Source organism: Rhopalosiphum padi, chromosome 1 (genome assembly GCF_020882245.1).
Source record: "Rhopalosiphum padi isolate XX-2018 chromosome 1, ASM2088224v1, whole genome shotgun sequence".
Taxonomy (NCBI): domain Eukaryota; kingdom Metazoa; phylum Arthropoda; class Insecta; order Hemiptera; family Aphididae; genus Rhopalosiphum; species Rhopalosiphum padi.
Genome location: NC_083597.1, coordinates 89,655,785 through 89,723,354, shown reverse-complemented (window position 1 = coordinate 89,723,354; position 67,570 = coordinate 89,655,785). Strand labels below are relative to the sequence as shown.

Sequence of the window (67,570 nt, the reverse complement as noted above, 5' to 3'; positions counted from 1 at the left end):
ACGGCCACCATTTAACTCATTGTTGTTTGTACGATGTGAATTTCGGCTCGTCGATTTCAATTTTCATTTTTCATCGCGATGTACCGTATCTATCTGCGACTACTGTCTACTGTGACTAATTTATATTTTTTTTTTGTAATAAAATATTCTTGAGCGGTTGAGTTGCTAACACGTAGATAATTGTCACCGGCTTCAGGTTTGTAATAATATAGTTCTTAGTTCCGTTTCACGGCCTTTTGTTTTTCGATTTAAATCTAAGTTCGTGAGCATACAAATTGTGCAACTGTGGTCGTTGTCCATCGGCGCATACGAACTTATACAATATGATTCGAAAAACTCATCACTTATGAGATATGAATATGATACGTATAGCTGTAAAACGTTCGTACATATTATATTATTTATATTAATAAGAATATAATACTTTTTATTTTAATTTTACAATATTTCTATTGTTATTTCAGTTTCAAAACTTGCCTATAAGGTTTTGGTTGACGTCTGATCTTTTTTTAACAATTTTAATTACCCTTTGCATATTATAATGTTTTCTCATTTGGTTTTGTATAGGTATGAAAATGTAAGAGTGTTTTTACTTTTATACATTAGTATTTATACTTATTAAAAAAGTAACTATTTTTTTTATTTATACTACCTATAGGAGAATTTTGCTAAAGACAATTAAACTGAACAATTGATCACTGACCTGTAATAATTTTAAAATTAAAATGATTGAGTAATATTAATAAATAAAAATATAATATATACCAGAAGTATATTAAAACAGTGTTAGATCAATAAAAGTCAATATTTACAAAATATTTGTTAAATACATAAACTAAATATTGGTAAATGAATATTAACTAAATGTTAATTTACAATATTAAGTAAATAAATAATTTTGGTTCATTTAATATTTACTTAATATTGATAAACAGGGCTCGGATTTTATAGCACTAAAAATAAATGAAATATGCGCTATAATATGCCCTAAAAACATGAAAAATAGGAAAAATAAAAATGTATTCTGTTCATAATTAAAAAAAACTTATATTTATTAACTAAAAATTATTTATAAATTAATAAGTGCATTTATAATTAATTAAAAACTATAATATTTGTTTACATTTTTAATTACTGTTCGATAGGCCAATACGCCGGACTATTTAAAAATAGACTTCAATATGAACGAAAATGCGGGTATTTTTCAAATGTATTAAAAAAAAAAATAATTAAAATAAATGACAACATTTTTATAATTTTCATACCACAAAATATACTTTAGATTTATGAAAATACAAAATAAAACGTTATATTATGCAAATTAGCAAAAAATATCACTAAAACTTAAAATATTCAAATATGCAAAAAAAAGCATTATAAAATTTCATATTTGAAGTCCCTGGTACATAAGACAAATGTATAGCTCACTCTGCTATTTTCATCTGTACCCTATAATAATTAGCAAATGTTATAAAATCCGAGCCCGGCGAGCCCTGACGATAAATATTAAAAAAATTATCTTTAATCAATACATAAGGTTTAATTGACATTTTATATTTTTGAATGTTTAAAAATTAATAAGTAAAAAATAATAAATATATACCTATTTAAAAATCTAAAAGAATACTTTTCTGTTATCCCGACTACCGCTGGTCTAGTTCCATTATCTAGATCAGCGATTCTCAACCTTTTTAGTCACGCGACCCCCAAAAAAGATCGCATAAAAAATTGTAATATTTCAAATGTGGTGGGACAGGGAAATGTATACGTCCTTTTCAAAGCAAGCGTTAAGACTAAGACTAAAAATATAAAAACAGTACCTTTTTATTATATTATGTAAATTATTTTTATTGAAGTATAATATTTGTATTATATGTATATAGCTACAATGAACATTTGTATTTACATTACAAATTACAATAAACTTTCTATCAAATTAAAATGATAGCAGTCATGGAAGCAAGGGTGTAGCACGATTGTGCCTACCCGCCTTGACGTGGGTGGTATAATTGCGATTATTAATACACACTTTCAAAACATATTCACCAATACTGCTACCTATAAATGTTTGACAAACACCTGTAACGTCGAAACTATATAGGTTGCTGTGATGAGAAGTTTAATACTTCGTTTAACGTTTTCGATTTCTGTTGTGTTTAGTTTAAGTTCCGGTACATATTGAACATCTGAGCTTGGTAACGAAATATTTTTATTCTCTTCGAGAGCGAAATTTTCTGGGCTTAAGACTTCTCAGTTCTCCGTTACATTCTATAGTTTGCTTAACGTTTTCAATATCTGTTGTGTTTAGTTCCAGCTCCAGTACATAATGAACATCTGCGCTTGGTAACGAAATATTGTTATTCTCTTCCAGGGTGACTACACTATCCTCGTCTATAACTTTAACGTCCTGCTCCACGCCGTGTATATCCTTTAAACAATATAATGATTGAATTATTTTCAGGTATTGTATATTTACTATTTTACTAGAAGCGCGCGATCTGCAGGGTTACCTAAGAATATGAATTCGGCATGAAGTCTATTTGAAATCGATCGGACTACTTTTTCTAATTTTGACCTTAAAATTCCACAAATTTGATTTAAATTGTTTGAAAAATATTAAATGTTGTAGCATTGCTTAACAAATTTAATATTATTAAATAAAACTGAAAAAGTGGCCCGATTGATCTCAAGTATACTTAACGCTGAACTCAAATTAATTTTCAGAAGTGTTATCGCACCAATACAACGATCAGACAGATCGAAAAGTAGTTTTTGACGGAAAAAATTGTATGAATCCCCTGATTCCTGAATAGTAGTTGTTTTAAACTTTTAACCGATTTGCGCGTGTACGTATGAGAGTCACCCTCGCTGTCTTTTCTAAGAATAAGTTACACGCTGTCCGATAATGCGATATCCGGTTTTATTCACAAATAGTGTACATCATTATTATATAACCAATTGCTCTGTTATAATCAATATAAACAATAATATTATTGTGTATGAATTGAAGTATTGCAAGACATTATAAAATATGATTCTGTCGTCAACGGTAGTCGACGTTATTCACCAAATAAACAGCAACAACAATCAAAAAATAAAAAGTTATATCATAATAAATATAATTTTACGAAAAAAATTTAAAAAAATATAGTACTTATAGATAATGTTTAGTAATTGTATCTAAATTGTTATTAAAAACGTGGAATAATGCATTATTTATGTTGATTTTTATAGCAATCACTCAAACTTCAAAGTATACATTATTTCATAAAAACTTTTTCCATATCTTTTAAAAGACAAAAATGCATACGTAAAACTCTCCTTTCTTTACCCTTCTCCTTACGTACGTACAAATTCATATCACTTCCATAAGTTCCATATCACTTATAAAGTTATAAATATAAACTGTAGTGTCGCACAATAAATGACGTACTGAGTAAACGCGAGTTCATATACTTTAACGAAATGTCGAAGAATTTTTATTAAAAGTCAGAAAGGATAAGACTATAAAGAATAAAGATAAGGTGTTGAATAGAAAAATTAAATTTTTTTTATACCGTAGTTGTCTCCGTTAGCTCTAATACTTCTGATTTATTCGTTTTTTCTGTTTGTAAGAAATCCTTCAGGCACTTGCGATGACAAATCTTATGGAAATCAGTGCATTTGTAAATTTTTTTAAATATTTTTGTCTTCTTGCAAAACCAACATTTTCTCAAACAAAAAAAATTAATTTTCTTCGCAAAATTATGATTAATATCCATTTATTAAAGACTGCGTACAAGAATTCCATTTGAGTTAAATCAATGAATGATATATTATAAGACTTTTTATTAAAAGTCACAAAGTATAAGACCATCAAGAATAAAAATAAGATGTTAAATTAAAAAATTTAATTTTTTTATACCGTAGTAAAGTTGTCTCCGTTAGCTATAATTTATTATACTTCTGATTCTGTTCTGTTTGTGTGAAGTTCTTTAGGCACTCACGGTGACATATTGTTGACGCCGATACCGATCCTACAATTGTTGGCGGTTATCGGCAACGACCTGCGTATGCGTTACGACAGGAGCGGATGGGTTAACCAAATATATATATATCATATATGAATAATATAATAGCACGTCTAAATCATGTATACGGGTGCATATCACACCACAAACAAGTATATTAAACAATAGAAAATATAAACAATTCAAATACACCTAGTATAGGGCGCCCCGGGAATAATTAATAATATATAATAATAATCCCAACACCTTCACATAGGTGTCCGGTTACAAAACCTTTGATATAACAATATAAATATATAATTAACAAAATGACAAAAAAATGACGACCTGGTTTGCGGCAGCTTCCTGATCCACGGCGGCACGCAGATGACAGGTCCTCCGCAATTGGGGATCGCACACGAGGCACAGCACAAATAGATAAATTAATGGACCACGACTATTATTGTAGTCCGCTTGCGGTACTATAATTGCACCGCGGTGGTAACGTCTACCCGTGAAAACCGTGGGGTAGTATTAATATATTGACCAAAAGGTGTTAAACGACGGCACAACAACGACGCACAATAACGATGGGCGGACAGATACATTCGTCAGGGCCAATCATTGGTAAAAAACAAAAAGCCCAAAAGCTAATATACACCGCCGGGCTGGCAGACGGTACGGTCGCCGGCAGACGAGCTGTCGCCGGACAATGGAGGGAGAGCCCGCTGGACACTCAGTGCATTTATAAATTGTTTTGAATAATTTTGTTTTCTTATAATACAAAAAATTTTTTAAACAAAAAAAGTTCATTTTCTTCAAAAAATTATGGTTTAAATCCATTTTTTAAAGACTATGCGCAGAAATTCTATAGAAGCTAAATCAATGAATAATATTATAAAGCGTAACAAACAGAGCACTAACACCCTCTTAACAATTTATTTGATACTAACAAACTAAAACAATAAAATAAAAATTATAATATTAGGTCTATTCTAGAAATTTAATTCTATATATGCCTATTCAATAAATCAAATTTGAATTTGATTTTCCTTTAAGAGGACGTTATACCCGCATGTGTTGTCTCACAAAGTAGGTAGATCATAGCAAATTTGCGTTCAGCAGAACACATTTTGTGATGTCAGCTTTAGGTAATATTAGAGTACATTTGCCTATTATCAAATTTAAAGGTAAGAATTTATTCTGTGGTAAGAATATTATCTAGAAAATGTCTTATGCTTTTATTGATATTATCATTTTAAAGTGAGATGAATATTTTAAAGTTGTAATAGGTACTTTAGTATTTTACATAATAGCTATAACTCACTTTAAAATGATAATATCAATAAAAGCATAAGACATTTTCTAGATAATATTCTTACTTTTAAATTTGCTTTAATATTAAAGTTAACATCACACAATGTGTTCTGCTGAACGCAATTTGCTATGATCTACATTTGTAAGACAGACAACGCATATTATGCGGTTATAACGTTCTCTTAATAGGTTTCGATGAATTGAAACTTTCTGTAGTTAGCGGTTGTAGTGTTGTACCTACGTATATATAGTTCACCAGCAGGCAGCAGCATAGAAAAAATATTATTTAATATACCTGGTATACACAAAATGAGTTGATGATGGTGTATCAATGTATCATGAAGTGTCGAATATTTACATGTTTAATTAGGTATGTTGCTTGCTAACCAGCAGCAGGCAGATAGTAATCTATAAATACAAGGATGAAGAAATAACTATCAATAATCAAATATTTATTATATTCTATATAAATATTTTTGATTACCTATTTTGTTATATTTTAAGTTATTATTATTTATTATATTAAATATTATAATAAATAATAATTAATATTTGAATATTGATATATAAAATCATAATTGCCGACTTGCCGACTATGATGTCAAAATGACAAATTCGCTGACTAAAATGAACCTGGTACATTAAGTAGTGGGAAAGGGGGTAACATCCCTCACTATAAATACGGCCCTGTGAGTATTTTAAATTTGAATATTTAATTATTTTACATAAGACTGCAGGCGAAGATAAGTGCCTCAAACTTGCGCCCGGGATGAACAAAGGTCATTTTTCACGTCTGTTTGACGATTTATTTTTTATACTTACGTGACAAAAAAGTATCCAGAACCTAATAATAATCATATAGATAAAACCAATATTACTCTATAGTAAATCACCTACAAGACATGTATAAAGATATAAGATGTCATTTTTATCTGAATACACATCAATAAACGAGCGTATGTAATTTGTGCCAAAAACAACTTAAAGACAAAAAATATATACCTATGTATGTAATTTGCAGCACCACATCTAAAAATTAATTTTGCTAATTTGCGCCACTTTTAAATAACTAAACAATTTTTTTTTATTTACAGATTAATATATGGTATTTTTAATCATTGATTAATCAAGTTCATTTTAATAGTTATACATTTCTAAAAAAGTACCTATTAAATAAAGTACAATTCCGGTTATGAAAAAATCAAAAAAACATATGAAAATCAATCGTATTAAAATTATAAATAAATGTATACAAGTACTTAGTACACTTGAATACCAACAATGTAAATTAAAAGTGAGACGTAGATAACATACATATTCCATTTTGTTTTCTGTCGTGGCGCAAAATACTTGTTCCATTTTTAAAATTTGGGCCAAAATACCATCTTCCGAAAAAAACTACCTAGACTCTAGGTACTAGACTACTAGAGCCTGGAATTTCCCAAAACAGAAAAATATAGAATTTATATATAGGTATACAATTTAATTTTTTTTTCCGAAATTTCAATGATTCCATTATTTTTTTTTATAGGAAATGCATCATCTGTAAATTTAATTCAATAGCTCCCAACAGTCCCAACCAAATCTTAACATGTCACCCGTCATCACTCATCACTTAATTATCTTTTTTTGAACCAGTGCTTTATCTTACTTAAATTATTTAGCCTAACACTTAAAAATAATGAATCTTGCATTACATTTTATCAAGCTTCTTATCAATCATACTATAACAGATCACAGTACCTACCTAACATATGTTACCTGTGTTAAAGACTAACTTTAATTTAAAGTTGTGGCAAAAGAAAATATATTTTATTTCTACTACTAGTTTCATACATAGATACCAGTTTACTTGGTCATTCCAAAGTTTAAATATTTAATTACGTTTTAAAGACAGCTAAAAAACATAGTAGGTACCTACCTACTTGGAGCTTAGACATTTATTAATTGATAGAAGAGTAGGTACTAAAGTATTAAATCATTAATTTATGTATAAACAAAATAGTCATAACTCTCATAACATTAATTTACCCTTGATATAGAAAGTTTAGCCATTTAAGAATTATTAGGTACCTATCTAAATTATTAAAAAACATATTTAAATATAATTTATAAATAAAACTATGATCTACAATATAAACAATGTGTTTGGTTACATTTAATAAAGAAAAATGTATAATTCAAGGTTTGCAGAAGCATTATGCAAATTGTCAACATACAACACCGCAAGGCAATGATAAAATATCAAGGGAAGAGTGTAGGTGTAGTCATGCGGCGATGTTTTATTAATAATAAAGAAGCTGTAATGAAAAAAAAAAAAAACGGTTTCTTAATCGCTCGTTTTGTAGTTTATCACAAGAAATATATGGTTGCCAAACCACAACTCCATACTCAAGAATCAAAAGAACTAAGCTGAAAAGTGAAGATAGGACACGGAGATGAAGAAAACTGAATTACAATTAATGACTTCAAATATCTTAAATGTATCTTATAGTGAATGCCTCTGTGATGTTTAATAGAAAGGGTGTGAAATAAAAACCAAGGTATTCAACAACCTCCATACGTTGAAGAATGGAATCAGCAAGAGAGTACTACATTATACATATTAATAAGCAATACTTAATACATAAAACAAAATTTATTAATTAAAGTTAGTTGAATAAAATAGTATAACATAAAAAAAAATTCTTAAACTTTTTTAATACACAATGCTTAGACAGAAAATAACAACAGTTAAAAAGATAAATAAATAATAAATAAATAAACAGTAAAATATTAAAATGTAATTATAGATTTATAGTTTAGTATACACATTACTCATTATGATTATAAGATGTGCTTAGAGATACATTACATTTACAACTACCAGGCTTATTCAAATTTGATTTTTTACATTTGTTACAAAATGAAAGATGTGATTTAATTTGTTGAGTGGCTTTATGCACGTTATTAATAACATTTTGTAAGTTCAATTTTACTGAAGCATTAACTTTATTAGTTTTATGATATTTTTTGGATGTATCATTTTTACTGATCAAAGAAGTTAACTGATTAATCCAAATATTTTTTGGAGATTCAGTATTAATTAATGATTTTTGACATTTATAAGGTGGTATATTTAATTTGTTCAAATAACAGTCGTTTGTAGCAGAAATAGAACCAATATCATCTGGTACATTTGAAATTTCCAAATCACAATATGAATTATTGTGATTTAAATTATCATTTAATGGAAATAAAAGATTATATGCTGCCGATTGTTTTATCGATAAGCTAGTCACAGTTGTACAATACTTACAAATACATGAAGATGGTTTAGTTAAAGGTATTTTTGAAATACCAATAATACAATTTTTATTTAAAAGCTCAAATATTTGCTTTCTAAAATTATTTTCTGTTCTAGAAATAACTTGATGAGCACTATCCTCAGGTACAATTATTGTATTGTTATTTGCAGATGAAAGCATAGCCGTACTAGAAATACTATTTGTAGAAATAAGTGTAGGGGTATTAGGAATACTAATTTTAGATGTCACAATAGGAACATTATAAACACTATTTGTAGATGTATACAATGAAGTATTAGAAATATCAGTTCCAGATGCAAGAAAGGAAGTATTATAAATACTATTGGCAGATGTAGCTGCATCAGAAACACTTTCTGTAGACATAACTGCTTTATCATTTATGGATGGCACTGTACAAGGAATATTTTTTCTATATACAGATAAATGATTAACATTGTGTGTAGGTGTAAGCTTCTTCTCGACAACACTAGTTGTTTTGATTGATTTGTCATCTATTTGTCGTTCAACCTAAAAAATAAATTAAAAAAACAATTAATATGTAGGTAGTTTAATATATATATTTTTTAATTAAGATTTCAATATCAATAATGATTATTTATTACTTACTAGCCTGTCATTTAAAATTTTACATTGGTTTATATTTTTTTAAATTATATAATTTAATATTTATACTATAAAATTGAATATTAATAGGTAAGGAATGTTATTATTAATGATTATCAAGTTAGTTAGGTAATATGACTATTAATCAGTCCCTATCACTTGGTAATTTTATTTATCTTTAAATACATAAGCCGAGCTACAGGGTGTGCCGGATATGCTTTATAACACACCCTTAAAAAACAACCGTGGGTCATCTACTCTTCTCCCTTTATTCAAATCAAAGAAAATATTTTTAATTTATTATTTGTATTTAAATCAATGACTAGCCAAATTAAAAAATAATAAATACAAATAGTCTCCAGTTATTAAGTGTATCGATGGTAATTCGTCAAAATAATAAATTGCCCAATATGATGATGCTGGTCAGTGTCAGGCGTCAGCATAGTGTGCCATGTATATCGTACAGTCATTGTTTATTGTGACAATGCGATAAGAAAATAATATAAAGTAATAAGAATTAATTAATATACACTAGTTCATAAAGTGGGTCATTGTAACAATGGTGGCCACATTAATAAGTGATAAGCGAATATTGCTGTCGATATATGATTAAAATATATTAACTCTAATATAAAATAAGTAAAAAAAACATTTATCAGTCTCTAAAGTCACTGTATTCATTTATCCTAACAAACAAAATCGATCTTCAAATCTTCTAATTACGCCTATATATAAGTATAAAATTAATGTTTAAATTATAAAATGTTATACTTTTATCAATTATTTCTACAAATAGGTAATTTTATAAGTTCTATATAATTAATAATTACTATAAACTTAAAAATAATTACCTTGTGAACATCAGTATTCTCTGCAGACAGTTGAATTGGCAAAGCTTTTGTAATTAATGGTGCTATTTTTGGAACATTTTCTGTTAAATATGTTGATTTGGATTCCAATTTATTCAGATTTTGGATGGAAACTTTTGTAGTATTTGGAACTTTAAAATTAGATTCTTTAATACTAATTTTATCATATCTATCAACCTCTTTCAATTGATCATGTTTGAAGGAATCATTTAAAAGTTTTTCTTGATAATATTGATTTGATAAAACTTTAAAACCATTATCAAGTTTATCCTGGCAAGAGAAAGAAAACAATATTAAAAAATATAAGCATTTTGATTTAAATAATGTTAAAAAAAATGGCAATTAGATAGATGTATCCATTTCAACGACCCTGTAAATATGCCACTGAATAGTAGCAAAACTAGCACTGAAATCTGGCAGGGGGCTGTCTATAGTCTATTTATCAATATTTCTAAAAAGTGAATAAATGATGAAAAACGAATAGCAATTAATTATTTGTATTCTTGTTTCATTTTTCTTTTATTGTTTAGTGTTGACATACTGTTACCATAAACTAATTAACAAGTGCATATTTACAATCCATTAGAAATTACATTTACTGTTTAGTAAGCGAAATACTAAAAACAATGCAATATGATATGATTGGTTAATAATAAAATATATGGATCAAATTATATAGTAAATCAGTAACATAAGTAGTGTGATAAAATAAATGGTTTATTGTATATGAATTAATTGAAATATTGGATATCCATTTACTATAAGTATTAAAATAGATTATGTGTCTAATCGATTTTGAGAAAAAAAAATATCAAAGTCTGAAATATTGTAATCAAAATTTAAATGAAGTATTAAATAGGTTTCTACTAAATTACCAAATTTCAATAATGATGGCATATTATATTTTGTTTTAAACAATTTATATCCAGAGTCCCAGATTACATCAAAGTGTAGATATACAAGTTTTGAAAACTTATGTACATATTAATGCAATCAATTAAAAACTCTTAACAGATTTTCAAACATTCATAACGTTACTAAGGCAGACCAAAATTGTCGTTGAGGAAAATGAACAATGAAAAGTTCATTGAAGATTAATGCTAACCGCCGCGAGCATCAATAAATTAAAAACAAACTCATATGTAGCAAATGGTGAACGGCAATAACATTGTAGGGTATAATCTCGTCGTTTTTTAAAATAAATATTAAACAACTACTGAAAACTACAGTTTTACATACTTGTTTGTGCTCGTCAGAATTCGATTTTTCCGTTTTCTTGAATAGCGTGAGCAAATTGTACACGATCGAAGGCAGCAAACTCCATTTTATCGGATCCTCCACGTTTCTTATTTTTTCCACCGTCGGCAAGAACTGATGATCTTCGGCGTCAGTTTTCAGTTTTTTCGTACCGCCACCGTCGTCGGCTTTATCCAACGCCCGTTTAGGAGCCCCTTCGCTAGCGGTTTCCATGATTGTCGACGTCGACAGCTGATGGCGAACTCGCAGCGCTTAACCTGATTTTAAAAGCGAAAAATTAAAATCTCAATTCACATCTACGAGGTAAAATCTGAAAAACATACCGTATCCTATCAATAAGTCGATCGGAAAAAATGTTTAAATAATATAAATATTATAAAACATGAAATAAGCGATGTCAAAACAGTAAAGCTTACGGCGAATCGCGTGGTAATGGAGGTCTTCGAGCAGGCTGTCGATATTATTGTTAAACGGTTTCCACTGGCACGGGAAGTGCGGGTGTCAGTACATCCGTCATCCGTGGCTGTTCGTGACAAAAATCGACGACGACGACAGTAAAGTTGTGGACCACCGACGAATCGTCGTAACTCGACGATCGAACGTCCTTATGCCATCGATGTGTAATGCGTATTGCGTTGTGTACAGACGTTCAGTACTGGCAGTGTTCGACCGATTGTTAACCATAACAAAACGTTATTTTTAGAACATTGACGATATTATAATCACCGAATTATAAAAATTAATAATTATATCGCGCATAAATCAATAACAATATTATTATTATTCGTATTTTCGTATTTTAAGAAAATATAAAATGCTATAATCAACGGCTCCGATGATATTTAAAGTTTAAACGGAATCGATAATACATTATATTGTTATTTGTTATGATTTCGGAATTCCGGATTTGCGACATTTTAACTTTGATAATCGGACACGATATGGACTGTTGTTGTTTGATTGTTTCGTTATCGTGACACTTATATAGATTTATAATAAAACCCGTAGGTAGGTACACAATAACATAAACATATACACATTACACTGTTATTACTATTTACTACACAATAATAATAATATTACGATTTGCCACCATTCAATGACGATATTATAAGAATATAGTAGATATATAATATAATATACGAATCCGATATAGAATGTGGACAATTCGTACAAATATTATTGCATTTTATTAATATATAACTATATAAGTTAAGTTGTATTATAAAATATACACCTATATGTGATAATATCACAGTGGTCACTGCAGGTCAGTGGTGAGTGGTGTTGTGCATTGGACATTGCAATGCAGTACCTACCCATATTATATTATTATAATAACTAGAGCAAGGACTTTCGTGGTTTCGTGCATTTGCATATATTTCTGGTTAACTTTGTCGTGTGTTTAGTAAGTGCACAATACATTTCACAACCTTTGTGATCAAAATACTCAAAGTTTTTAGTGCATAATTTTGCATTTTGAATAGGTACCTATTTCGAATATTTCGACATTTTTGTGTTTAAATTGTTTAAAGGGTATATTTGATGGTTTCTTATACTATATAGTTTTACTATTATATTATAGTCCATGCCTTAATGATAACTGATAAGTCAATAGAGATTATAATTTTCCTGGTTTTTTTTTGCAACATTAAAACAAAAGTATACGCCTAACGATTTATACCAAAATCGGTGAAAAATAATAAATATTATATTATTGTAATCATTGTAATTTAATGCCTGTCGTCACTCATCACAGCAGGGCAGTATTTCACAGTTCTATAGAATATAGATTACAAATAAATAATAGTAACATAACATAAAAATAAATAAAATATAATTAATAATAGCCAATAGGTATAAAGACTTAAATTCATTGTATATTATAATAGTGATGTATATTCATATTATATTGTACTAAACTCTATTTTATCTAGCTTATTAGCTTAATCAAAATATTTTCTTATTGTAATCAATCCACACAATTAAATACCAATCACTTAAGACAGGTAGGTAATTAAAAATATTTGAACGTATTATAATCACAGGGTTTAGTAGAAGATACTAAACCAAAATACAACATGTCCCATCTAGTATTCAATCGGGACCAGATGAAGACACGACACAAAAAATAAGCTATAGAATCTACATAATATTATGGAATGTAGACATATTTAATGAGGGTGGTTTTCAGTTTAGTGTAGGTACTAGGTAGTGTAGGAGAAAATTTGTTCATACAAATTTGGTACAGTAATATTGTAGTTAAAATTTTAAGTTTTATAAAAACTATTAATTAATTAATAAATAGGTAGTGCAAGTTTTAACATTTATTAAAGCATGTTGTTATAAATGTGCACAGATATTACTGGTAGGGTGTCATACATGAGTACACACTTAACACATTTAACGTTAACAACAAATTTAGGTGGGATAACCTCGTGTAATTGCATTTACCATATTAAAAAAGTATTTTATAAAATATAATGTAATATAACTTAGTTGATAAGTAAAAATTTATCAACACTATTTTGTATAATAAACATAGATTTTTGTAATAACTCCATACTCCATAGACCTATAAACTATAACTTAGTTATACACCTTTGGGCTGATGTGTTGATTTTTAAGTATTCGATTACTCGGATTACTTCATCTACATCTATGTTATATTAAGCAATATCTTGTTATATGAACATAGAAGACCATTTAACCGATCTCGTCCAATTGTGCTTTGTAATTTTGATTTCACAGAAACTTATAACTGGCATTGGTATAACTACAAATTATTTAATAGCTATGAAAAAATCATTAAATATGGTTGCTCTTCTACCAGTTTATAACTTGTCAACCTTATACATCTTATTGTTTAGAGAAGTAATTTAAATTTTGTATAGCTTGTTTTCCCCATAACTTTTATTAAACTATGCTTTAGTTTAAATGTATATTATAATACTACATAAAAAAAAAAAAAAATAAATGATAAATGATAAAAATAAATAAGATAATGTTCATTTTTTAACTATTTTTTGTATTCAATATATTATTACCGTGGTTATAAAAATATTTTTAATATTTAATATTCAAATTAGTAAAATATCTATTGATTCTAGAATTACAAATATTTTAATAAGACATGCTTGAGATAAAATTTTGAAAATCAAAACAATTAGTTTGCCCATGTGTCAGTGATATTACTGATATACTTGACATGAATACCTTATAGAATCAAGCTTTCAAATTGAAGAATTTATTTTCACACATGGTATACGACTAGAGCACTGCACTAAAATACCAAGATTCACTTAATCTACATTGATTTTAATATTATGATATTTAAATATTTTATACTACAATATATGAATCATATAATGTATTAGCTAGCATTATCAATTGTAAATCTTATATTCGCAAACAATAAATAATTTCGGTTGTCAAGGAAAATATTTTTAAAAACTCAAATAATTTAAACAGTTATTTAGTACATAATATATTTCTTTTTCTTTTTATTTCGATATAATATTCCAAGAATTGCACAATGAAGAATAATGACTAACAGCAAAATCAATATGAGAAAAAAACAACAAGTCATATTTAAAAAAATCAATACTCTTGGGAAAAGTATACTTAAGTAATATTATATATATATTATGCAACTGGTTATGGGCTGTGTGATAATACAAAGCAGACCATTATCAATATTATTTTGTTGCTTACAAAACGTTATTTTAATTTTTCACATTTTATACACAAAAATAAATTTAAAGTATAGGTTCTAAAAGGCTAAAATAGTACTATAATATTTATGGGACTTAAATGTATATACACAATACTTATTTTCTTTTTGTTTTTTTCTTTTAAAAAAAACTAAAATATAAATACAAAATAAAAAACAAAATGTACAAAATAAAAAAAAAAAACAAATTTGAGAAACACTCATTCTTGCAGCAGTCAAATTATAACTTCATTATAAATGTATTATATATTGTATCATTAAAATTACTTAACTCTTCTATTAAAATAAATATACTTAAGTAAATACAATGACAGTATGAACAAAAAAAAATATATATATATATATATTTACATGGTGTTTATAAGCACATTAATTTATAATGGCACGTACCTAATTTGTTCTGATAATAATAACATTCAACGTCTTCTTGACCTATCAATGTACACTCATGTGCCATTAAATTATCTTTCATTACTTTGAACTTTGTTGAAAATAGGAACTAGGCTCAAAACTACAAAAATACATAAACTATAGAGCATATGATCCGTGACGGGTTTATTACAACTCTTCATGAGTGTACACGAGAGGTCAAGAAATTAAGTAAAATACCGGACAGTCTTGGGTCTGTAAACAACCAAAATACAAAACATAAAAAAAAAAAATATATATATATATAGAAAATTGATCTTTTATAATGAAGAAAAAGTATGAGGAACATGTGTCTTTTTATCGATGTGCGTTGAAATTAATACTGTAGTAGGTTTAATGCCGTAATTATGTTATCACCATACAAACGTTTCAATTTTTTCAAAATTAGAGATTTAAAATAAAAATAAAATTTGAACGAGTCATAATAACGAGTCACACACATAGTTTATGTGTAATTAGAAATATTATTACAGTAAATGAGAAACTCTAACGGTTACACAAACTTATGGTGTAACAAAACATAATACAAATAATAAATATTATGTAAAAGAAATATTGTAGTAAAAATGTTTTACATTTCCAATGTTATCAAAATAACTAGCAATACAATGGTCAAAAAAAAAAACACAAACAAATGGATCACTTTACAGATGATCTTTATAATAAGTGCATTTTGTAATTAAGTTAAGCCATACGCGTTCATCAATTAAATGAAATACCTCAACGCTCGTCAAGATTGCAAAAAAAATTGTTTACATACATAGATTGCATGTTTATAGAACACAAAGGCAGTGTAATGAAAACGGAATACAACTAAAATTTAAAATATGGTCTAAAGATGGATGTTGAGCACAAACAAAATTTTGAGATCTGATGACACCTTAACAACACAATGACATTTATTTATGTACAAGAAAAATGTCAAAATTAAAACACTATACACATAGGGCAATGCAGCGCATTTAGACGATAATTTCTCTGATTATGCGTCGCGTCCGTGAATTTGGTGTAGAATACCCAGACTCGAGACTTTCATCATATGACATAGACAGATGTGGTTGAGGTTTCATGTGCTCCTCATTGTCAATAAGCTGCTCAAGGTAAGGGTCAGGCAAGCCACTCACGTCACCATATGGTGATTCTAAAACAAATAAATATTTTCAAATTAATATTGTAGGTGTTGAAACGTTAAATAGTTAATAACTTTAGAAGATTATAGTACGTACCAAGATGAGGGTCCCGTCTACGGGTCTTATCGGCTGGTTGTAAATGACCGCTATGAATATAGTCTTGTCTTGAAGGTGCATGGCTGTGAGTGCTATAATCGGGGCTGGCTGACGTGAGTTGAGGATAGTGTGCATAATCATCCATATTTCCATAGCCACCATGAGTCAATGGATCATAACCTCCTATACAATTAAAACAAATATTTAATAAAAATTGATGACAAATTATAACATAATGCTAAAAAATTTGAAAAAGCCTAGCAGATAATACAATATTTAAACTTTAAAGTGGTCTTGAATCCACGTACATTTAAAATAAACCTTTAAACATAGATAATATAATAATTATAAAGTATAATCACCATAGTGGTTCATGCGCTCAGCCATATGTAAATGATCATCGCGAGAAATGTGAGTACCACCAGTGCTGCCATTGCCACCCATTTTCAATTGCCATAGAGAATCTTGAGAGTTAACCGAACCACCATTATTTGAATTTGAATAGCTGTTTTCTACGTATCCAACATTGACCCCTAAAAAATAAATATATACATATTAGTAAACCCATGGTAACATATTCTTTGTTTGTATCAAAAATCTTTCAATTCCAAATTGTCATTCATTACTGTTTTAAAAAGTCTCACACACATCCATTTAGTCATTATTTAATAAAGCTTACATTCACCATTCGGACGCAATCCGTTGCCCGTGTGATAAGTGTTGTAGTCGTTTTGGGATCCATACACACCATTCTTAGTAACATCGTGAACTAGATCTACAGACTGCTGTAATGCTTTGTTGTCAAGGCCAGGTTCAGTGTAGGGTGGGGGTCCATGTATAATACTAGGGTGAACGCTGAAAAAAAAAATATTATATGAAAAAAAAATAACCAACAGATTTTTAATATTAACTGATATCATTCAAAAGCACCAAAAAATGTAACACTAAAATCTAAGAATAAAAAAAAAAATCTAAGAAGCATTGTCTAACCTAAATGTGAATGGCAAATGGCCAAAAATTTATTATACTCACCAATTACAAAAACGCCAAATGTAGCGTGTAATCATAGAAAGAATAATGTAAAATATGAATAATAGTGGTTTACAAAGAAGGTATAACAAATTTAATTTCAAGTTATATTATACTACTAAGATTAGTTCATTAGACATTAACATCAATATCATTTAAAACTAAGAGTTATATAATATATTATTGCAAGTACAAAAATAAATATTTTTTAAAAACTGAATCAAACTATTCTAAATATATTTGTATATTGAATTATTAAATACTAAAATAATTGTAAATACATTTATTATAATAAATTATTATGCAGTATGCACTATATTAATCTTGTAAAAACCTAATTATAAGTTCAGTAACTATATTGTAGAAATCTACTCTGAATACTCTGATACAAGATAATTTGAAAATGTTAAAATTCAATTTAAATTTAAATTTCTTTGAATTTCAAATTAAAGCATTTAATAAAAGTAAATGAGTGTTAAAATGTTAGTAACCCATTGAATATACATTGTATTAGTTAAAAACTAAAACTAGGTTTAATTACAATAGTAGGGAAAGAAATGGTTTAGAGAACTTACGTCGAAGAATCCATTTCATATTCTTTGCCTGTAGTTTTCTTGGCTGTTTTGCGCTTGCAACGACAGAAAATAAACAAAAGTGCTACAAATAGAATGAAAACAGCGCATGATATGACCAGAGCAATTAACGTGGGAGTAGCCATCGCTTGTTGTTCTTTTACAAAATTTGCACCAACTAAAAAGAAAATAATAATTAATATTTTCATTCTTAAATAACTTATTGACTAGTAGTGTTTTTTTATTAAGATTACTTACTTTCAGCTTCTGTGTAATCACCACATGTGGTCTGACTAGACCGAAGACACAGTCGGACTCTAATGCGGACATCATCTGCAGGTTTATCAATTAGATCTTCATCTTCACTACCCGAAATTAAGTTTAGATCATCTTCATCTAATGAACGAGCGCCAGTGCTTTGGCGACGTGAAACTAAAGACAGTATGGTAGCTTCACGATGTGTAGATGTGCTGCCACTAACTGCCAGTGGCAAAGTTTCAATCAAGTGCCAATCTTCACGAGCACCTCCCATAGATGCTTCAACAACACCGACCTAATAAAAAAAAAAAAAATTAACTTATTTTAAATAATAATAATTTAAATTTAAGAAGACAACAAAACAATTTATAAATAAAAGTATTTTTATAAAAATTATAGAAACATTCTAAAATAATTAAAATAATTTTTAAGATTTAAATTTTTTATTTTATTTTTAAACTATCAATTTGTTTCAATAACTGCTATCGAGTACAGAACTTGTAAAATATGATTAATGTGGCTCTTATTAATATGACATTTATGTATGTCTAAAGTACCGATTTTGTTTTGTTTATTGTAGTAAGTTATTCCATAGTACAATTTTGAAAACAGATTTGAATTTTCCAATAACTTTACTATAATACTTTATCCTTTTTTTTTTTTTTTACTTTTTCAACTTTTTTTTTGTAGTATTATTTAAAATGAAAATGCATAAATATTTCTCGGCTAAATATTGAAATTTAAGATATATTTGAAAGAGGAATAAGGAATATGTAATCTGTATAAAGTAAAGTTGTTAACAAATTTAAATCCGTTTCAGAAATCTTATTTGATAAATAGATAAGCTAGAAAACAATTATGGACAAAAAGAAAAAACTTTTAGCGAAAAAAAGCATTGTCATACTCAACGGTGTACTCGTAAGTTACACATTATATTTGGATATGTATAGTGTACAATGTACATATACATTTAATCCTCATATCTATTGCTTAAAATGAATTTCTTGAAACAAAGCGTTTGTAATCCTTTTAATGTAACTTATTTTACTTTCAAAATGAATGCGAATAAAAATTAGATAAAAATATATTGACAAAGAGTAATAAACATTTTTACGACACTTGGTTTAAACTTTTTCCAAACTATAAAATGACAAAAATTAAAATTTCAGTATACAAGTTAAATCTTACCAGTTGTAAACAAGTTGCGCCGATGTTGATAGTTAATGCATGAGATTCAGGATCAAATGTTACACGTTGAGGCGCTGGTATACGATCCACTTTAGTCATAGCTACGGTCTCTTGCGAATATTCGCTATGCCCTTTAGCATTGTAAGCTTTTACCTGGAAATAAATTAAAATTTAAATTGGGTTTCATATTCAATTCTATATATTTAATTATTATAGTCTACTATGTATATAAAACCAAAAGTAACATAATATTATTATATATTTTATTACACGATATGCAATTAAAATAATAAGCTTAAAAATTATCTCAAAAGCATAATTATTTATGACGTGAACTCGGTTTCGTTTGATTTCGCCGATAATCAGTTTCTTTCACTATACCTATCTCTTAGTTATACATTTGTTCAACCATGATGTCTTTATTTACCCAACTCATAAGTTTATTTATATGTTTATATATATATATATATATATATATATGTATTTTACGTTGTATATCTATTAAGCAATATTTACCTTGAATAAGTAACTTTGATGTTGTTCCAAGCTAGTCACGTTGCAGGGGTTTTTGGTTTGGCAATCAAACTCTTGCCATCTTTCTGGCTGATTGGATCTCTTGACTGAGTAACAATCATTGTCGAATTCGTTTTCGTCTACGGAAACCTTTTTGTAGCTTACAAAGTGTTTGGTGCTGAGAACACCGCCGTTGAATCCACTGTTCCACTGTAACACGACATTGTTGTGTCCAATATCTAAAGCTGTTACGTTTTCTGGATGGTCAGGTGGTCCTTTAGGCTGCAGCTTAATTGTGGGCTTAACGCTTCCCAAAGTGTTGGCTACACGACAACTGTAATCGCCATAATCCGTCTCTCGGAGGTTGGATACTTGCAATACGCTAGTGTAAATGTCACCACCGCTTTCGTTTATGGTCGTGTTTATTTCGTAGTGACCATCGCTGCCGGCCAACAGAGGAGCCATGTGGTTATTGTAACTCCACTGGAATTCCGGTCGAGGATACGATTGCACCCGACAAATAACTTCGGCAGTCTCGTACAAATCACTGGCTACTTTGTTGAATTGGTGGAGTACGATAGGTTCATCTGTATCGAGGGCAAAAATCAATAATTAGAATACAACAGTAAATTCCAAAGGTACACACGCCGTCCGATAAATAAAGGTACAACTTACGTTCGATCCTGAGGAGCATGCTGGACTCGACTTTCTTAACGTCGTTTTCGAACGCGCAGGAATACACCCCACGGTCCGACGGCACCAGCTGGTTGCCTCGAGGTCTCTCCTTGCCGTGGAACTTGAGCGTACTGTGCACAGTGGTCACTCCGTTGCTGCTGTCCGTTTCGTCGGTGCTCACGTCGAACCAATCGGGTAGCACTTCTTTGCCGTCCTTGTACCAAGTGACCGCGGGTTTGGGTTTTCCCTGCGCAGCGCAAATGGCCGAGAAGCCGATGTCCGACGCGCGCCTGGTGACGTGCGGCTGCAGCTTAGTGACGAACTTCGGGGCGTGGTGGACTGTGAGCAACACCGAAGACGCGTCGCCCGAGCCCATCTCGTTGATCGCCTGACACCTGTACCGGCCCTCGCTGCCCAGGTGCACTGACGGAATGGTGTATTTCGGGCCGGTGGACAGTATCGTGGCGCTGGTGGACGGGTCGGCGGAATCGAACTCGCGCCACCACTTGTACTGCGGAGTGGGCCAGCCGGGCGGGGACGCCGAACACGTGAGCGTCACGCCGGTGCCCTCGGTGGCCACGGGCCGGTCGGGGGGTGATGCGGGCCACGCCGGGACGGTGTCGGACGAGCAGCGTGAGGGACGCGTTTCCGATGCGGTTGATGCGCTGCCGGGACAACGACGACGTGTACAGTATGTTGATGGCGCGGCACGTGTACACGCCACCGGAGTCAGCCGTCACTTTGGGTATGCGGAGCACGTCACCGGATTGCCGGAAGTCGGGACGCCCGTCCCGGATCCACTCGATGGATATCGGCGCGGGGTTGGCGGAAACGTTGCACTGGATGGTGATGCCGTCGCCCTCTTCGGCCTCGCGTTGCCTGGCCGCTCCCGGGCCCACGTCCACCGTTACCATGGGCGGGTACTGTACGTCCAACACCAGCTCTGCCTCGCGAGTCTGTCCCAGCCCGTTGTCGGCCATGCACGTGTACGTGCCCGCGTCCTGGGTCGTCACTTTTTGGATGACGTGCGTGAAAGACGTGGCTATGAAACGGTCGTCGCGCATCCACCGTACGTTGTTGACGCGCGGCTTGGCGTCCACGTTACATTGCAGTGTGATGGACTCGTCGCGTTCCACTCGCAGTGGGTTCTCCGGTCCGATCTGGACGCGAGGGTAGTCTGAAACCGTAAATTCGACCGTTAAGAGGACACGTCATAGGCGAGTTTTTGGTACACGCAAACACGTTTAACACAGGCCGATTATAATTGATTTTGCGTGGAAAAGTTATAGAGATATAAAATACTTGTCACAAAAATCAAGATAACAGAAAAATATGAAACAGTATAATATAATAATAATATTGTTATTATTTCTATAATATTTTGGAAGACAAATCGTTCGAAATATTATAGGTACTAAAAACAGTGGGTCATTTAAGAAATATCGCTAGGTATTTATATAACGATACTACGCTTTGATTTATAAACACTGACAATGATTAGTCGGAGAGATTTTGTTGCTCCATCTATATTAGGAACAGTCAATAAACCAATACCAACCATCTAGCGGTATTAGTTTAATCTTTAAATAAGACGTCGAATAAATCTATCGTCACATATTTTAAAAGGGCCGGCAATGCAGTGTGGGTGTTACATTCAAACATATGTTTGTACATCGGCATGAAATCGATACATTAAACTATTTTCAGAAATTAAGAAGCCACGTGCTTTTCGTTCGTCCTGAACACCCTAGAATTTATTTTTAGATCTTAAAAACTCTATAGATAGTACAAGTACTTACAGTTTACACTCAGTGTGGTCCTAGTTTCGAACTTTGTGCCTTCGACCATAGCCCTGTTCCACACCACGCACCGATACACTGCACCATCATCTTCACGACTTGGTGTCACTTGCAATACAGCTGATGTCATGGATTCCTTGGCGCTAGTACCACTTCGTGTCACAGATTCTATGGGATCACGAACACCTTCACGATACCATCTGACAATAGGTTCAGGACTGCCACCAGAACTTGTGCAAGACAACTCTAACGCACGTCCTTCAGTAGCCACAGGATTAGTTCCGGGTGAGATACGTGGTGGACTAGGTGGTGTTAATACGGTGATTTGGAAACTCTGTGAATGGATTTCTCGGCCAGTACCAGCTTCCTTCAATCGGCATTCGAACTTTCCGTTATCCCTCTCATACGTCGAGTTGGAAATTAGCAAATCGTAAATTCCTAGTTCTGGACGGAAGTCGAGTCTAAAAAATATAAATAATTAAATATAATTTATAACGTAAAAAATTCATTAAGTATAAAGTTCAATTAATATACTAATATTTTTTTTAAAAATATAAAATTTCAATAGTTTGATATTTTTTATTAAAATAACAGTACCTATATTATTCTAGTAAGCTCTTAAGTTTGCTACTTACTTATAGTTGCCTTCCAACGGAGTCGATTTAATAGCCACATTGTCTTGGTTGTGCTTGTTAGTCCTAAGCCAATAATATTGGGTATCTGCAACGGTTGACGGCAATTGTCCGTTAAATCGACATTTTAGTGATATATCTTCGCCTTCTCTGGTGTCGGTCAGTCCTTCTTGTCCCAGGCACGACCATCCTGTAGACAAAATAATAAAGACTCCATAAGTAAAGCTGTATATATGTATCAACCATAATATTATAGTATACACTTTAAATGTGTAACCATATTAAAATAATATATATGCCGGTGTGCAAGTGTTGGTAATTTTTTGTTTAAATTATCGTGTAAAACAATTACACAAATCATTGTTAGTCTCCCACTAGGCGGGTCCCGCAAACGCAACGTGAGTCTTACGCGAGCGTTTAGTAGGAGATAAAAAATTCACCGACTATACTGTACCCGTTGAGGGGGGGGGGGGGCGCTCAAAACCCGAATGTAAGCTACAGGCATCATTCTGACAAACGGCCGGCCGGCACATTAAATGGTAATCAAGAGAAATGAGTGTCGTCGTTTTGGAATGTGGTACGTAGGTAATACGCGCATGTAATGCCCGACGAAATTGCTTGTTTAATACCAGTCAGCCAATGGTTACGATTTTATATACTTAATTTGCAACCACCGTAGAACGTTCACTAATGGAGTTTTGCGAGTATTTTACCCGAATAAATTAATTAATAATAAAACCAAACCTATTTCATTGGTACGACAAACAGTAAATAAGAGGAGTGTGGACTTCAGACAGTCGTGTATTTATCTATTATATTAATAAGCTTGATCAAAACTTATAGCGTATTAATTCAAATTATTTTAAAGACGAATGGTTTGTTCATTAAATGTGTATGTAGGTAACTATAGGCACGTATATTGCGGGCAAATACTGCAAACGAGTGATGCCCACTCGGGGATGGCCAGACGTAATTATGTACATGGAACTACGGCAAGGGGGATAAGACAGAAAATTTAGTTATCGTTGACTGGACACGGTGAGACGAAACTGTCGATGAACCGGGAAATTTATCGGTTTAATGATTATATATTATGATGAACAGACAACGATGCATTGATGGTATCGTGGTTTTTTTTTCGTTGTAGGTAATGGAATTACAGTGGGAACTGTAAATACATCATTTTCCATTACTTATAAACGATCTGTCTCGATTGAAGCATTAAACTAACATTTGTCGGAAAAAATCACAACAGTTTATTATATTCCATTTGAATATTTTAAATTATTTTTAAGAAAACTATCGTTCGTTCCAGACGAGTTCAACCATCAACCGTATAATTTAGATACAGTTTTGTTTCGCAATCGCACGCTAACAGCTCTTTGGTAGGAAAAAATACCCTTTTTGTGTTCTTATAACCCTAACATGCGTGTATACACAAGCTGTCACAGACTTTAGAAGAACCATCCATTACCAACTAAGGGAAAAGGGCACAGTTTTAATTATTTACAAACAGCCCTCTCCCCACAAAACATACAACCAATAGTGCGCTACTATACGTATTGCATGATGCCAAATAATAGTCCGAGAAAAACACATAATTCATCTAAAATAAGTACTCATTTCACTTCGTTTTTCATTTCATTGAATAGCAATATGAAAACAAAAAACGTTATTTTATTTAAATGTAAGTAGACACTAAAATATTCGTTAAGACGAAGTAAAATTATTCTAAACACGTCGTGCCTAGAAAATATTAAAAATAAAAGTAACGATTTATAAATATTATACGCTGTATAGTTGCAGGTCGAATTTTAAATAAATAATATTGTTTTATGGATTTTCTGTTAAAGAAATCTTGCCGGTATTGTTATGATGACCAACACGGCAATACGTCATTCAACGTACGTACATTATAATATATAAATAAAGAATAATATGTTATAATTATGTATGCAAAAGTAAAATGAAGAAGATAAACGACCGTGGCATGTGGGACTACACAACGACGAATTTGACTGGCAGTAAACGACAACGATCGGTTTGTAGTAAGAAAGAGTTGGGCCGAGAAGAGAAATAATAACCATAAAATATATCATTCAAATTAGAAGCGACGTAGGACGAATAGTAGACGCGGATAACAATAATGTCATCAACGCAGAGAGGATAAAACGTGGCAATTAGCGGCGATTGTGATTTAAATCCAGGAATCCCGCATAAATCGAACCCAGTAAAAAACACAAAAGATGCTCGCGACGTTGAACCTACGAACCGCAGCATACGGCGGTGATCGTTCCGTACGCGTGGGCATAATGAACGGCGGCGGCGGCGGTGTGTTCATAAGACGGTATATTGCGCGATCAATTTTTTTTCGATCAGAACCGTATTTCGGTGGACTTAACGTTTTACTCGATGTTTCGAAACGCATCGAATACGCGTTATATATTATTATCGTGTACGCGTAATTTTCGTGTGTCCGATAGTCGATTTCTTAAGCTCATTGTTATTCATAATAGACGAAGGTAACCAAATCAGCTACGGTGGCGTACACACAAACACATAGTATGCGCGTGCAGCGTACCGGTATAGCATAGGACGTGTGAACGTCTTCTTCGAACGAAACGGAATCGTCTTCACACGGCTGCCATTACGAATTCGTCATTACACGCACACACACACACACACATACACATACACTGACAAACACTGTGAATATAATACAAATTATTATTATCACAAGTCGGTAGATATATATACATATATGGTTAACGCAGTGGACGGACCGACGGGGACGACGGCGATAATGAGGCGATGACACATTCTTCGGCGGCGGAGCACATGTGAACGAGAAAAGGACAACAGGTACCCTACTACGCGTATAACGAGAGACACGCACGCACAACAACTGGAATAACGTATTATAGTGGTAGCCGTCACCGCAACAAAAAGGGTTACCGCGGTCGATGTGCGACGGACGACGGGTGGAGTGTGGTTTTGATATTATTATATTATACCTATGTGCTATAATAAATAATATAATATTATATACAGCGGTCGTTGGTGCTGTGCGCGCGTAAGCCACTACGAATTATTATTTCAATATAATGCATTATAATACGGTTTGTCTCGTGTCGGCGGACGCGCATATGAAATATTATATATTATTATACCGCATCGCGAGGGGGGAGGAACCGGCGTGCGCGGAGGCTACAAAGGCCACTTCACCCGCGCCCCATCGGCGAAAACACCCTCGTGGGGGGATGAATGTCACAAAGGTTACACGCGACTACGCGAGTGTGTTTTACGTCAATACGCGACAACATTTGTACGAGCGCAATAACAATAATAATACTTGGGTATATAACGCGCGTACGGCTGCACGCGGACGCGCACACAATAATAATATTTGTACGTTTTCCGACCCGCGACGTGCACGCATAATGTATATTAGTCGAAAGACCACCAAAAATTCGCCGTCTCAAGAGAGGAAGACCCCACGACCGAATTAAATGACCTACCACCAATCACTGCCACATCGTATACATCAAGCCAGAAAAATTCTAGTTTTAACCTATATTTAATACTAATATTTTATCTTATTTAATATTTATTATTTAATTATATCTTCAAACTTAATATTAGCACTATTATCGCACTTATGTAAAAAGAAAATTGTATGTATATTATCAATAGGCTTAAATAGCTTTTCCAGCTAGGAATGCCTTAATATTTATATATAAAAAAAAAAAAAAAATAATGTGCACTACTAAATAATATTATGCGGTACAGATGATGGTTTTTCGCACGGACCGAATGATATCATATCACTCTTGTCGGCGGCGGCGGATTTCTTTCGTGGCTTTTACCGCCGTCCACGCGATTTCCTCGCAGTATAATAATTAATTAACATTTTCTCCCCCGACCGTCGTCACACGCGTTATTATCGTGTTCGTATCGCATTATCCGTACGGTGCCGGCGCTTCTCCGGGGCCTATACCCATATATATATATATGTATAATGATTTAGTGTAACGTGTAATGAGTTGTGTACTCTTCGCGCCGATTCTTTTGGTTTTTCCTTTGTTCGGTTTGTATAGGTTCGTCGAGTCTCCGGGATAAGGTATGGCTAGGCAGTAAATAAAAAATCGTCTTCCACAATATAATATTACCTAGATTCGGTGTCGATAATGTGTAATATATATAGGTATATATATGTAGGTAGACCGAACCTTCTTCTATATTTTCTCGTAACGATTTTCGAGGTCATCACGATTAATCAGAGCCGCCACCGCCGATGGCCCGCGGGTCGGACCGGCGCGGCGCGGAAGGGCAGGTGGCGGCAACGCGGTAAAAACATCTGTCCGGGCGGTTATTTCGACGCGCGGCCAGTCGGTTTCACGCCCGCCGCCCATGCCGCCGCCAGCCCGCGCGATAACGACGATGACACGACGAGCACCTGTTGAGCACCACGACAGCAGTTCTTCGTGCCACCTCCTCGCGCTTTTTTACTCTCTCTCCGTCTTTATTTTAACAACAACCCCCGACGGTAATGAAATGACCAAAACGGATTGATAATTATTGTTATTCGTGTGCCCGCCCCCACTACGACGGTGCATTGTTTGGTTTCCGAGAAATTCAAACGCCGCATCATCATCGTCGTCGTCATCTAATGTTGGGGTTTATTTTACGACTTGGGCCGCGGGCGCCAAAAAAATAATATCAAAACCAGCTATCGGTAGATCGGACGACTATAATTACACGCAATGGATACCTAACTACATACGACTCCAATGTTACTTAAAACAAGGTTATTCCGAACATAAAACTATACCAATACCAGTTTTAAAGCGTTTTACGTTTTCCTCGGAAACGTCATGATATCATCATCTGCAGCGTAAAACTTAATATAATGAGATTTCCTCGCATTATCTATAACACCTACCATTAAACACGACTCAAATCGTTTGTGGAAGAAGAAATTGGCGAATTAAATTTAAGGTGGTAAAACTAGGCCGGATGTGCGATTCGATAAAACATTGTGATACTCGAATTACAGCAGATGCTGACCCTATTTTAATATTATTCAGTTAGTACAATTTTCATTTCAAAATACAAACCTAAATATAATATACATACATATTGAAATATTAAAGTTATTCATCATTCTTTATGATGAAAATAATTCAACCAATAAGCAAAACATAGGTTGCATACTAAATAAAAAATATTTGTATGATATCTACAAAAACGACTTAAATTAATACGTTAGAAATTAAATAGTTAAGAGTACACAGGGTTAAGGTATACACAGTGTAAACTTCAAAATATATTTGTATAAAATATGTAGTCTTCAGATTTTTATCATCATATTAAACTCAATGATACTATATAATAGTCATATTTAAAACATGAACAAAATGATAAATAGTTAAAAGGTATACTATAATGTCAACGGTAGTGGGTTTTGGGTATTGTTAAAATAATTTCATATGATCTCCGAAATGATTAGTGTGACGGGCCATCTTTTAAATGTCACCCCTGCCCATTACAATAAAGTTGTCATCCAAAAACACAGGATGAATATTTAATTGTGAAAACAATAATAATGATAATCTTTTTGACTTTTATAGTGGTTCGAAATTAAAACTTTCCAAATAACCCCCGCTGCCACAATTAAAATTGAACCGCCGGTATTCATTTTTTGACATCCACTTCAGCCATGCTGCGTGTGTTGAAGTTTTTTTTCTGTTCAACATGAATTGAGATTCCGCCCTTTTTGTTAGGCCCTCGCTCACAGTCACCCAGGAATCTTAATTGTACCCTAAGGGTGGTGGGTGGGTTTTTATTTTGGAGAGGAATGTGAATACAAAAAAAAAAAAATTAATAACTCAAACACAACCCTCCCACTCTCGAGAGCGAAAAAGAATCTCAAAAGTCATTCCCGACATAGTAATTACGAATAAAATATTTAACAACATGTATACCCTTAGAACCTTTATCAAAATTAAACGAGCACGTATGCTATAGGGTAGATTCTAGCGAGTTTTGCGATTTGTGTTTACTCATGCGGCAGATGTGTTTGATTTTGGTTAACGTTTATTGTTATATTGTTATACTAAAAAATAAGGAAATTTTTTATGACTATAGAGTTTTTGGTTATTATTCATTACTAATAAGTTTTTAGTGTATACCGTGGTTATATATTTTTATCATAAATCTCTTAAATAGGTACTATAATAGGTATACTTGAACATTTAAATTTAAACCTATATTAATTTTAACTTATGCGTTTTAATATATTTATAAATAATAATAATATTAAGTCATTAAAAGTATATATTAAGTACTTATACATTTACTAAATTAGTTATTATTATTTAAAAGGCCATAAAAAGTTCTAAACAATCTTCTTATTTTATTTTAGTTTGCAAATTTATAGTTTTACAAAAAAATTAAACGTAGAATTGTAGACAGATAGGTATCGATCTATCAGATGACTAATCACAAATATAAACTACGTTCGTGAATTGTTTCATTAGTCTCATCAATCAAATTTTAGGGGGGAAATACGACCTAATAGAATTCGTTCACTCCCTTCCATTTACCGTTGTTCTACGGTTCAAAACGCATTTAGAATGCATATAATATAATTGTCTAGTAATTATTATTATGACGATTATGACGATGTAGATACGTTTTCCTTTCAGCAAAAACATCTGCTTATAACAGTGGCCTTCATGGTCTACCGGGCACTGTCCGAATTGGATGGTATCATCAACAAATACATAACACACTTTCGAGCGTGAACGCAGAGTTCAATTCTATACGGTGAAGAAGATAGCGCTTTCAAGTTCACATAATCAACACCAACGTATATTTGTATTGTACCGATTATTTTAAAGATAATATTAATTGGCTTGTAAAAAACTGTTAAAAAACAATTTTGCAGATGATTTAAAAATATAATCGTTATAATTAGATTACGTGTAAGTACATTTTTAACACGGTGTAAACTGTAAAATATATTATGAAATACTTGGACAATGATATAAAATTAAAATAGTGATTTTCTAGACAAAAATACGTACGAGTATAAAACCCGAAATGCAAGTTAGTATAAGTTTAATCGTTTATTTTTAGCGCATAAATATATTTTTATTATTGTAATTTTTTTTTTTTTTAGAAAAGATGGAAATACAAACTTAAAATTATGATATTTATATTTTTCGCATTGATATATTTTTATATCCAAAAAATGTTTATACAAAAAAAAATATAGAATAATAGAACATTTTGTCGTGTCATTGTCCTGGTGATGGACCGACCACGATGATTTAATACTAGAAAAGTAGGCTAAAATGTTGTTAAATAATGTTTAACAACGTTATATAGACGAAACGAAAAAAAAATATAACGACAGAATAAACTCATGGTCATGACTAAGCAAGCACAAAACAGATGAAAATGAACGTTGCAAAACAAATGTGAGACCAGCAACACCGTTATAAGAATGATATCTGATTTAGTGATAGAAAAGTCTATGATGGAAAACTGATGTATGTTTAATAGATCATTGTTGTTTCTCATGTGCTAGTATTTGCAAAGATTTCTAAGTATTGTATTTTCAAGTATAATAAACCACATACGTAAACCTATATATATATATATATATATATTATATTTGTTTAGTTATAGATTTATTACAAATAAACCATATCGAGTTTTACAAATAAAGTAATTATCAATTGAAAAAGTTTCATTTTTTTTAATATATAATATAATGGCTTGTTATTTTAAAGTGACTTTTTTATTGCGTAACAGTTTACGATCGTTTTCTAAGGCATCATAATCTCAAATAAGTACCTAATAATTTTGAAATAAATAATAATCAATGACGATTGACGAACAGTAGTAATTTATGGTTACAAATGACACAATTGAATAGATTTGATATTCATTGTTTTAAAACAATCATCAAATATATTAGACCGTTTTAACCTATACATTCAACTGTCATAGAAAAATGTCTAATTTAATGATTTTGATATCTATTCCATTCCAGAATCTTTGGTTTGTTGATCAATGAATGGCTATTTTTATAACAGATAATAAGTTGGGTTCAGAGAACGTGCCAAAAGTCGATAACTGGCAAGATTATCTGATCAATGTAAAAAATATACTATTAATACATTTAAACAGCAAGCGAAACCTCAAGGGATAAATAAATTGATGTTGGTGTGAGATTTAAAGAATTCTAAGATTTCTATGGTTTTATCGGTTCTATTGTTGTTTTTTAATTATACTTGAAGTTCACATTTACCCCAAACACGTTTTCATTAATCGATGTAACTAATAAATAAAAGCGATTGATCACAATGTCCAACATTTAAAAATTGATAAATTTCATGAAATTAATTAATTATGTAAATACAATAGACATCAAAAGATTATGTATACCTATATTAGTTAAATAATCTTTTTATATTAAAATAACTAAAATCTATATTATGTATTACTACAATCGCTAGAAATCATATTATTATAATTATTATAATATATTCATTTAAAATTATCAAAATGCCAATTAAACCAGGCACATATAAAAGTTTTTTTTTTAATCAAAAAACATGTATTTATATGTACGAATGTTTACAATACGGACATATGCATAGTTTATGGTGTTAATATATAAAATAAAATATACAATTTATTGTATGATAAAAACGCACATGTCAGTAATTAAATGAAACTGTTACAGTAATAATATCTCCTGGGTAAACATTTATTATTTAAATTACCTTTAAAATAATTATATTTCAAAGGGTTTAGCGAGATTTAAAACCAAGTATATGATATTAACGAGTAGGAATAAGAAGAGAGAGAGAGAAGAACAGTGGTTTTATAATTTTCGACAACAAAACCGAAGCACAACCCTTTTAAAAATGCAAGAAAAAGGTAAACTAACGGATTAATATTACATGAAAAAATACACATACCTATACTAATTAAATAATAACAATGTATTTCTAGAAAATATAATTTGACGAAACAGTGATGCTCAACTTGAATGTATTAGATTAGAAGGCAATGAATTAATAGCACGTGAAATTTTGAAATAATTTGAATCAAAATATTGTAAAAACGAGAAATATTATATTAATAATACTTGAATTTCTTTGTTTTTATTATTAATTATTTGCAATCTGCACTAAAGTAAAATTTTACAACGGTGACCCATCGAAGAAAACAATTTAGGTATCACTGATTTTTATAATAATAAATAATTTTGAATTATTATTTAAGTATTTTTACCTAACAAATTGAAATTGAGTTACATCAATATGATATAAATATATAATCATTATAAATTATTTATTTTTAAGGTAGATTTCAATAATGAGGGTAGTCTCATTTACATGATAAAACTTCCTAATAATTATATAATGTTCATGTATGAAAAACGTTAAAATTTAATGGAAAAATATGTTAGTTTTGTATTATTATTTAATTTATGAGGAGTTATAAAATAATACTATATTATAATGTTCATGGCATGAAGTATTACCATAACTATTATTAAGTCGATTTATTTTTGTAAAACTGTTCTAAAATAATATTTTAAATGAATAGCGTGTTGCAATGAAAACCTGAAAACCTCGTGTATAGTAGTGGAAGCGATTTATTAGGGAAATAATAATAATAATAATAATGGTATTGGCGTTTTTCTTTGCTCTGGATAAACCGGTTGTCCGTGCCGGAGGACTGCTGCGTGTACCACTTACCAGACCAGCGTTTGTCTCGAATTTACATACTCACAACACCGGTTGCACAAGATTGTCAAATAAGTATATGGATTTTACCTGAAACATTGTAAAAAAAAAACCAATAAGAAATGTGGAAAGTTAAAAACAAACAATACTTATATTTGATATAAAGTTTATCTATAGTATACTATCAAGATCCATTGGGAATTTAAAATCTAGTATTTTTATTTGTAAATATGTTTAGAAAAATTATTTTTTTAATCATTCATATTAAAATATGCATAGAAGTAATGACAAGCGTAGTGGATAAGGTAAAAAAAGGTAAGAAAGGCTCGCGTGCCAAATGGTTTTTTTGTTAAAAATAAACCACCTGCAGTTGTTATATACAATGAGAATTTCACACGTAGTAAAAATCCTTTACTCCCACCTCAACAAATGTACGAAAATATCATGTTATTTCCGGTAATACTTATTACCCCTTCTCGCGTTACTCAATTGGCCTTCTTTAATAACGAGTTAAAGACTTTTGAATGGACATACAGTTTATTTTCCACAAAAGAAAATGAGGGCTAATATATAAAATAGTCGTTATGTAATGGATTCAAATTTAAAATTAAAAGAAAGTTAACAATACACATTATAAAAATTATACGGGTAAATATTATAATTTTTTAAATTACAATTTCTAACTATATTTGTATTATAACATATAAACTTGAATATTAACTACTGGCAATGCCTTTAGCTACACAATTTATTTCGTATAAATGAAAACAAAACATCAGTAATTTAAGATTATTTTACATATACATAAATAATGCAAAGTAAATTAATTGTTTTAAGGAGAATACGCTAAAATAATTTATACTTATAAAAAAATAAAAAATAATTTTTAAAGAATCAAGTTTCAAAGGGTATAACCTTTTGGAATAACCCCTATATAATTCAAATTTGATGACAAACGTCTCGGCGATTAAATTGAATAGGCTCCATGACAATAAAAAAATTACCGATCCTAAAAAAACGACATACTGCGTGCGCGTGTAATAAAAACATATCAAATCAGTTTAAAACCATGGGGGATGTGCAAAATCCATGGCCAGATGGACCGCGAGAGTATATAGGCTAAAGGGTGTATACACACTTCCCACGACACGCATCAAAAAGCACGGGGCGGCCAGCGGTTTAATGACGAGCACTTGTTAAAATTTAAACAAGTGCAGAAGGGGACATCGGCATATCATGCGGCGAGTTTCAAAATTACCGCACATGTTCCCGCAACATCGGCAACGGTTTTTATTTTAAATATTAAGTTCGAAACAGAAAAGTACTCATTCTCACGTTCTATTAAATCATTATCAGTTCACACGATAATGAAAATAATTACAAAACAGAAAGAATAAAAACGTATATTATACATTATTATTTGCACAAAGATAGTCCGGAGTTTAAAAACCTGTATGTATACTTTCGTATATTATGGACATGCGTCGTTTATAGAATATCGCCTAGCAAGTTCTTAGTTTTCGTCATTTATGGGTATCACCGACTAAGTATGATGCGTAATAGTGTGCTACCCTATAAGCGTTTAATGGAATAATATTTGACAGGGGTTAGCCGTCCCTTTTGGATATCCTGAGAGTATCGACACCCCGACCACGATACATCTTTATTCGATTATTGGTTTGGTGCAAAGCACGCTCTAAACGCTGTAATCCATTTATAGGGTTCATACTCCCTCTCCCTTTACTTTTTTGTTCCTTGGGGATTTCGATTTTTCCCACAGATTTCCATAGCTTGGCAATGGCCAACAGCAGATGCATTTGTGTATGTGAGTAAGCAAAATAGAATTCAAAATTACCAGACCAGAATTAAAAATTATATACAAACATATTATTTTCAAATACCATTTTCAGCTCTTACGAGTATATTACTTAGTTTTTAGAATGATTTCTGACGTGCGGTATGAAAAGTTTTCAACAATATTTAAAAGTAGTAAAATAGTGATATTTATTATACACATACAATATCGCTAGTTAGTTATTTAAAAAAATAACTTCATAATGTTTGCATAAAAATGTTTTTAATTAGTTAAATAAGATATTCAATAACTCACAAAGTATAGTAATTTAATCAAATTAGTAAGGTTGTTATTTGACTAAAAAAATAAAACAACTAGGTATGTTATAGACAAGTATTTGAAAAAATCAAATCTGAGATACCACGCGTTACGCGTATATACCTATGTCATACATAGGTTTAACATATATTTTTATTTTATTTTACATCCGATAACCTAGATCCGCGTATTCAAAACAAATAAAAACTCGGATGTGTCGTCGTACAACAACAATTTGTCTAGCTTAAGTGCTGACATGTGGACAAGTCTCGGCGGGTTGACAGCTGGTCTTCGAAATTCCTGGGTACATTTCTTTAAACACACACACCCGAAAAAACCTCACACTTTGATTCATTGTTCTATTTCAGCTCCTATTTTTTGGTAGCTTTCGTTTGTCCTTTTATTTTTGTAATTCAAACAGAATACATAATTAGACAAACAAAATGATCATTCGTAACACTCGTCTACTGACCCTACAGTGATATTCACTTATTTACAATTTTTTTTTTCTGTTGGTTAGTTATTTGTGTGGGATGAATACGTAGGATGCGTCCTGTTGTCATGCAGATTTGAATACGACAGGTGAATTAATGCCCACTTAACAGCGCATGCACATACAGACACCAAGACTTACCGAAAACAATAGGCCGTTCGTTTTTGTTTTAGCACGACTATTTTTAAGAAAATAATATTACGCAAACGTATTTTTTTCATTTGTTGTAAAATTGCATTGAACAGAATAAGTCCAAAGTACTTTGAAATATGGTTAGATTGTCAGAACAATGTAAAAATCATAATTTCTAGCAAAGAATAATAAATTATAAAATATGTCACACAAAAGAAAATGTATATTACCCAAGGGTCAGGAATTTTAATTGAACTTTTATATGAATTCATCTTGGAAACTTAAATCAAAATTATACTTTACTATTATATAATTTATTATGTGTCATCGTGTACAATAACAGTAGGCAATTAAACGATCAATATAGGTATATCCTGTTTTTTGGCGTAGCTATATACTTATAATACATAAACCGTTACACTATAGGTCATTGTACATAAATCATATTTTTAAATAAAAATATTTAAAATAAATAAGTTATTAAAATTTATTTTACGTTTCATAGTATTCAAGTAAAAAATGAATTTAAACTAATTTTTGAGAACCTTAAGTTATACTTAGTATTGAAATAAAATATATTATTATCTGAAGCGCTATCTATAAGCATTTAAGTTTAACAGTTTTAGGGGAGATATATCTTTATCTTACTCATCCTTTCAGCTTTATCGACGAGACACATTTATTTTCGAGCTGAGTAGAGAGAATGTGCGTTAATGGGCTAAATACCACGCTGGCATTCTACGTATCCTTGTCAATGTGGTGATTTATAAACGGACCCCTTTCGCAAAGGCCACATATTTGCCTTGACACACCCGTAAATTCGTCAAATTCAGAACGTAAACCTTTTCTTTATATGTCAGTAAAAAAGGAAAATGTATTTTATTTTTGAGACGTAAAGTGATGAGATACGTTTACATATTATTACCAATATAATTTATTCATAAACATTGTTTTTCTTTCTTTCAGAAAATTAAAATATGAAATAATAGGTATTTAGTTTAATAATCATAAGATCAAATTATTTTCATTTAGCAATTCAAAAAATAATAGTACCCACCAACCTAAAAAGCCTTTATATAACTAAACTAAAACAAGTTTATTTTTGGTGTTAAATTGTATTTTGTATGCAGTAATTATTGGAATAAAGAAAATATCACGAATAAATTACAAACAAAAAAATATATTTAAGACAAACTTTATATTTTAAGTCGGTAAGAAAACAGCATTTTAATGCTATTAAACACCTGGTATTATATTATAAAAGCGTTTAAACTATCAGTAGAATGGAATCATTTAATGAGAATTAATTACTTTATCAAGATTTTCTTTTCTAAATAGGTAAACATTTTTACAGAGTTATATGAGTACCAATGCCAAATTAAGTTTAAGCAATTGTTTAAATAAAAATATTATAAACCTAACTATAGTTAATAATATATTCAGCACTTTATACCTATACCAAAAAATTTCGCATTGTTTCTTTATTTGTGATGAATTACAAAAGCTGTATGTTGGATGTTGAACGAAACCTTTTCCTGCCCTAAGGGATTTCTAGACAATTTGGATTACATGTAGACATGTAGTGATATTGCAAGACCAACATGGTACGGAAGAATTATACAACACAATAATATACCTAACTATATATAAGAGCGGGCTCAAAAGAATATAAAAACAAAAATAACAATAATAATACTAATTATTTTTTTTTTTTAAATCCTTATTAACTTTATTTTATAATGCAATAAATTATTATTTAGTTTAAATTATATTTAAAATAATTAGTTATCTATTGCCAGTATTTTTAAAGGTTTTTTATAATATGGAAATAAAATGTAAAATTAACAACATTATTGAAAAATCATATTATTTGAATATTTAGAACATCGTGTTTATAAAACAAAAAAAAAAGTAAAACACATAACAGTTTATAAATTGTATACGCAAAGCATGTATTAGGTTATTGTGAGTATACGATCGGGAGTGATTACTTATCACTTTTCAGTTTATACATAAAAAATTATTTGTTTTTTGTATTTCAGAAATTATATTGGTTGTTTCAAACTATTTGCAGGCTCGTTGCGGGGCGATAGAGAAAACGGGGAACCACATTCAAAGACGAAAAGTAGCACAACGGGCCCCTAAGGCAGTGATATCAGTATGCGGCACACATACACACACACACATACATATTTGTACATACTTAGGATACACATACTCGTGCATGTACTATACATATAGTTTGAGCAATATGCTAGAAAGAATAATCGATTATTTTCCACAATAAATATTTTTAACCGAATATAAAAATATCATCAGCGTTGCGTTTTCCCTTTTGAAAATACCAATAAAAATACTTGACAAATTCTTTTTAACATTGCACCATGAAACACAAAAGAAAGAGCAGCCACCAGTTTGCACGGCACTTCAAGTGAATAAATCGATATTATGTGCATTGTGCATAAAGGTGGATTTTGGTTAACATAAGATGCACAGCATGGGGTGGTGTACGCCCAGGTATGAAATTCATTTTGAATTTCATAAAGGCTCTTCTGATATTTTACAGACGATTGGGCACAGACATCTATCAAATAAAATAACGTTTGTCGGGAAAAATTAATAGCCATTGACTATTAAATATTATACCCCCCGAAGGGATGTTATAAGTATCATAAACAATTATGTATATATATATTTAAAAAAAAAACACATTACATTTTGTATAATATATTCGAGCTAATAATTTTATATACATAGAAAAACGATTTTTGCGATTTCTACTAAAATGTTAATAACATAGCAATACATTTTTGTATTTTATGGGTTCAGTAGTCTTTAACCTTAGTAATATCTAAAATTGTTTCGGTCATACTTTATTAATGTTGTGCAGAATTTGGTTTTAGGTAAATGGTTTTAGCCTATATCAAATTATATATACGCGCATGACTCCCTAACAATATTATGGTTCTATTTTATAATAATTTTAATCAATTAACCTAAATAAAATAAGTTTTATACTTTATTTAAGTTGTAATATCAAGAAAATAAATTAAAATCTGTAAACAAAGAGAATTATGCATACGCATTTTTGTTTTACTTAGGGGGAAGGGGACTTGAAATTCATCGTGTGGACTGTTTTTAAATATGTATTGTAAGTGACATATTCAGCGTATTTTTTTAATTCTTTTTTCATACAAAAGATATGTAAGTATAAGTAAAATGAATAATCGACTAGCAAACGACAAACACTTTTGTTTCACCACCCTAAATTTGTTTGCATATAAAATACCGTTAGAAATTAAATAGAAGCAAAACCGTTTTTCTACCCACTGGAATACAACTTGAAAGATTTCAATTTTCGATAAAGCATGGAATAGATTGTAAAATTCAAGTAGGTACTCAAAAGTAGGTGTTTTTTTAAAGAATAATCATGTAGAAAATAATATGTATAAATGCATCTGCTCTGTTGTATAGCGATTAGGGGGTACGTTATTATACCTACCATGTCTACAGCACAACATGGTCAGCATTATGATATTCAACCAGTAAAGAATCTATTGTTGTTATGAGGCGAGTAAGAAAATTACTCGGGTCAACACAGTATAAAGGAGTGGGGTGAAGTTTTTTTTCTTCGTCTTCTTTTCAAATCCATAACAGTGAAAGAGAGGGGCACGGTAACTGGACACACAAAGAAATCAAATTTCCACACCCCACATGCATAATGTTGGGATCGATTCTCGGGGTTCACACTTCAATGAGTATGCCGGCTATTCAACACATATACTTATTATTTTTATTATTATTGAAAATAAAATATTCCAAAATTCGGTACGCACCACTTGAGAGGAGCCTACTATATGTCAGTTTAATGACAGCTAAGGCAGGGACATGGATTCGCAGCTGCCGTGTGGAGGTATAATTTTTTTTTTTTGAAAATCAGTGTTTTGGAACAAATTCTAGCTATCATCGTCAGGACTATTTATATTTGTATGACTACTCGAGAAGTAGTTAAAAGCCGAAAACAATTAAAATGTTTCAGCAGTTATTATACATAGTTTGCAAACATTATATTTTATTCGTTTTGAACTGCACGCCTACATATAAACAATAAAAGAAGGTGAAACTGTTTGAACAATGAGCGGAAAGAAATGAGCAAATCAATTTAACGACACGCGCCAGTATGAGAGACTTCGAAATATAAGACAAAACGTAAACCTGATTCACGGTAGCTTTAAGTATAGTACATTAGTAAATGATTACCATAAAACATTATACTTTATACGTCAGCGTTTTACGCGCCAAGACTTTAATATACGTTAGACTTTGTCGATGGGAAAAAAAAAATTACCGTTGACGCGAATAACACGCGTGTGCCAACGGCGTAAAAAAATGTACTAGCGAGAAGTTTTTTGCGGTTTTTATATATGTTCTACAGACGCAGTCGCTTCAACTCACTCGCTGCGCGTTACCTGGTGAAAATCATAATGCAATATACATATAGGCGCTTTACACCGTTCACGCCGCTGTGTGTTATCGAGCGAGGGAGTATATATGCAGGCAACGCGGCGTAGGTGTTATTCGCTCAGAACGCAATCTCGTCATGTACCTTTTCCGTCTGCGGACGACCCATTGTTAGCGAAACAATTGACAGTTTCCTCATACGTAAATATATAATACAACATAAACACGCACACACACGCGCGCGCCCGCTGTATTTCTGTTGTACGGCTGCGGTGAACAGGGCGCGGTCGGCACACTCTGGCGCAAGGCGCGCCCGCGACGCTGATCTGAACTCTTGACCGGGCGCGGTAGCGCGAAAACTGGTTCATGACCACGATTCTGTACCACCAGCGCGAGCATGATATATTTTACACGAGTGCGCCGTCCAAGTTACTTTTAATTTACTGTTGCGGAAGGCGATAAAAATATTGGCGATTGTACAATCGGTTTGCCTATCTCCATTGTTTTTTTTCTTTTACTTACAGTGTAATATAACGAGGAAATGCAAAAATATTTATTATGTACACCATATAATAATTATATTGTGCAGTAACATACTTGATTTTACGATTAGATTTGTTTGCGAGGTTAATACAACAATTTTTAACGTGTCTTAACGCTAGTTACAAATAAAAATATTATATGTATTATTATATTAGGTATCTGAAAGACCATGGAGGATTCAATGATAAATAATATGTATACATGGTTATTTAAATGAACGATATGAAAAGCTCACTACAATTTACATTTTAAAGTGCATGGCATATGCATTACATGTGTTTAACAACTTCCATTCGTTTTAACAAAAATAGCATTGAGAAAAATAATTTCATGGTGAAACCATGTTTGATTATGGTTTCCGTCTTGAAACATTCATTCAATTTTATGTTGATAAATTTATACTACATCAAATTGGTACTTGGTACCCAACAACAGTTTTAAAATAATTTTCTATTTATTTAAAAAAAAAATTATTGTCCATTTTTTTTAGAAATACTGATAAAAAAAAGTTATTCTAACCAAGTTTGTGGATAAATATGCATAAATGTATTTAATCGAAAATAATTGTAGCTCTGTAGTTGCACATTAATAAAAACAACTTACAATAACAACAATTTCATAAATTATTATTACACGAGGGAATATATTGTTCAATACAAATTATTAATTTTCCAAAACATCAAAAACCATCATCATACTTATTAGAACTGGCTGTACAGTATTTGGATTTCCCTGTACTCAGCGACCGTGGAGCATACAAAACAATATTACTCAACACTGTCGGTTGGAACTCCCGGGGGCCACTATAATCCTTGGACCGGCGCCCGATAAATATTATCATACGCTTGCGACCATTTATATAACAATATTATTATATGCGTGTACATTGGGCGTGTATAAACATATATGTATATGAAACTAGAGCAGTTTTTTCCTTTCTATATCTGCTCTTTCTCTCTCTATGTATTATATATATGCATATTTCAATTGCTACACTCCATTTGGTGTCGTTCCAAAATGCTAAATAAAAAAATTCGACGATAATTGGACCGATACACATTTTGCATGACGATAATGGTCGCGGGTACGTATATGACCGGGTAGTGTTAATCACGTCCGATGATCCACTTCCCCGTCCAATTATGTACTTATATGTATATAAACGACATGCACATTTTCACAAGTGCAGATTTCTCTTCCGCACGAACGTGTAGTGCTTGGGACAAAATGTAAAACTAATCTGCATAAATTAACTGAATTGTTACATTTACTAACGCAATTAATTTTCATGTGCCCAGTTAAAAAATTTAAAATAATAATTTAATATCTCAGAAGTAGTCAATAGTCTGTCAATATTTTATATGTGTCATTAAATGTATAGAATGTAAAATATAGAATCGATTTATCAGCAGATCATGGTTATACATTTTTGTTAATTTAATAAAAGTTATATTTAAGTAGAATTATAATAATATGTTCTAAATTAGATGGATCAAATCAAATGCTATGATAGTCTTAATTAATAAGTTGGCGATGACAACTCTAAAGGGTAATAAATATATTCTAATAAAATGCATTATAATTGGTATATAATACCACTTGTAATCATTAAATTAGAAGAATAGTTCTAAATTATACAAACAGTAGAGACAGTTAAAAGTTATTCGTTTTATACGTTAGTACATAAGCTTGAAAAAGTATTTTTAATTGCATTGTATACAAACAAAAATAACTTAACAAAAACATCAATATGATGAGATGTGTTTTAAGCCATATATTTATTTGTGTTATTTGTTTGATTAGCGAGCAGTTATAATTGTCTTGGGAAAAAACAAAAAAAATTATCAAAAAAAATGAAGCAATTTAGACGATGGCTTCATTATTCCCCGTCAAACATTCCACCTTGTCCTCTCGGCATAAACTTTTAGCGCGTTTAAGTTTTTCACCCTCTCTTGGCGCAGTAAAACTCGCGACAGTCATTAGGTATATACTACCTCCCCACTCTACCATCTTGTGATTGTCTCCGGAAATATTTTCAGGGATTTTATTTCCCGTCTAAACACAACGAACTTATTGTTTACACTTAACGGGATATATATAAATAGCTACACAGTGTGCAGGTGGTAATGTTGGTTTTTCTTTAACAGAATAAAAATAAAAAACAATTTTGAAAATATCCTAAATTACAGCATTATAGTTTTGCTTAAAATTTTACTTAAAATCTACCTGCAATATTAATAATTATTGAATTTTCCTATAATAACTATTAAGTTAAAAAAAAAATCATCTATTAAGTCTATACAGTTCAATTGCAAAAAAGTAAATTTATAAAGAGAACAAAAATATTTATTGTAGTTTGTACAGATTCAGTAAAATAAAATGGTAAAAATCATAAAAAGAACGAAAGCGTTACTAAAAAATAAATGTATGTTGGTAAATTTGGTGAAGTAAATAACAGAAAATATTAATGTTAATGGATGCTTTGTTTAAGGATTAAATAGTTTTTTTTTTTGTTTTGACATGGATTTTTTCATAAGACTTACGTCATGTTAAATTCAATACTAATAATATATTCTTGTAAGTAAACGTTACGCCGGGATATTTGCTCTTGTATATAAACCCGCATCCATCTCATATTTTGTATAATAATAATTTATACGTGCATGTAAAGGGGAAATGTCTTTTGTTCTGTAGCTTACTAATCCTGTTTGATATTCCTGGTTAGATTTCTCAGGTCCTCTTCAACTAGGAATGATTTAAATTTATTTTCTAGTTTACTTTTCATAAAGATAATTTTTATTCATTACTAATCCACCCATCTAAGAAATGTTTATTGCCTAGGTACCAATTATGCATACTTTACGATTGAATATTGAAAATAGTTTAAAAATAATTATGAGCATAAAATATTTGAATACAAAAATAGCTTTACATTATAAATTGAACTTTAAAGAAATTCATCATTAAATTTAGTGTAAGTTAATAGTATTTAGAAGATACAACAGTTGTATAAAAGATTAACGATGGATTTCTTATAAAGTTTGACAATTAAATTATTTTATTTAAAAAAATATCGATTATTGTTGTTTAAACTTAACCAACTCGATAGTAACAAGTGGGGCCACTTACCGGGGCAGTGGTTTTCAGCAGCCTGTAACTCAATATAATGCCAAAATCTGATAGTGTTCTACTGGTGTCGTATATAAGTGAACATTGACACCCAATATCGTGAGACAATATATTACCCAGGGCGCCCGTATAAAATATTATGATCGATTGGATTACAGCCAACGACATATGTCCAACTAGAAGGAGGCCACCAACATTTTTCTAGTTAATTATACTGAGCCCAGTAACTAGATTATGTGTGATATTGTGTGTATTGAGTATAGTGAGTATACTCGTAGTTAGGAAACCACAAAGAAAATTACATACAAAAAAGAGTTTTTAAATATGTTATTTCTTTTGTATTAGTATGTTATTAGTTTCAACTTTTAAGATATTAATCAATTTGCAGGATTTTAATTTTTTGTATACCAATGTAAGTTAAAAATAAAAACTATTTAAAAAGAGAAGAACAAAATTATTTAATGTTGGACTTTTGTTGTGTTGCATTTAATTTTATAAAACTTTTTAGTATTTATATCAAGTATCCACATACAGAATTATATATACTTACATTTAGATTGCCTATTAAAAAAAATTAGGTGTAACCGTTAACATACCTGAAACAAACAAAAAAAAAAAAATAGTTAATTTGAAGTAAATTGAAAAATGATTAAATTTATACATCAAAACAAAGGTTCAGCAAAGTAGAGTCATTGTATATAACTAGATAATTGTATTACCATAGTTTATAAAGGATAGCTATGTTAGCTGATAAATACTAGATTAAACATGAACTTTGTAATCTCACTGAGTGAGCAATGAACATGCTTCGATGACTCTCAGTTAAAATTTGATATAGGTACGTCCTTTAATTTTAAGTCATTTAATTTAATTTGTTCATACTTATTATTTATTATTATATTTTTTTTATCTAGATTATTTTTAGAATTTTCACATAAAATTTTAGAGAAAAGTACAAACTCGTGTGTGTCCAAATTAATTACATACGACAGTGAAAAAAACTAGCTAAAGTAGTTATGAAATGGGTCGACCAGTTCACAAGAAAAACTTTCTCTTATCCACTAGTAGTACTCTGCGAAAGGATAATATTATAACGCGTACTTGAGGTAGACACACAGACAACGCATACAAAATGTCGTGTAAATCTATAGAACTCGTGATATCGAAAACTTCAGTTGACATTATTAGGAAATTGAAAGTGATGCACGCATGCACTTTACCACTAGGTAAGTCATAATATGTGGAGAAATAGTTAAGCTGTACCATTAGCAAGGCAATTGATATTTCTATGTATAACTATTATATGATTCATCTTTGTTTTTATACAGTAAGTATAAAAATAATATGTTTATTGATATTGTAATATGTAAATGTGTAATTGTATGAATATTGTACAGCCCGACATAGTAACATATTTGATGTAAAATAATTGCTTTAGAGTAGTCTACAAATTCTAGTCTTATCCATTATGTACTATAATATATTTACTATTCTATATAATAATATATTCGCCTAGCTTTTGATAATCACTCGTGTATATGGTAATCCAGTGTAACCTAAATATATTCGTTTGACGTGTTTTTTAGTAATTATTTTGAGTTCCAATACAAAAGGATGATTGTGGCCATTTTATAAATTTGATTTGGAATTATGGTCGTAATTATCTGATATACAATCGATATATATTTGAAGGTTTGAGGCTATAAGCTAAACAAGCGTTATCAATCTATTTTCTAACGGAAGTCAACTAAATAATAATAATAATTTGAATGCCACTTAGTTTCATTAAGGAACATTGAATATTAAAATAATACAGTTATATATAAAACTAAATTAATTGCACTTGAATTACGAATATACACATTTTAAATGTAATCGTAATAAAAAAAAACAAATAATTATCCGTGAAATACACACATATTATGATGATATATTGAGAAGTTTACACGTAATAAATTTAAATTTGGTCATCTTGACTCTTGAGTGACCCAAATAACAAATATGTCAATGATCAATTATAGTTTTCTTATCGGAATAAAGGGTGAAAAAAGGTAATAACAAATAGGATAGCGTGACCGTAAATAATAACTATAACAAGAAAGAACGAGCTTTGGAATCGACTTTTTTTTATTATGTGTATTTCTATTTTTTTTTTTAATAGCTGGGCGATTACAAGAAAAAACATTAAAACAATTAGCTATAAAAAGCCATACATACAATACACACACAGAAAACCTTTTAAAAGTCGATCATTTTGCACGGAACCACTAAAAATGGCCAAGAGTTTGCATGACTGGTAGTCGGTTTTTATTATTTTTTCAACCCAGTAGCAATAATTATCTGAATTTTAATGAAGTCCCATTTTTTAATCGCCAAATAACCTCTGCACCAACGACTACCACCACAACATGACCAGTCTGTCGGTACATACGCCCATTTTTTTCTTTATCAGATAAAAATATTTACTGTGGTATTCATATAGTCGTTGATTTTCATGTTCAATTCTTTGTAGCTAATAACTATATACATGAGAAATATTTTAATTTTTCGTAATCGACACACACGCCAATGAACTAATAAATCATATTATACTAAGTCACAAGTTTAACGCTATTGCCATTGTGAATTGACCACAATAAAAAGTTAACTAAGCCACATTGCGAAAAGTATTAAAAAGACTTCGATTTTTATTTTATCCCACAAGCGTATAAGGTAAACGTTTTGATGACTTTCCCATCAAACAGTACCCAGCCTAAGATTATCCTTATAATTTTGTAGCTCAACCGAATGGATACACGCCCATTTATATATAGGTATATATTATAAAACTCCCGATCAAGTTTTATTTTTCCCCAGGATATTATGACAGTTGTTTTTCATCCCCATTTTGCAGCATTCTCTAGGGATTGCCATTTCAACATGACGGCAAACAAGACAATCCCTTATACGTACGTATATACATGTAAACGATAGAAAAAATATACAATTGAATGATTTACCAAGGACGTGTATTTAGTTAAAAGAACAATTCAAAACACGTACGAATCTTCCCATGAACAGTTCCTTTATACTTTATATAATATTCAAATTATTTATCGCAGACTGTACATGTATTTTTAAAGTTTTCAAATGTCTAATATTTTCAAATAATTTTATTCAATATTATAAAAATTAAAATTATATAAAATGTTAAAAGAAGTTATAACCATGTGAGATAACTCAAGTATTTCACATAAACACATAAAAGAACTTAGGTGTGCCAAAATCCAGTGGCGAGCGGAAAATAATTCAATTTATGCGGTTTAAAAGTATAAAAATAACATGTCGTGAACACATTCATGGGATAATTGAATATTTCAAGTGATCTGCAGTGCGAGTACATACACATATAAATAATGGACGGTGGCTGTCAGAACAATTTGTTTTATAAATTGGCTTCGATCTTTTTAACGCGATAATAACGCGTACAGAGTTTGAAAAAAGAGATGAATCTATTGTTGATGTAGTATAAAAAATGAACGCTTTGGAATAATAATGAACAAAAAAAATAGTTTATAAACATAAACAAAATCCAATTGAACGAGCAAGTCCGTGAGCAAATACAATTCGTCTCGGTTATAACGTGCCCGCGTGTCTGTTCTCTCCATCTCTCTCACTATTTTACTATGTTTAGCTCTTGGTCGATCTACATTTTTATAAGCTTCATACACTCTTCGTGTGAAGCAATGTTATTTTATTCTTCTCATTTTTTTACTCTACTATGTTAGATATTTTCACGTTCCCCCGAGAAAATTAATCGCCATTTCAGGCCATTGATTCCTGAAACGAACGTGAGCGAGCTAATTGAAAGTAGCTGCCAATAAGGAAAATCCCAAACGATTTTCCACTCGTAGTTGCGGATATATTATCTCAAATTTCACATTATTGTCCACCGCCATAATCATAAGCGTTCATATAAATATATTTTCATTATAAAGCGACTTGACTAATAAAATTTACAATTACAATTTACCTACAGATGAATAAAAATATTTACACCATTTACAAAGCTATTCCATCATAATTATAGAATGTTCACAAAAATTACTAATAAAATTAACGACTATCTAATCTATAACTTAATATGAGATAGAACTTTTACGGGTGTATTTATATACATAACATTTGACGTAAGTAATGGTTCAAGATTTTATTTAAAAAATATTGTAATTTAATATCTTCGTACTATACTATGAGAGTTCTTTAAATTATTCTATGAGAAGATATGTTATAGCACATTTAAATAAATTCAATAAAATAAAATAAATTATTTTTCCAATGTTAATCCAATATACCTATTTGTATAAAATCATTTGTATACAAATTCGCTATGTAAGTCATCAAACTTCTTTCTTATTTTTCTATCAATCTATTCTAACGTGCATAATAAGACACTATAATATAGTATATGTCTATATGTATATACGATATATCTTCCAACGCGGTTTGTTTGAATATAACGTTAGAGACAGCTACCTATATAGATACATGACCACAAATTGTGGTTTTTTACCAACATAAAGCCACTCCTACTGCAAGAGAAAAATGCAATAATGTATAATATACGTGCATAATAATTGCTACTGCTGTGTATATATTTTCCGAGGCTTTCTACTCATGGTATCATTTACACGCAAAAAGAATCAAATGACCAGTAGACATTTATTATTGTAATACCATTTACAACCAAGTGCCCTCACGCCACCACGTTGGTTCTCTATGATGGGCACATATTTCTCATGTACTGTGTAAATATAAGAAGTTATAACTATTATCATAATAATATGATTATGCTATGAAAAATACCGGAAAGGAAACGTACACGGCATGTGTTATGGTTATTATAGTTATGACAGGAGGCTGTCAACGGGATACGTTTCTCGACGACGACAGTCAGATGACCACTATATAAGTATTATACAACGGTATGCATTGAATATTTCGCAGATAATTATATAACAATAGTAGTATAAATATTTTTCAAATATATTCAGAAAAAAAAACAGATCAATACGAAAAATATTTAAATTTTCTATGACATAATTTAGGTTTTTTTTTTAAGAATTTAGTATCATGTTAAAAAAGCGTTATTAAGTATATCAATACATAACTTTGAAAATAAGTATTAGTATTAATAAATATTAGGAGTATTATCATAATTTTAAAAATGTTCAAAATGATTTTTTTATCTTACTATGTTTTAATATATTCTTAGAACATTGTAAGTATTAAACGTCTTAAAATCAAGAGCAATAGACTAGCTACCAGTGCAGTAGGTATGCAAATCCTCCACCACAGCCTCCGAGCCAATCTAAGACCACGTAAATAATTAATTAAATTCCTATGCATATCTGCCGTATTCCACCCAACAGCCCGGAGACGTTTTATTATTATTATACCTTCATACAGTATTTACCTATAAACAACGGCAGACAGCACCAACCACTGTAGCCGGCACAATGACGGACCATAATTATTTTTTTCTTTTCCATCATAATCAGATAGCCAAGCAAAATCACATACAAACACCAGAGTCGTTATAATAATAATTATTATTATTTTACTATTTTTTCCCTCGTGTAAAATTACCCGGGAGCCATACGTCAGGTGAGGGGGGGGGAGGATACTCAGTCTGTACAATATATAAACACAACGAACGAGTCGCCGCCATAGTACAATTAAAACGCTTCTGGAGGCCATGCGGACGGAGTGGATGACCGCTCGCTCATATATTGATATGCCTGTGTAGTTAATATTATATACGCACTCGTGGCTTCTAGGTATAACGACGATAGTAACCAGTTTTTCTACGTAACATGTGCACCTGTTTTTTTAAACTTTTTTTACTTCCCCTCCTCTTTATCACGTTGTCGTCTCGGTTTATTTCTTTTCCATCTCGATGTTACATATTATTATTTATTATTATTATTATTATTAACGGACGATGGTAATCTAAAGTCTTGCAGGCCCATTAGTATCTTCCCCTCCTCTCCACTAAAGCATACAACTATCATTTATCTGTTTCCTTTCCCTCTCTCACTATTTCTCGTTTTTAATATATTTATATACAATTTAGAATCGGATGTATCATGGACGGGTTAAAAAAATAAATAACCGCCTCGAGCACAAAATGCCAGAGAAATGTTAGTCGCTGAGGAGCAGCCACCAATTAATACATAATATAGTAACGAGTATATACAGATATATCCAAAATATACATAGATTTAGTGCGGCCGTTATAAATTATTCAACTGGCACGTTAATGTATAGGTATAGTTGAATTGTATGTATGAATTAATTTTCGTCTATCAACCACTTTTATAAAAGAAGGTAAAATAATACATTAATTTAGCAAAAAAATATGTGTGAGTATTAGATGCGTTTCTAAACAGTTCATTTGAAACAGCTATAGTATAGTGAGTCTTTTTAAAGAGGTATTTTGGAATAGCTCCAAAATGTTTACGTTTCCTATAATAGAGACAACTCACACAGGATACAGGACCATAACAATAATAAAACAACAGGGTATACCTATAGAGGAGGATGAAAAGATGTTAGACTGCAGTAAATGTGTGATCAATATATACTATCCACAATATACTTATAAAAATTGGTTGGAACAGTGCCTTTAATTAAATAATATCAAGCGAAACAACTTCAGACCGCTTACCGGAACCATGGTTCTTGCAGGATCTTAAAAAGGGGTAAAGGTCGTTTTTAAAACTCAGCCTCTCATTCGTATATTCTTAAAATATCAATTATTATTTTTGTTTATATTATTATACACTATTTGACTTCTAACATTACGCTAATACCAAGTTCAAAGAAAAACAACATACTTTTATCTTTTACAAAAAAAAAATTGTTTTTATTCAATAAATAGAAGTATAATGTTTTCGTTATCTACGATAATTCAGCTGTAAATTTTAAATGATGATGCTTTGTATTAGTATATATAGTATATATATAGTAGAACAAGCGTATAAAAACTATCGTTGAAAATAATTAAAACAATTAAATTATTAATAAGGCTATATTGTACTAGGGGATTATTTTATATTATATAAATTATGTTTGATTTTAGAATTATCATTAAGACCTAGCAATAACGTTAAGAGTTACATTTTCGATTCCAAGAACGTGATAAAACATTTTATACACCTTTAAATTACGTGGTTATTCGGAAAAAGAACTACCAAGCACAATATCGTGGTAATTTGCAACATGCCAATGGGTCACACACTCAAACGTGCTCTCAACAACTAACGCTACGGTTTACAGCAGATGAACTCGTGTAATAAGATTTTCTATCAAATTAGACCAAAAACTCCATTTTAGTATAACCTTTAGGCATTTTGAAAAATGAAGAATGAATTGTGAGAAAAACATTTCAAGTAAGTACGTGATACATAATAATTTTATCTGTTAAATTTCAGTGATACGTTTAATTTATATTATTATTATATGCTTTCATTATAAATAGTCTCATTACATTTAGTATAAGATAATACAAAAAATACACAATAAAACTTTAAAATAAACAAAATCTAATACCATATCTCTATCAACTATAATATTATTATGGTTTTATTTTTGTTATAAGTATATATATTTTATTTTTATCATTACCTATTTTCTCGTACAACCTTTACCGTCAATAATATTAAATACCATGAAATTGTAACCGGAACATTACTAGAGTTGGGAGCAGTAAGTGACTATTGTCATTTGATATCACTACTTGTTGCTACACTGACCAATATTGTTTTTTATTTTACCTACTGACCGAGAGGATAAAAAATAAGAACAGATTTTTTTTTTAAATTTTATTCAAACAGCAAAATCATTACTTACATTTAACAACTGTTTGATGGTATAAAAAACAAGTGCGATGAGAAAATTACAACTGACTACTGCGAATCATATTAATCTTAACAGTAAAACATTTGTTATAGTTTTTTACATATTTACACTTATACAGTTTGCAATTAAAAAAATAACGGTACAGTTCAAAATAGTTTTTTTTACATAAATATTAAGACCACAGATCATTAGAATATTATATTATAAAATAATACAATGGTATACTGTTAGGTAGAAAGTAACCCTGTGAATACCTGTGTTTAAAAAAAACTGAAGTTCTTTTTTTAATATTATAATAAAAGTTACTGTATCTTAGGCGGATTAAAGTATAACTTGAGCGTTAAAATATGTCAGTTTTTGAAAGTTTTCAAAAAGAAAAACTATATATATTTAGGTAATCAACACATTTTATCGTTAAACAGAAAACGATTTTGAATCAAGACGAACCTTTAAAGAAGACAATTTAATAGTTTATGGAGTGATATATAAACCATTAATAACACAATGGTTTTCTATATAATGAACGATTGAAATAAAAACCACAGTACCTACTTATAAAATTTATTTGGATTGGTATAAAGTAATTTATAGTAAAAAAAAGTATGAACTGTTCTTCAATTAGTTGAATTATATACTTCAAACTTATTTCACTCCATACAAACTAACCCAATGTTTTTACTGATATGTTTGTTTTCATTAAAAAGTTGTGTTCCGTTCAGTTTGTTATGTTAGATACTGGCAATAGACTTTAAATTTATCAGTCCGACCAAAGACAAGTGTATATATTATATTTTTAATTTTAATTTAATTAAATACAGTACTTGGCATGGCTGATCATTAAGTTTCGTCATTAATAATTTTAAATAATTTAATATGTTGTCATTATCAGGACAGCGTATTACCACGTAGTCTGTTTAGAATAAAGCCTAAAGCGAAACATTTTGAAAAGTGACAATTAAATATTAACAGGTAGCAACGACATCAGATATATATTAATTAAATCATGATAAAGTCTTTATATTGTTAATTTTAATAAACCAATATTTACAGTATGAAATTTTATAAAAAAAATTTTATAATTAGGAATTAAAATACACTAAAAATCTGACTAAATATAATATATATTATTAAAAATATAAACCAGACCTACATTGTCAATTTTTAATTTGATTAAAACATACCTATATTTTGAAAAGTTTTCAAAAGTATTTTTGATTTGATGAGATATCAACCATTTATGTGAAAAAGTTTCTCACTTGTATGAACAACTAGAACTATACTTGATAGCAAGTAAGTATTTAAGGATTAATATAGTATCATTGAATATTTAGCAGAGTTTTTCAAACAAGTCATTATAACACCTTATGACTGCGAAATCGTGTTTATTTCGTAAATTAATTTGAAACGGTATGCTTCACACTCCAAAATGTATGAAGTGTAGAAACATTTATAGTTGATGATAAACCAACTATTCGAAAATCAGATACAAAAATTAGTTATAAAATAAAGAAGATAAAGAAAAAATTCAAATAAAATGCGTGTTTCATGAATGCATTAAGCTGTTAAAAAAAAATAATTTAAATGTAGATATGTATGTCTTCTGTTTATTTTATTTATTTAAAATACCATGCAAATTATTTTGTTTAAAAATATTAACAAATGATTATCGAAAAAGTATGTTAATTTCCATTGATTAAGTTAAATTATATAAGTATTATATATATTATGAGTATAAAATATTTTGAGATCATGAAAAAGTACCTTTATAATTAATTAAAATTAACGCTATACATTTTACATGCCAATTAATTTAAATCAACTTAATAATATTTAACAAAATAATTATCGACATTATATATATAAATATTAAATGTTACGTTTAGTCAACATAATATAACACCTCGGAGCTATCGAAATTATATTTTAGTTGTTGAAAATAATATATCCCTGTGTTATTTTTCCCTCCAATAAAGGACTGTGAGATGAATAGTGCTATTTATCAAGTAGGAAAACATAATTGTTGACGGCATTATCACAGCCCATCGCAAAAGGCACGGTTTATCCCTATAATATCGTACCCTCGTAAATAACAACGTCCATCGATATTATTCTCCATTTTTTTACGCACCAGGGGGTGTCTTTTGTTCTAAATGAGAAAAAAATTGTAAATATTTCTATTTTCTCTTTTATCATTATAATTAAATTTTAACATGTTACAAATAATAATAAAATACAATTTAGTATTTATCCAAACATTCAACGAGAATATTATTACAAGGAAAAAATCACAATAGTCACATCTTCGTTATAAAATAATTGGATTAGTAATAAATAATAATAAATAATAAACATAAGTAGGAAAATAAATTACTTTTTGTAAATATAAGAAGTGCCACAAAGTTACAAATAAAATTTAATATTATTAATTTTGGGTAAAAAAAAAATAACCGCAGTAACTATAGTTAATCAATATAATACCCTAAAATAATTGCCAATATAAAAATATATATCTTTAAACTTATATTATACAAGTAGATTTCTTTCTTAAATACACATATCATTGGACTATCATTATTAAACTCGGTTTAGTAGACTACGATAATGAGCTTTTTAATGTAGTCATTTTTTCCTAAATGGCAAATACTTATATTTTTCACTCACGAGTAAATCATTTAAAATAAATTCTCAACCCGAAAAAATGTATATTGTGTATAGCACCTGCAGTATATGGTGTTGTTAAATGTTGACAACCCTAATACTTAATGTAAAAAATAAGTTTAATATAAAAATAAGCATACTACTAGTTGTCCGAGTTTCATAAAAAATGGTCATACAAACTCTCTCTTATATGACCACAAAACCAGATTAAAGGGAAACCTAGTAATTTATTTAGTACTCACTTTTTTGCCATTATAATTTTAGTGGGTAACCGAAAAACCATATATTCATACGTGATAACAAAACATACCTGCAACAAAACAAATAATAGACAATTAGATGATATATTTAGTGTGCGATTAACGTGCATTTCTTCAAGCCTACAATCTGCATATTGTGTTTAAGTATCAACGTGAGATCATTATATACAACTAACACTCTAAGTATCCAAGTGCCATATTTAATATTTTAAACATAAATTAAGAAACACCTTGTAAGTTTTAGGGTGCACATCAATCTTAATTTTCAAACCACTTACTTTCACTTCGAACTGCATTTTTAAAACTCAAAAACTTTCCAATTGATAACGCATATACGTACAAGTTAAGAATAGAAAGTATACGTGCTTAACAATAGTAATTTGTTTATAAACATGTAAAAATGACGCGTGTTTAGATTTATCGGCATCGGAGGCTGCTCGCCACATATTACAACCATTTATAACGGTATTCCGGGGCGCACAAATAATTATATGCGAACGTGACTCTTTTAACATGTAATTTTGTAGGAAATCATATTTTTTTATGTACGAATCTCCATTTAGGTTTATTATTAGTAGCATATTTTCTTTCGCAAGCTCTTGTGTCTAATTTAATTATTATTACCCAAGATAGATAGTCCGAAATATGCGTGGTCGGTTTTAATTCATGCGAGTGGAGTGTCACGGATAATCTACATCGTAGATAGCTGTTCTAGTAAATTCAAAAACCGTAATAAGCTTTATTTACAAATTAAAACATAATTTATAATCAACAATTTTAATTATTTTTATTGACACTTTTTTCATGATAGGAGTAATACTGTGGTACCTATATAGGTAATTTGCACACGTTTTTCAAAATATTAATAGATAAATGACTATAACCTTAAAGTTTTGGTTAAAACTTAAAATTAATATATATATATGATATTATGTACACTAACCAAGACAAAATATCTCCCTTCGCTAATTAACACCAAAAGTTGAGTTATCTCATCCGTCTAAAATTTCGAAAGTTACTTAGAACTTCCTTGCTAAACATTTTACGACAAAATAATGTAGTTAAAAAATAGTCTTCATTTAAAGTTCAGAAATATTTAAAATAGATAGCAAAATGTAATAATATTTTAGTAACTTGAATATAATTACTCGTCAAAAATATAACCAATGTTTCATAATATTGAATAAAATTATAATAATAAAGAATTTTAGTTTATTTTATAACAACTCAATTGTTTTTCACGGCATAATATATGAGGTATATCATATAACATTTTGAATAAAAATATATTTTTTAGATGAAACTGACCCAAAGTACTTGACCATAATATTATATCTATAGGCTCGTGAGCCTCAATTAATGCATAATATATATATAGCCGGATCTACGTATGTTTTAAAAGTAACACATGACCGCGGGTCAAAGTCAATAGGATAGGTCTCGATGTAGCGGTTTGGGTAGCCTCAAGACATGATATTGTATACGGACGACGCGAGCCGGCTCCAGCGCTAACTCGTTCCACTGGTTTCTATTTTTTTCTTTCTCGCACTCTTTCACCAAGTCTCTCGTTCACTCCCGTCCGTCGAGTACGGCAGCAACCACTTCTGTTTTATAACCTCAAAACCGGGTATCGAATTATTCCTCTCTTTCTATCAACTACTTCTGTTGCATCAAGCGCACGCCATGCACACACACACACACACACACACACATAGATATATACGAAAAGAGATTAACAGTGGCCGTAAACTTGGTTGTTGTTGTAGTTAGGTCAACGTCCTGGGGTGTCCACAGAATACTATAAAATAATTATAATGGTAATTTCGGAAATGTAATGTACGTGTATTATAGAGCCATATATTGACAATAATTATTTATAGTATGTAGGTACTTCCAGTTAAACAATAATATATCGAAAGATTAATATAATAATATATAAAGCATTTAACTTTGCATGATTATTTATAATTGTATTATACTCTGTAGATATTGTGATACCACTTGGAATTCATGAAATATCACTATTAATAAAAGTTGATAACGACTTTTTTAATGTACTTGTTTACTTTATTTTTACCTGTTTGCAACGAAACAACTCTACTAAACTCATTTCTCAGGGGGTAGAGCCTAGTTTTTTGACAAAGCACTGCTAACGACCGAAAGATTCAAACTAATAAATTACTAAGGGACTAAGTTATTGCTATTTTTTATTTTACACTCCTGCTGGTTTTTTTTTTATAAAAATTAATCCGTTACGTTCCCAAATCCCCGAGTTGAATGCTTATTAATGAACCAGGTAAAAATACAACCAGGTCAAAGCGAGAAAAAGCTAGAAAACAATTCATATTTTTTACTTGTGTGTTTTTGTATGGTTAAATGCTAAATATTGCGTGTAATATGCCTTATAGTTCTACTGTCTATAATATATAAATATCCTATATCCAAATGTTTTTTTGAATTAAAAATATAAATTTACAACAATCAGATTAACATAATTATTTAATTGATAAAATATTGTGGTCTGGATTAGTATTACTGTATTATATACTATTACAGTATAAATACAGCAGAATAATCTCTATATTCAAGTGGTCAACATTAATTCATAAAGAATAACGCATTTCGATAAAATATATATGTATATGATGCAATTTTTGTGTTGATTTATTTGTAGGTCGGTATAAAAGTTAAATAATAATTTTTTTTACTTTTCCAATTATAAATATGTTATTTACCAGATGCATACAATAATTAATGAAGGTTTGGGCAAAGAACATTGCTTTAGTTCGTCCTCGAATTGGTTACAAGTGATTAAACTGGAACGTTAGACGCCTACTGTAGAGTCTGGGGTAAAAAAAATGTTAATCAGACTTATGGTGGTGTTAAACATAAACAATAGTGTGGGCTACACAAAGAACGCATCTGGTCAGAACCGGTTTTATATAGTACTTATATTTCAGTCTAAGTACAAAACAAACAATTTTTTTTTAATAAAAAAGCGATTGTTTCACAAACATTAAAACACATAAAAAAGTCAAGACATAATCATCGTAGTCATGAAAGGAATAGATTATTTTGAAATTTCGTATGATAAATCGATGCCCCAAACAATACATCTGTCAACCCCTCTATTGATTATAAAATATAATATACACATATGTATTTCAATAATAAATAATAATAATGAGGAGTAGATTTTTAAAGTAATACATTTAAAGTAATAACATATTTAACTATGCATGTTAACATGAATTCCTGTTTTTATAAATACTTATTAGCTAAAACAAAAATTATTAATCGCAAGATATATATTGAAAATAAAATTGTCTCCTAAAAAATTATTTATTTATTTTAATAATTTATTATTTTTATGTACGTTTTTTAAGTATATATTATTTTTTTAAATTAGTAAAACAGCGATAAAGATTTAATCATAATAGTAAAAAGTGCTTTAAGCTGATTAATTTCTATTAAATTTTCCAATACCGTATTTAAAAGTTAAGTATAATCTCTTCGGTTTCTATAAATTTTACAATATACTATAATTAGATTAAATTATAAATTAATAGTCGTTATAAATACTTTTAATAACATTTACAAAATCTATTAGTTATAAATAGTCCAATAATATAAATTAATTAATTGACGATAAGTACCTATATCTTTTTATGAAATTGCAAATTAACCTAAATTAAATTAAATATTCCTACAAGGGATTTATGAGTATAATAAATATAATTTACATTTAACATTAAAATTACAAATGTATATATTTAATCAATCACAGATATTTATATTAGATGTACATATTATAGATATTATATGTTTGTATTTATATGTAAATTCAAATTAATAAAAATTGAAAGGTAATGATAATGAATATTTTACATATCATTTAATACCTATAAATCACAATAAAATTTATGACTATTATACTAGATTTATAACTCTATAAATAACCTATAAGGTGTATGCATATTCGGCAGTTTTTCAAGAATAAACGACTTTGAATATTATCATCATCACGTGTATAAAACAACGAAAGTTGCTTGCATGAGTTCACAATTACATTAATTCAATGACAACTGAAACCAGCATCAAAAAGTAATACACGAGGTAATACATTTTTGTAGAATAATAATATTTAATTTTACAGGAAAATGTCCGATAAAAACGGTCTTTTTCCCTTACGCGCGGGTTTCAAACAGGGGTGGTTGAGGAAAATATCCCAGAGAATCGCTGCAGGGCCGACATTAAAAAGCAATCTGGCAGATGGCCGCCGTTTTTGTATACGCGTTGTGTGTATATGTGTCACATACGTATTATTACGGCCCCGCAGGATTTGCAGACCGACCCCGAGAGCCAAAACAGTTGAAATTGAATATTCTAAAAGGGCATAGTAAACGAGAAAGAAAGTGGTGGTGGTATTTTAGTGACACTAAGGGGGAAAATAATTTTAAAAAATCCGAAAATCCCGAGACGGATAAACATGTCAACACACTTTTCGTCCAGTTTCCATAGTTTTTAATTACATTATGTATCAGATGTACAATGTGCATTTAACTTATTATATCTATACTATAGTATACTATAAGTTAGTATAATATATATATAGGAAGTTGCATATTTAAGCCTAACCGTTTATTTCGTCAGCATAATTTGCATAAACATACCTATATCAATATTCAAAAAGAAAAAAAAATGGAATTATTCATGGACGATAAATGTTCTAGTCATAGCAGAATTTGACACTCGCTTCGGTCAATCGTAATAATTTAAGATTATAACGTAACGCTCCGGCTGATGGAAAGAGAAAAACAAGTTTTCGGTCATATATAATAATATATAATATTATAATACTAGCTATACCTAATGTAATATTAATATTATTATTATTATTATATTAAACATATTTTTTTGACAACTCGCCAGGTTCTTAGTGAGGCATTTGTAGGATTAAGTATACTGAAAATCCATAATCTTATCTATATCTACGCACTACCGGATAGAGTGTTTTACTAAGGTAAAACAATTTACACGGTGTTTGTGTGTTATACATAAGCATTTTTTTTTTTTTTTTTTATAACTGCTTTATAACAAAAAAATTTCGTCAACGAGAGCCCCCTTATATAACGTGCAAATCTCAATTAGCACCTTTTTTCAGAGTATTTTATTACTCAAGTCTACGTCGATATTGTCGCCAGTCACGCATTGGGTCGGCTCGTGGCACGAACAAAATCATTATTATTTCAATTTTTTTCTTCCATTCTTCGTACTCCTATTATTATTATTATATATTTTCCTCTCTTTGCCACCGTGTTTTTAATCGTCGTGTATACACTCTTAGAGTCTACCAACTACGATGACGGTTAATGGACGCGAACTGGTCGTCCGCCGTCGCCGCCGACGACTGGGTGGACCGCAGACGTACTGCCACTGTCCATTGTTTCCCAGTCACGACAAGTCGTGTGCCTTCGCCGCGGTTGTCGTAGAGCATACACACGCGCGCGCGTTCGCGTTCGACCAATGCTTTCAAAATACAAATACACCGCAGACGACCACAGAAGTAGTTGTTGTATCTGTTGCTATGATTGCACAACTTTGACATTTAAAAAAATCGTGCGCACTCGCTTATATCATTCCGGTCAACTAATAATAATAATAATAATCTAAATAATGAAATATTGGTCAGAAAAACGTTGAGGTATGCGTAATAATAATAATAATTTAAAAAAAAATATATATTTTGTTTCCTCAACGATGTGAGGTGCTTATCGTTAATATGATTTATTTATAATATTATAAATACTTCGATTGATTATTAGTTTGTGATTTGAACGATAACATAATATATTATAATATTATATATTTATATATATCTATATGTTTCATGCGAAAGACAGGTTACTTCTATTAAAGTGAAAATAGTATTTTAATATTTAATAATATTAATGACATTATATAAATACGTCAACATTCGTTGTATAAAAAAAACAACAGTCACGTTTAACATACGATAATGTTTGCTCATCTTCGATTAGAATAAAAATAATAAGCAGCGAGACGCAAATTAATGTCATTAGCATAGAAAACAAATTAAGCGAGAGGAAGGAGTTATAAAAATTGTCTTGCGTCGGGCGCCTTATCGATCATAAGTTTGCTGCTGCTGCAACGGCCCACGTATATGCGTGTGGTGTCCGCTATATTAAAACTGGTTCCGATATCGTGTAAAACCAGTTTCTCAGCAACATTTATTACAATATATAAATAAAAATAATAATAAAAAACACGACAAAAAAACTAAAAATATTATACCTACACTATAGTACGCCCACGGCTTACACGCATTTACAGACATGTGTCGGGATAAAATATCATAGCAATAACGTTGCGTAGTTTAGTGTTATGGTCCGAAAATTTATTCGATGGTAATGAGATTCGACATTAGTGCCGACAGTATATTACGATGGGGACCTCTTTGTCTTGTACACAGAAGAGAGTACCGTAGAACCCGGCTGTGTGATTTATCGCCGGAAAAATTGAATATTTACACGCATTTCAACCCCATCGACCTCAAACGGTAGCCGGGGAAGATAATATTTAAATGCAACTTGCAACCGGTTTTTCTCATCATAATTATGCATAATAGCCTCGATATTAATTTATTTTATTGGTAGTTTTTTAACATTAAAATATCAAATGCGCAATTCCAAGAAAAATAGTATGTTTATAAAGATTTGGTTATTACCAGGGCCGTTACATAAGTACTACACGTTCCACGAATTCCAAATAGGTATACATGAATATATTGTCCTAAAACGATTGAGAAATATGAAAACATAATATAGTATGTAAATAACATCACAAATAACGGAGTTTATATACCATTACTATTGTCGAATAACCTAATACGCCAGTACAATTTCTTCATAACATGTGTGAAAACGATTTAGGCCAATTGCCATTTAGAGATTATATACATTTCAAAAAATGTTATAATACTTCAAAATTGTCGTAAAATATATAACGTGAGGTTATTCTCGTTGTAGATTAAGTTCCTTGTGACAATAATCGTAATACTTTCACAAAAAGCCATATATCATAACAATAAGACCGATCTTATCCGATGTTGACAATAAACAATAGAAAATTAGATGTAATAGATGTAATCGACCGTGGAAATAAAATTAACACGAATCATAGTAGTAGAGGTAAGTAAACAAATAATACCAATTAGGTACAGAATCTAGAAATAAATTCCTGTAGGTAACAAAACTGTTTTTTTTTTTGTTTAATAAATTATCATTTTATGAAACATTAAATTATTATTTATTCTGTCAATAATTTTCTACCACTCAATTAAGGTTGTCAATTTCGACAGAATTAATACAAAACACAAAAATAGGTTTGAAAATAGATGGTATTATTAGTTTATTATTAATATTGGGCCATAATATATTAGTGAAGTATTTTAGATTAAATAATATATAGGATAATAGATCACCGTATCGGAATATTTCGTTGCGGGTAGTAAACGATCTATTTTCTGTACCCTAGGTGAAAGAATTAGAGCGCCGCCGCCATGGGGGCCCAAGAACAATGTCGAACGTTGTGCAACCAGCGAAAATATATAAACGGCCGTCATGTGGCGACAATAATTAAGATGTCTGAAAACAGAATTATAGAGAGAGAAAAACATAGAGCACTGTCGGCATTTAAGCACAACTGTGCGAAAGAATCGTTTATTATGCAATAAACTGAAATAATTTAGACAGTATTGCCGTTAGTATAGGATAAAAAAAATTTAAAAAATCGTTGAAATACAGCCAATGATACAATGTGGTTTATGAGTCTTGTGTTTCTGTTATTTTAAATAATCTAGACAAATATTTGTATGAACGAACAGGATAATATGTAATCAATTCGTTTAATATTTCGAAGAAAGATGACGACGATTCATATGAAATACCAGCTGGAGAGAAAGTATCCAGTGTCGAACAGACTCCACTATACTGGATTAAGTGCTTTTTCTAATATAATAAAAAAACAAGGTGACTAAAACACACTGAAGGAATAAAAACCTATGTGTCACCGCGCTACATAGTAATCTCACGATATTACAAAAAACCTGTAGGTCATGTAAATTGTAATACATTTAAATTAGCCTGGTACTAACAAAAATAAAAATTATGACCATGTTAACTTATTTAAAAGGTATTACCTATTTGATACAATATTTATAAACATTATTTTATACCTAGGGAATGGGTTATAGGTGTTATAATAACTTATAAGCATTTCAATGTATGTTACCTAATTGTTTAGTTGATCGTATTATATCAAATGTAAGCGTTAAATTATTATACTTTTTTTTAATTTTTAACTAAACCTAAAATTACTCATGATAATTTTAAAGAAATGTCTAATGAATATATTATTAATTTATGGTACATATTAAGATATTTTTTCAAGCAAAATGTTATACATTTAATACATTAATACAATATTATTTGTGAATAACAATTTAGAATGTGTATAGTGTATGAGTAGTCGTACAGATTCATAATACAACTATTTCAACACAGTGCGTATAGCTTTATGTATTTATCGACGCAAAACAAATTAATTTTTATCACATACGGTTAGCACCAAAAATAACGAGCAGAAAATTATTAAACTATCATAAGAGATTGAAAATATAATAATGATTGAATTAGTTGAATTGAAACATTTTTCTATAAAATTCCAATAAAAACACTACCTATACAATATTATGATTTCATATTATTTGAAGCGTACAAAAACGAGTCTGGGGTCACGGCACAGACCACCCCGGAGATAAACAATATTTTGGCTAATTTTGACGGCTTCGCGAGGTTTTAAAGAAAAACTATACAAGTGTTTTAACCACCAGAACGTGACTGCGATTCGAGTTTGCATTTACGCATGAATACATCAAATCCTTTAAACGGTCATGCTGACGTCTTGGGTCAAGTCCAAACATTGACGATATTTTATTGTTAAACAAATTACGATACATGAATATACTTAATTATTTTACGTTTACACATATTATATTATTTTTGAAATCCGCCCCCTTCGGATTTAATATGCACACGCGGGACGCCTAATCGCACGATAGAAAACAGGCTATTCTAAATGCACGCATACAAATACATAATATTTTCATGGGTAAAGAAAAGAGAGTGAAAAAAAAATATCGAAATATTAGTTTACACTAAAAGACCTTCGGTCGTCCAGACACAATACACACAGGGGCACACACACCGGCCTGTCAATAGTATGTTGCACATTCAGAGTAATACTACCTATACACTACACACGTTTTACCTGAGAATTTTCACATCCCCATCATTATAAAAACTGGATAACCTTATCCCCTAGTCCCTACAGTGGTTCTCAACAATACATTTATTTAGACTATCAGTTGTGTAGATCTCGTTCGAACGCATCTGATTTGGACGTCCGAGATTTCAACGGTACGCCAAACATTACATGAATATACCAATAATAATAGTCCGACGAGTATTGAAAGAAAATAAAGTACCTAAGATGAAAAAATACGAAGGACGAGAAAAATGTGTACAATCGGTAAGAAACAGTTGTGTTTCCGTGACAAGCGGAAAATCGGTTTCCAAACTCATTAAAAATTCAACAACATTACACCACGAATTTCTGCAACTACAATTCAAATCATAACAGTCCAAAAATATTTGCCTATACAATACCTACAACATTATTTCCTACATGTATAGGAACGTAGAATGTAGTACATTAATACCTACTATTTTTATTTCGAATAATAAACTTTAAAAAAATCTGTTTTTAGATAAACTGTAAGAAATATAAAAATAATAAAGAAAAAAGTTTATAAAAACATTACTCACGATTGCGAAGCATTGTTTTTATTTATTCAAGCCAAAGTACAGATAAATATAGTCTTTGTTTAATGAGTCTCGTCTCAAAAGACGCATTAAAAAAATGTAAAATTAATTTTTTATTGTTTTTATTGAATAAGCATTAAATCTACTCGGGTTTTTTTTCAACGATAGTACTTATCAACCTCTTAGTATCAAAAAAAAAAAAAATAATAATACTATATTATATACCAATACTGCATGGTTTTATTACATTTAAATATTTGAAATAATAAAAAAAAAGTATCAACGATACGGAAAATATAATAATATATTTTATGAAATATTTGAGATTGGGTAGAAAACGGTTGGACTAGATCGAAAAAAAAAATGCTTATACGTATCGACGGCAGCCGATCGTTTTGAATGTCTCATACAACTATCCATAATGGCACAGCGGTGTCCGATCTGTTTTTTCCCGCTGTCGCGTTATCCGGATTGTTGCGCCGTGCCGTACTGCCGTAGTATTATATTTAATTCAAATAAAAAAAAAATGTGGATACGAAATAAAAGAACGGCACATGCACGTACCACGAGGGGTTTTGCCACATAAAACAAAATTTATCGTTGTCGGTCGAATGTATATTTTTTACCTGCACACACACGCAGATAGGATTTACCGAGCTTTATACGATCACGATAAATTTGGAGAGCATACAACCGCGCGGGGCCGTCGGGTCAGTCGTTTATGAACTATACATTATTGTTTTTTTTTTTTTTGGATGGAGGACTGCACGTCGAATGATCGTTTATAATAGTAACAATAATACCGAATAAAAATCACCAACCTGATAAGTAGACGACGAAAGCGCACAGGAGAATCCTCATGGCTGCGGCTCTGCTGCTTTAGTTAATCGTAGTCCGAACGAGATGTGATCAACACCACCACATTATCGTGGCGAAATGGAAAAAACCGATTAGTCGCGTATCAACGGTCGCACACATCCGGCAAGGAGTCTTACAAAAAAAAAAAAAAAAAAACCGCCACTAAAACGAATTCGAGTAGGTATTAGTTATTAAATTATCAACGTAAATTAGTCGGCGGCACGTCGCGAAACGTTTTACGAGAGAACCGAAATTTTCAGCCGATTCGTTATACGATCGTATGGTTTTTGTAAAAATATTATGCTCGCGGACGAGTTGATACGGAGCGCACGCACAATAACACACAACAAACAACACACGTAGAAAGCCACCGGCCGAATGCTGGGCCGTCGGACGCGCGCTACACGCGGACGTGGTGGGGCCGCCGGCTGAGCCGGTTTTTTCATCGCTTGCCGCCGCCGCCTGGGCGCGCGACCGTACCGTGTCGACCTCTACCGGCCGGCAGCGATACCGTTTAAGAAAAACAATTTAATATTTACTATTTAGTATTTACGCGTTTCCCGACAATATATACGATATTATTATTATTTATTTATAATAATATAAAATATTATCCTCGTAAAACGGCTCATTGCGATATTGTTCTGTTTTTCCAATCCACAATCGATGAAATTATCGCCCGCGTATTATTATTATTATTTCCATCATCGTCATTATTATTGTATCAGTTGTTAAGACCCATAAAATACGTTAGATAATACGTAGTATGTACCTATTATTATATTATTATTAGTAGTATGTACAGTGGGAAAATCGTTTTCGTTTAAAAAAATATAAACCTTCCACATTTAAGTTTAAAACCACTGGCTGTTGAATTATTAATCGAAGCGTATAGGCATCTATAAATAATATAGATGCATGTAACACGCACATTGGTGGGTGATGATAATTTAATAAAGTAACCGAGATCTTGAATAAATTGGAACAAAAAAAAAACTGCAAGATGCAATATTCAAATGATTGTAAGAAATTAGAATTATTTATTAAACCGTATGGGCAACTGAAGCCTAAAGTACGAGAGTTGCATTTACATTTTACGTTATACCTATATATGTAGATAGACATGTAGTAAATAGTAGATTGCATAGTTAGGTCAACAAATCAAAGTATGAACTATTTTAAAATGTCAATATTATTAGCTTAATTTATTGTAATATTCTATTATATTTAAAAATTATATTATTTTGTTTCGATTAAATAATGAAGCACATATTAATAGAAATTGCGACTATTGAAATTATTATTTTTTAAATTGTAATAGTCATAAATCAGTTTTCTATAGAAGAAAAAATATATTTAATTAATACATCAGCTACTTATTATAACTTGTTCATGTTCTATAGTCATATTATTATCATACACATACCTTCTTCATGAGATTCGTTAGTAATAATATTTGTGTGTTTTGTGATACGAGTAATTACTCATTTTAATATGAGTATTTGATCAAAAATGATGTAAATATGTTTAGAATGTTAAAAATAAATAATAAAATCGATACTTATTAAATTAAAGATACACTAAAATAAATTTATTCTTAAAACAGTCAAAAAATTATCCATAGATAAACACTAAACGTTTAAGAACAATGCAGCAATATAAGTTTAAATACAAATAAAAAAATAGTATGATGCTTATAGGTACCTCCTATAGGTATACTAGGTTTATAATTGATTAGTTATAGTAATTACAAAATACACGAAATTAACCGTTGTGTTCAAATTATACTTTGATTATTGACAGTTAGTGATTTCAAACAGTAAATAATTTTTAGCTACATTTGTAACGTTATAGTACTAATTTAATCAAAAATAAAACTCGTTATAGAAACAATAATAAGTTAAGTAAAAAAAAGCCATTAAAATATTATATTTATTTTAATTTTAAGT

At 30.4% G+C, this 67,570-nt stretch overlaps 2 protein-coding genes across 4 annotated transcripts; both read right to left on the bottom strand.

Annotated features, from left to right (window-relative positions):
- Window positions 1-7,925: 7,925 nt before the first annotated feature.
- Window positions 7,926-12,213, bottom strand: LOC132917967 (uncharacterized). 3 transcript variants are annotated; one of them, XM_060978986.1, is made up of 4 exons: window positions 11,667-12,213; window positions 11,326-11,600; window positions 10,069-10,356; window positions 7,926-9,121 (listed from the first exon to the last, which is right to left on the bottom strand). In XM_060978986.1, exons 2-4 carry the CDS (start codon window positions 11,554-11,556, stop codon window positions 8,120-8,122), a joined length of 1,521 nt encoding a protein of 506 aa, XP_060834969.1. In that variant the 5' UTR covers window positions 11,557-11,600; window positions 11,667-12,213; the 3' UTR covers window positions 7,926-8,119. The 3 variants fall into 3 exon arrangements, with proteins under 3 accessions (XP_060834969.1, XP_060834968.1, XP_060834971.1); XM_060978985.1 differs by having other exon boundaries at window positions 11,326-11,653; window positions 11,760-12,213; XM_060978988.1 differs by having other exon boundaries at window positions 11,760-12,213.
- A 2,592-nt stretch (window positions 12,214-14,805) lies between these two features.
- On the bottom strand, window positions 14,806-66,016 carry LOC132918304 (hemicentin-2-like). Its single transcript, XM_060979468.1, is given in 13 exon segments — window positions 14,806-16,646; window positions 16,732-16,914; window positions 17,094-17,264; window positions 17,411-17,586; window positions 18,336-18,510; window positions 18,591-18,885; window positions 19,779-19,931; window positions 20,295-20,878; window positions 20,967-21,558; window positions 21,560-22,143; window positions 22,766-23,226; window positions 23,401-23,587; window positions 65,585-66,016. Coding segments are annotated over 13 exon segments (3,780 nt in total). The 5' UTR covers window positions 65,625-66,016; the 3' UTR covers window positions 14,806-16,467.
- Window positions 66,017-67,570: the final 1,554 nt, after the last annotated feature.

Bases quoted from the DNA above. Each gene is read 5' to 3' on its own strand.
- LOC132917967 (XM_060978986.1), bottom strand. From the start codon at position 11,556: ATGGAAACCGCTAGCGAAGGGGCTCCTAAACGGGCGTTGGATAAAGCC. The intron at 10,357-11,325 runs GTATGTAAAACT...TTCTCTTGCCAG, and splicing joins ATTCTGACGAGCACAAACAA to GATAAACTTGATAATGGTTT. The intron at 9,122-10,068 runs GTAATTATTTTT...TTTATTTTTTAG, and splicing joins AGAATACTGATGTTCACAAG to GTTGAACGACAAATAGATGA.